At 39.4% G+C, this 60948-nt stretch overlaps 4 protein-coding genes across 8 annotated transcripts in view; 3 read left to right on the forward strand and 1 right to left on the reverse strand.

Annotated features, from left to right (window-relative positions):
• The window catches only part of taok2a (TAO kinase 2a), a 20959-nt gene extending 17293 nt beyond the window's left edge, over positions 1-3666 (reverse strand). For both annotated transcript variants that reach the window (XM_046866613.1, XM_046866611.1), the window contains exon 1: positions 3109-3666. The gene's annotated coding sequence lies outside the window, so the exon portion shown is untranslated. The remainder of the gene's footprint in view (positions 1-3108) is intronic.
• Positions 3667-4628: 962 nt separating this feature from the next.
• Positions 4629-9232, forward strand: LOC124396701 (chymotrypsinogen A-like). Of its 2 annotated transcripts, none has more exons than XM_046865921.1 (6): positions 4629-5095; positions 6585-6605; positions 7342-7504; positions 7595-7863; positions 8307-8452; positions 8558-9232. In XM_046865921.1, exons 1-6 carry the CDS (start codon positions 5035-5037, stop codon positions 8798-8800), a joined length of 903 nt encoding a protein of 300 aa, XP_046721877.1. In that variant the 5' UTR covers positions 4629-5034; the 3' UTR covers positions 8801-9232. The 2 variants fall into 2 exon arrangements, with proteins under 2 accessions (XP_046721877.1, XP_046721878.1); XM_046865922.1 differs by having other exon boundaries at positions 4634-5095; positions 7342-7415; positions 8558-9230.
• A 9174-nt stretch (positions 9233-18406) lies between these two features.
• LOC124396702 (trypsin-1-like) lies at positions 18407-25115 on the forward strand. Its single transcript, XM_046865923.1, has 6 exons — positions 18407-18553; positions 22568-22588; positions 23274-23436; positions 23521-23789; positions 24218-24363; positions 24470-25115. The coding sequence occupies exons 1-6, from the start codon at positions 18493-18495 to the stop codon at positions 24704-24706; spliced, it is 897 nt and encodes a 298-aa protein (XP_046721879.1). The 5' UTR covers positions 18407-18492; the 3' UTR covers positions 24707-25115.
• Positions 25116-29365: 4250 nt separating this feature from the next.
• LOC124396699 (serine protease 27-like) lies at positions 29366-59807 on the forward strand. Of its 3 annotated transcripts, none has more exons than XM_046865918.1 (6): positions 29366-29580; positions 31371-31391; positions 32134-32296; positions 32390-32667; positions 33042-33187; positions 33294-33756. In XM_046865918.1, exons 1-6 carry the CDS (start codon positions 29520-29522, stop codon positions 33555-33557), a joined length of 933 nt encoding a protein of 310 aa, XP_046721874.1. In that variant the 5' UTR covers positions 29366-29519; the 3' UTR covers positions 33558-33756. The 3 variants fall into 3 exon arrangements, with proteins under 3 accessions (XP_046721874.1, XP_046721876.1, XP_046721875.1); XM_046865920.1 differs by lacking the exons at positions 31371-31391; positions 32134-32296; positions 32390-32667; positions 33042-33187; positions 33294-33756 and adding exons at positions 57095-57115; positions 58126-58288; positions 58379-58647; positions 59079-59224; positions 59327-59807 and having other exon boundaries at positions 29400-29580; XM_046865919.1 differs by lacking the exons at positions 29366-29580; positions 31371-31391; positions 32134-32296; ... (1 more) ...; positions 33042-33187; positions 33294-33756 and adding exons at positions 55793-56446; positions 57095-57115; positions 58126-58288; ... (1 more) ...; positions 59079-59224; positions 59327-59807.
• Positions 59808-60948: the final 1141 nt, after the last annotated feature.

Genomic DNA, 60948 nt, shown 5'->3' on the forward strand with positions numbered 1-60948 from the left:
AAGACATTTCCCAAACAAACAAAAATTCTAATGTCCCACCCTGACATTTAGCCATTAGAAACCTAATCTTGAAAACAATAATACTATCGTACCTGCTGCAACTTTAAATAAAACTCCACATCACATTTTAATAAAATTGTCTAATTGGATTTGCTGTGGCGCATATACTTTTTTTTTCTCAACTATTTTTATTTTTTTACAGGATACAACAACAGCACATGACAAAAGAAAAGACATGGAACTGCAAAGAAAGGCGTAAAAATAGCACGATCCCCACAACAGTGCATGAAACAGGAAGTGAGGCTAAATGAGCCAGTTCCAGGAGAGTCCATAGGGAAAGAAGTTCTACTGGAGGTTTCAAACATAACGACAGCAGAAACAGTCTGGGGAAGGCAATTGTACGACGCATTCCCACGAGAGCCGACGTTAAACGTTAAAGACTTTTGTGAAGACATTGAGTGCTTTTATGTTAACTGTGAGTGGGCCGTGAGACTGCGAGAGACAGCAGTGGGAGGAAAAAAAAAAAAGGCAAGCTAAAAATACAATCCCCTGAGATTTCTGATTTCATGCAATTTGTCTCCTGATATGGGAACAAGGGTTAATTTCAGAACAAGTAAATGAGCAGGGCTTGACTTTTTGATTTTTAAAGAGCAGTATTAAAAACAAATGATTAAGAAGCACGACATGCACATTCTGATCTCTGCAGTGGCCTGTTCAAATGTTTAAATTTTTTGTCAATTCAGCAAAACCAGAACTTTAAAATGTCTGTGTGCAAGAATATTACTTTTTCCTAGTAGCATGTGAATTTGACAGAAATACCACATCATAATTTGCCACTACACACTATGCACAATTATATTCATGTTTACCAACAAAAAGCCAGCAAAATGCCTACTTTTTAGCCCAAAAATCAATAGGTACTTTTGTAGGGGGAAAAAAAACCCATAGCAGTAAAAAGCAGCAAACCTTTTAATCAGATATCACAACACACACACATCATTAAACTTTGTATTGTGACATAACTTATCACCATACTGAGATTATTACCAAGCTTTCACTCATACATAAAAAAATAAACATTTGAAATACATTGAGGTATATATAATAACAATAAAAAAAAGTCCTGCATGTTATAGTCTTTTTTATTGGACATGATTGTGTTATATCCCGATAATACACTAATCATTCCCTTAACATAGAATGCGTTCTTCTTCAGGGGCTTTTTTGGCCATGTTTCATGTGAGTATAAATGGGTCAAGTGTGAATAGTCAGGATTGTGAAAAGCAGCTAAAAGTGCAGTCAATAGCATGGGGATGGGCCACTGTGATATAGTCCTCTATTCACATCTATTCACAGGATCTAAAGGCAGTTCACATGCAAATTTGGCCTCCTAAAGCTACAGCCAATACACATATCCAGGAAGACAACTTATCAGAATTTAAACAATGTGCCCCATCTACGAAAGAGCCACATTTATTAAGAGGCCTGTAATAACATACGAGAAGCAGTCACACATGGTAAATGCAAAAGGATGGACGTTATTTCCTGTACCGACAGGAGAGGGAAACTGTGCGAGAGGCCTACACAATAGGCCTGTTTTCAACCCTTACCATTACCTTCTCAATTCCTTGAGAGGGTCAGTACTCCATATTAACACTACCAGTTGAATCCCAAAGCACACTACATGACATAGTCGTCATAATTCATAGCCTACATTCCGCACATGTGCAATTAAGAGGCATAATTCCAGCTTCCCCCTGTTTTCCACTGACGTCTGGATCCACCGCAGGTCTTTTTTTTCCCCCCCTTGTGGGTTTGAAGCCAGTGGATCCTGATTGGCCCCAGACAATCTGACATGTGTTCATCTCTCTTGCTAGGGTTATTGGGACTTTAAAAATAACCTCTTCCTCCCTTAAAAACGGAAGGCTGGCACACTTCGTTGGCCTGCTCGGTCCTGCTCTGCCTATTTAGACTTTAAAAGCTCCTGGTAAAAACATCTGTAGAAGGCGACGCTGTAAAGAATAAAGCACATCTGGTCCTGCAGCAGAAGCAAGGCCTAGGACCACCGACTCTAAAAATCTAAGGCTTGGTTTTTTTCCCAAACTGTATCCGGGTAGATGATCTATTTAAAAAAAAAAAAAGTAATAAAGGTATCCATGGAAGTCCAAACTTCGTGACACCCAAAGGTTCACTTTAGTACCTTTTCTCTCTCAGAGCATTCCTGTTTAGACCTATGCCTTCTATAGTTTAATATAAATGTATGAAAATGGCAGAAACCAAAAGACAGACCTCATTGGCTTCAATAAAACAAGCACCATGGTGTCTCTGCACAAGTCTGAGTTAAATCTGTTGCTTACTGTATGGTATCGTGTCTCATCCAAACACATACGCAAAAAAAAAAAAAAAAAATCAGGAGAAAGCAAGAGATCAGATCGTTGGAATCAGGATAAAATTTAACAACGGGAATTGTCCAAAAAAAAAAAATCTTTACAAAGATAAAGAGGTTATAACATTGTATTTATATGTTAGTCCCTATAAGTTTATCCCTACTTAGTAAGTCAGTGGGAACAGTGGCAAATAAAACTCCGAGACGGGATGAGGAAAAAAAACAGCCACAAAAACGGAACCCATCCTTGTCTGGGTCTCACTTAGCGTCCATTCATTATAGTGTTCATAATTTTGTTCATCATTGAGGTGTATTGTTCAGTGATGGGCGCTTAAATTGCAAACATTAATTAGGATCCAAAACCATCCTCATAGTTCTTCAGTTGCTCTTCATGGCTCTTAAGGTTGTTCTTATGGATCCATTATCCAGTTATGGAACAAGACTGAGAGCTTGCGAGACACAGCTTTATTTGGACTTGGCAGTTATGGTAAAGAAAGATAATGGGTCAGATTAGATCAGAACTGAGTGGATCCAACTCTTATACAGCACGTTTAGCAAATGAATGGTCTTTGTGGGAAACTTTAACACATGGTGTATGTGTGACTTTCCTGACCTCGTGTTCTGTAAATTCAGTTTACTGGACGGACTGTCAACATGGTAAAAACACAATCTCTACTCATACATATACATACATAAATACATGCATACATAAAATGGCTTACCACGGCTTACAGTTGATCCCGTCGTGCAAAATAAATCCTTCTTGTTTTCCCTTCACAAACAGCAGCAGTGTTTCCGAGCTGTTTGGGATGATTCAGACCGAAATATGACCCATAATCTCGAATTAGTGAAGTGAAATGTGGGCTTCCTGATTCTCCCCCTCCTTGGCTAACGCCTTGTGTCCTGCTTTGGTGGTCCACACAAGCTAGCTCGTTAGCCAGCTAGCTAAGCTAATCCCGATCCCACCGTGACGTTAATGGACTGTCCGTTAGCTAGCCTAGCGACCGAGCGGCTTTACTTAGCTAGCTAACGGTCTCTCTGCTTAGCTAGCCAAGGCGGCGCGCGGCTGGTGTTCCTCTTCACACACTCCGGATCCTATCATATTGCGGAGGCCCATCGGTGTTCACGACTGCTCCGTGTCACGGGGGACGGAGAGACTCTCCGGCTGGCTGTCCTGTCCAATTTCTCCCCTTTTTTTGTTCAGGAAACGAAGATGGCTACGTGGGGCGGGAGGCAACCGGAAAAAGGGCGAGAGGTCACGCTCGCAAACATTCGCTTCCTGTGGGTGTGTTTGTGTGAGCGAGAGACTTAATTTTTTTAATTATTTTCTCTAGTTATTACTTTTTTTTTACTACAAAACTGTACCGAAGCATTGGCAATACGGATGTTAAAAATAGTTTAATATTTGTCATGACAATAAATCAACCTTTTCAATTGTGAATCTCTGATAGGCGGAATCCCAAACGGATATATAGTGCACTAGAAAGGGTGCGGAAAAAAGGCCGTGTCAGAGTATAAGTGGCTCCTTTGTAACAAAAGAAATGGGTGATTTGGGACGCGTCATAAAACACGCCTTTTGAGAAAGACAGAAAGAGACAGATTGTCTTTTATTATTATTATTATTATTATTATTATTATTATTATTATTATTATAATTGGCACGTAATACATACATTAAAATGTAAAAAAAATAAAAATACGCAATGACCACCGGAAATAACAGCAAAAAAAAAGCATTAAACAACAATAAAATAATAACAATAATTATATAAATAGTGTATATATATATATATATATATATATATATATATATATATATATATATATATATATATATATATATATATATATATATATATATGGGAACAGTGAAAATGCACATGGGCAGTCTTGGGGAACGATCTTGCACAAGCACCTACATACTCACACAACGCAGCAATTAAAGCAGGATTTCCGGGTAGTTCAGTGGGTTTGGCTCCTCTGAGCAAAGTGAGGACGGAGGATTGTGGGCTAGTGGTTCTGGAAACATTACTGAACCCTCATGTACATGGTCTTGTATACTGTAGTATGGATGTTGTACTGTATGATGTTACTGTATGTAATTTCCAACTTTCACTTTCAACTAAGTTTTAATTTGAGACTGCCACAGCCATTATACAGTAAATTAACAATTTACCTCTATTTCTCTGTGTCTATTAACTTCAGAGAGAGAGAGAAGAATATAACAGCTGTTTCATTGCAGGTTTTTGGTTTTGTTAAATACAATAATAGATGAACACCACATGTATTATATATATCTAGCATACACACACACACACACACACACACAAATACACTTTATACTAGCATGATTACAATTAATGAGCAATTAATACAATTAAACAATGTGCAATAACTTGTTGACAGGACATTACCAAACATAGTGATTTAAATATTTTGAGAAGTAATTCACGCATGTGCAGAAGTCCAGGACATCAACACTGTTTGTCTCCTCTGGCTGATCTCAAATCAAGTTTGGAAGTGAGAATTATTTGAGTTGTAGTGGGTGAGTGGGGAAACTGACATGTAACAGGTCACACAGGTTTAGTTTCCGTGTGCTTTGCTTATACTACAACAAAGACATTTACATTACATCAGGACCAGAGAGCATGAAAATGAATTTGTGGAAAGGCGTGTGTGTTTTATGTGGTCTACTCCTCAATTCTACAGGTAAGTGAAAAAGAAGTGATGGTTTTGTAGAATTATACATTTAGTCTGTCATCTATATAAAAGGTAACATGCTGTATATAACATTTAAGGCAAAAACTTACAGGTTGCAGTCTTTAAAAGAGTAAAAATTCCTAGCTTGTTGCTAAGATTCCTACAAGTGTATTGTATTATACATTTATCTAAGCAGATGATGCTTTATCTAATGAAACGTTGAGTTCTAATCTTGTAGGGACCACAATAAAATGAATAATAAGTGATACGTTCTATTGCGCCTTTACACCTTACACCTTTCAGACAGGACAGAAGTTATTGAAGAACATTTAGGCATTTCAGGCATTTGATGTTAATGAGATTTTGAAACTTTTACGTTCATTTGTTAACTACAATGACAACCCACACTGGAGATGTTATCATTCATCATACATGCGCAGTAAAAACCTGTATCTGTCAGGGTACAAAGAATGCATACATCAAAATCTTTCTCTGGTCTGACACGCAGGTAGTGGAATGAATTTGATACCTAAGCAGGTGAATCACCACCATGTGTGCTTTTACCAACAGAAATCAATAATGGGATCAGGGAGTATTTATTTAAAGAGCCCTTGAAGAAAACTAAAGTAGTTGCAGAACCATGTTAATAATAATACTTTTGATACGGTATGTTCACTTAATCAGTACATTTATGCATTGTGTATTTTCTATTTTCTATCTTTTTATACTAACACTCACTAAAACTTTTCAGTCAGGTTTGAAAAACCTACCACTTCTAGAATTACCAAAATTAGTACTTTCTTGCTATAAGATCCAAAAAAGTCTTTGGTAATAATTGTTTTCTCAGTCAGTGACAGTAAACCAGTATCAGGATGTACATATTTTTAGAAACATAAAAAAAGCACTTCCGCATGACAACACAAGGTGTACTTTCATTGAAGCACTAAGAACAGAATGAAAGTTTTTCTTTACTGCCTTTCTCTTATGCCTTAATCCTGTTAAGATATACAGGTGCATTTACTGACTGTGTTGACTCACTCATTGGGAATCTTTTCCTTTTTTCCCCTTCTCTATATGTTTGTATACTATATTTAATTATTACTTTTTAATATACAAATCAAACTGCAAGCAGCATTTTGGTGTACATTTTAATTGAATTGTAATTAGTAAAATTCATTGTTATTGTTGAAATAATAATCTTATAATCTTATAATAATAATCCTCACTGACAGTTTGCAAACAAGAAATGTAATTGGCAATACTTTTCCTCTGACGCTAATGCATTGCACAGTACTCTCTATTCAAACTCTATGGGCAGTTATTCTCTTTTCATAGATTTATTTTTTTTAATACAGCTTTCTCTTTTAATAATGATAATCTGCATGTTGTATTATGCTATATTTGGAAACCAAAAGCACAAAAAAACAGTAGGAAAACTGTCTGACATGTCTGTTGATACTGGTTTGAGCATTGAGCTTCTCTTTTTCTCTTCCATTAGGATCATTCGCCCAGGTAGATGGTAAGTTCTTGATTCAATCAGCACAACACTTTTGCTTTATTAGAAATACATAGGATACATATGACATTAAGCAAATTTGTGAACATGTTTGCTTTAATGTGAGGTCTAAGAGAGCTTGTAAGAGAGTTCATTAGACTTGTTGAAATGTTATATTTTAGCGAATCAATAGATCAGTTATTTTCGTATCTAAAATATTACACAATGTGTTTTCAGTAGAAGTTGCAGCCAGTGTATAAAGTTTTATTTATGAATATTTGTATTTATTCTGGAATCTTTTGTTTATTCATAGAGCTAGCTAGATAATCCTGTCACTACAATATTCAGTGAAATTTAGTCATTTTAAAGCTTAGTTGATGTTAGCATGACATGGCAAACATTGCAAATCTGGTTTGGGAATCTCTTTTGGTGCTATTTGAGAGAAACTACGAATTAAGCGGGAGAGCAAAACCACAAAAGATAAAACAAATATATTTCATACATTCAATTTACAGCAAATTACAGTTTCCTCTCTTGTCAGTGTGTTTAAATATGAAGACCGTGATCAAACCAAGCTGATGCTTAAAAAAATCTGACAAAATTTATTGACCACTAATATCAGTGTCCTAAACATAATATTTTAGTAATAATTCTTGCATTTTAATCCAGTGTCTACAGTGGAATGTAGTAATGGATGTTCTTCTCTTAAGTGCAGTAATTTTCCAGGTAGTAAATGTATGACATCCCTCTTTTCTGCCAGGGTGTGGTCAAGCTCCACTTAACACCAAGATTATGGGTGGTGAAGATGCTGTTCCTGGGTCCTGGCCTTGGCAGGTCAGCATTCAAACAGGTGTCAGCCGTCTCTGTGGTGGCAGCTTGATCAATAAGAACTGGGTCTTATCAGCTGCTCATTGTTTCCAAAGGCATTTAAGGATAAATCTAAAATAACCAGAGAATTATAATATAGTATGTAGGTAACATTCGTGTTAATATTTTTTTCCCTTTATTTTTAGTGTTTCAGCAGGTTCTCTCACACTTTTTCTAGGAATGCAAAATTTGGATGGAAGTAATCCCAATATGCAGACAAAAAGCGTGACCAAATTTTTCATCCACCAGCAGTATAGCGCAGTCTCCAAAAACAATGATATTGCACTAGTCCAGCTCTCCACTCCAGTGACGATCAATGATTATGTCAGGCCGGTGTGCCTCGCAACAAGCAGCAGTTCTTTACCTGTTGGTACTAATGTCTGGGTCACAGGATTTGGTCGAATCTCTTCAAATGGTGAGTGACACCTAGATTTAAAAAAGTTGACTGCGTGTTTGATTAGTTTAATGTATCAGACTTATTTGAAATGTAAACCAGGAAGGAAATGAATCACTCCTTGCTGTGGAACATTCTTTCCTGCTAAAAAAATCCAGTTTGGTCTGACCAGCCAAAACCAAGCTAGCCAAACCAGTTAATCTTTGTGTGTTTTTTTAATCATTGCTACTAATGCAACATCATAGACAGAATTATAGAAAGTTATACAACAATGAAGCAAAAAAAAAAAAAAAAATCGTAGACATTAATTAGATTACTTATGTAAAATGTGAGCTGGAAAATACTTATGGGAAATGATTTGGCTTTTGTATTCATCGCTGGTAGCTCGTCATTCCCAGTTGGATATTTCAGCACGGTTCATTATGGGAAGTTATGTAGTACATCTTAAACTTGGGTCTCCACAGTAAATCTGCCATCTCCTCAAACCCTGCAGCAGGTGCAGCTGCCAATTGTCAATAACAGTAACTGTGCAAAGGCATTTGGAGCTGAAACTATCACAGACAATATGTTGTGTGCTGGCTTATATCAGGGAGGAAAAGACTCATGCCAGGTAAGAAATCTAACACCTGCCATATAAATGCCATATACATCTGTGATATTGGTACAGTTCATGGTACAAGAGCAGACATGTAGCTAACACTTGTTAATCGTGTAGGGTGATTCAGGAGGTCCACTGTTGTCCAAGTCCAGTGGCGCATGGACTCAGGCTGGGATTGTGAGCTTTGGCAATGGCTGCTCTTTACCTAGTTTTCCGGGTGTGTACACCAGAGTGTCTCAGTATCAAGACTGGATTAACAGCACCATCAACAGCACCATCAACAGCACCAGTGGCTCCACTAAACATCCCCTTTCTTTCTCCATCATCTCCTTTCTTCTCTTGCTCTATAGCTTCCGTTGATAATAGCCAAATTAAACAGGACAAGACATGATGTAATTTAACATGACTATCATATTCTGTATTTATTTTATATTCTATATTCTTCAATTTTATATGTAGCTTTCACTAACTAATGTTAAGTACTTACTTTGTAAATCAACAAATCAGCTTTTATTTGTGAAATGTGAAACAAGTAAAAAATTTGGCAATTTAAGGATTGGTTTCTCTGTCTTTTGGCATAATTATATCAATTAATGCATAAATTGCATAAAAAGCTACTTTTCCCCTTTGATTTGTAAACTGAATGATTATACAGCATAAGTTTTCTTTATTATTGTAGATCCAATAAATATGAACCTTATAAATGAAAAACATTTTTTGTCATTTTTTTGGGTTCTGTACTATAATAGATCTACTACATAGATAGATGTATCTGTGGATATAGATACATATACTGTTATAAATGCTTCTATATATAAATACATGTGCTATGTTCTACTGTTATATACAATATATACATATTAAATATGAAAAGCTTTTGTGATACAAAAAATAAATATCAAAATGGTTTCTTGACTTTGATCTGTTGATCAGTTTAATAACAATGCAATGAGGACACCAACAAGGAGCTCAGTTTATTAGCAATCAATTGAAGAGAGAGAGAGAAAAAAATGCACGTAATCCAAACTTGCAAAAGAGCACGTGAAAAAAAATAATAATCTAAACGTCTCTACAGGTCCAGTAGCAAAATTCACGACGTTCAATAAAAAAAACTGTCCCAGCAAAAACAAGCCAACTAATCCTGCCACCAGTTTAACACGAGTGGGGTTATACACAGCCTAGGCATAACCTTATGACATTATAACATTGTGTATAACAAAATGTATAACACTGATTATCTCTTCATTATTGCACCTGTTAGTGGGTGGGAAATATTGGGCAGCAAGTAAAAATTTTGTTTCTTGTAGTTGATGTGTTGGAAGCAGGAAAAATGGGCAAGCGTAAGAATTTAAGTGAGTTTGACAAGGACCAACTTGTGATGGCTAGAACACTGGGTCAGAGCATCTCCAAAACTGCAGCTCTTGTGGGGTGTTCCTGGGCTGCAGTGGTCAAATGTGGTCCAAAGAAGAAACAGTGCTGACCCAAAGACATGGCCGGTCAATTATACAGTTCTTACTCCATGTGCGTACATGGGGTCTTAGCTTCATTCTGGCGATGTTTTTTTTGTTTTTATTTTTTTAACACTGCAATGATGACACCAATAAGGAGCTCAAGAGATCACAACACAAGTTTATTACAGTGTAAGGTGAAAAATGCCTGCAGACTGTTCTTTCCCGAGATCCCAAATCACAAGGCACTGTTCTCACAATATTCTCTCCAGATCTTAAAGTTGTACAAAATTATTTATAACCTAATATTTCACTCCCTAAAATATATACAGTATAAACATATAGTCAAGTCAAGTCAAGTCAAGAGGCTTTTATTGTCATTTCTACTATACACAGTGGTACACAGTACACAGTAAAAATGAGACAACGTTTCTCCAGAACCCTGGTGCTACACTAAACAACAAACAACAAAACAACATTAAGCTAAAACACAAGTTACATAAAGTGCATCGAGTGCAACCTGGTGCAAACAGTGCAGACAGACAGTGCAGACAGACGACACAAGACAAGACACAAAACCTTATATAGCGCCGACCAGTAAACCTACTGTATACTAAATTATACAGTACTGTACAAGAAAACTGTAAAAACTATACAAAAATATAAACTATATCCCAGAAGTGAGTGTAAACAGTGTAGTGCAAAAAATACAGCAGCAGTCGAAGGTGCAAAAACAGCATGTAAACAGTATAATACAATGAAAATCCTAAATGTGCAAGAACAGCAGTTGAGAGTGGTACTGTTAAGAATAATAAATAATAAATAAATGAATGGTGGTGGAGTGGATTGAGATGAGTGATGAGTGTGTTAGGTGTTAAGGCCAGGAAAAAAAAATGTTTTCAGTTCGTTACACACATTTGAGTGAGTGTGTGTGTGTGAGAGAGTTCTGTTTCAGTTCTGTGTGTTGAGAAGCCTGATGGCTTGTGGGAAGAAACTGTTGCACAGTCTTGTTGTGGCGGCCCGAATGCTTCGGAACCGTTTTCCTGATGGTAGAAGTGTAAAAAGTGTGTGTGAGGGGTGTGTGTGGTCGTCCACAATGCTGTGTGCTTTGCGGATGCAGCGTGTAGTGTAAATGTCCATGATAGAGGGGAGAGAGATTCCGATGATCTTCTCAGCTGTCCTCACTATCCTCTGTAGGGACTGTAGAGACGGTGCAGTTCCCAAACCAGGCAGTGATGCAGCTGCTCAAGATGCTCTCAATGGTCCCTCTGTAGAACATGGACAGGATGGGGGGAGGGAGGTGGGTTTTCCTCAGCCTTCTCAGGAAGTAGAGACGCTGCTGGGCTTTCTTGGTGATGGAGCTGGTGTTAAGGGACCAGGTGAGGTTGTCTGCCAGATGAATACCAAGGAATTTGGTGCTCTTGACGATCTCCACTGAGGATCCATCAATAATCAGTGGAGATTGGTCGCTCTGTGCTCTCCTGAAGTCCACAACCATCTCTTTCGTTTTGTCCACGTTCAGAGACAGGTTGTTTGCTCCACACCAGGCAGTTAGCCGTTGCACCTCTTCTCTATATGCTGACTCGTCGTTCTTGCTGATTAGACCCACCACGGTCGTGTCATCAGCGAACTTGATGATGTGGTTCGAGCTGTGCATTGCTACACAGTCGTGAGTCAGCAGAGTGAACAGCAGTGGGCTGAGCACACAGCCCTGGGGGGCCCCAGTGCTCAGTGTGGTGGTGCTGGAGATGCTGTTCCCGATCCTGACTGACTGAGGTCTCTCAGTCAGGAAGTCCAGGATCCAGTTACAGAGGGAGGTGTTCAGGCCCAGAAGGTTCAACTTCTCGATCAGGTGCTGAGGAATGATTGTGTTGAATGCTGAGCTGAAGTCAATGAACAGCATTCGCACATAAGAGTCCTTGTTATCCAGGTGGGTGAGGGCCAGATGGAGGGTTGTGGAGATAGCATCGTCCGTGGAACGGTTTGGACGATACGCAAACTGCATGGGGTCCAGGGAGGGTGGAAGCTGTGTCTTAATGTGCCTCATGACGAGTCTCTCGAAGCACTTCATCACGATGGGTGTGAGCGCGACGGGACGATAGTCATTGAGGCAGGAGACAGAAGACTTCTTGACACGGGAACAATGGTTGTTGTCTTGAGGCACGTGGGAACAACGTTGCTGCTCAGGGAGATGTTGAAGATGTCAGTGAGGACATCTGCTAGCTGTTCTGCACATTCCTGAGCACTCTGCCAGGAATGTTGTCAGGTCCAGCAGACTTCCGTGGGTTAACTCTGCATAGAGTTTTCCTCACTTCAGCTGTGGTTAGACAGAGCACCTGGTCAGTGGGAGGAGGGATGGTCTTCCTCGCCACCACGTTGTTCTGCACCTCGAACCGGGTGTAGAAGTCGTTCAGCACATCTGGGAGGGAGGGGTCACGGTCACAAGCAGGTGATGTGGTCTTGTAATTCGTGATCACCTGGATGCCCTGCCACATGCGCCGGGTGTCTCCACTGTCCTGGAAGTGGTTGTGGATTTTCTTCGCGTGCGCGCGCTTCGCCTCTCTGATAGCACGAGACAGTTTGGCCCTTGCTGTTTTTAAGGCCGACTTGTCCCCTGTTCTGAAGGCAGAGTCTCTTTGTTTCAGCAGCGCACGCACATTTGCAGTCATCCACGGTTTCTGGTTGGAGCGTGTAGTGATGGTCTTGGAGATGGTCACGTCATCAACGCACTTGCTGATGTAGCTGGTCACTGATGATGTGTACTCCTCCAAGTTGATATACATCTCCAAGTTGATATACATCTGCTCAGTAGTACAGCCACTGTAACTAATCAGTAGTGTAAATATATAATGTATATATGAATACATAAGACTAATTACTACTGTTAGTGGTCAGTGCATTTAAATAACAGATTAAAGAGTATTTCTGCTTTTGATGGGTTGTATGCAGCAAATGGTTATGAACAGCACTGCAGTGTTAATACAGGTTCTTTCCGCTAGTTTCTCCGCCCTCTTTTCACAAACCGGTGCTCGGCTACGCCCCCCGATACTAAACATGTGCTTTACTGATGCCCCAAGTCTCAAATCAAGCACCAACATCTGCCATTATGCACATGTGAGAATTGACCCTAGGTACCTAAACTCCTCCACCTTCTCCACCTCTTCTCCCTGCAACACACTCTTCCACTGCCCTCCCTCTCATTCACACACATGTACTCTGTCTTACTCTTCTGACTTTTATTCCCCTTCTCTCCAGCGCATACCTCCAGCTCTCCAGGCTCTTCTCCACCTGCTCCCTACTCTCACCACAAATAACAACATCAAAACTGTAGCCTTTTGGTCTGTGTTAATCTGCATGTACCCCCTTAGGTGGTTCCTGTTTTTGTGGCTTTTTCTAACGTATAACATGACCCTAAATAGAGTTGTTATGGTATATCGTTGTGGTATATATTCATGTATGACACAATAAAACTTTGGAACCTCTCTATGAAAGGCTGACTCGTGAGTTTTATTGAGACTTCCCCGTGCACGTAGGAGAGCAGAGATCGAGAGGAAATGCTGAATTCAAGGGAATGTGTCCAGGCGGCAGAGAAATAATTCCTTACAGCACACATCTGGCAATTAAAACTGTCTGTGTGGAAATACGGAAGTTATGTTTGGTGTCCTGATGATTACATAATTGAAAGCACCAAATTACTTTTTAAACATTTACAATAATATTTTGTAGTCATGCTCTATGTTAAGTATGGTTTCACTAATAATAAACATACATTTCAAGTCAAGTTTATTTCTATAGCGCTTTTCACAATAGACATTGTCTCGAAGCATCTTTGCAGAATTAAACAGTTATGGTGAACGATGTGTATTTATCCCTGATGAGCAAGCTGTGGTGACTGTGGCAAGGAAAAACTCCCTTAGATGTTATGAGGAAGAAACCTTAAAAGGAACCAGACTCAAAAGTGGAAACCATCCTTAGTTGGGTGGTACGCAGAGTGTGATTATAATCTTTAAACAATACAAAACACTGGAGAGTGAGAACTAACATGAGCACTGGAATGTAAGATTATGAGTAATGTCCTTTCTACAGTCTTTTACAGTCATTTGAGTTTATGGATCCAGGAGCTACTTAGGAACTCATAAAATATCAAATTATTTGCTATCATCATAGATTGAACACCAGCTTCTCCATGCCAAAACTTTAAACACTCAAAGAGTGTGTTGGCCCTCTTTTTGCTGCCAAAACAGTCCTGACCTGTCAAGCATTACACTAACAGCATTAAGTCTTCAGCAATGTGAGCTACAGTAGTTTGTCTGTTGGATCGGACTACACGGGTCAGCCTTTGCTCTGCACATGCATCAATGAGCCCCTGACCCTGTTGCCGGTTCACCACTGTTCAAAATTGTTCAAATACTTACACTTGCCCATTTTTCACATCAACTTTGAGGACAAAATGTTCACTTGCTGCCTCATATATCCCACCCTCTAACAGGTGTTGATATAATATAATGAAGATATAATCAGTGTTATTTACTTCACCGGTCATAATGTTATAATGTTATGCCTGCTCAGTGTGTGTGTGTATGTGTGTGTGTGTGTGTGTGTGTGTGTGTGTATATGTAAAATTGAAAATCTATACCTATTACACAGGTTTTTATAGTCAGTGTCTTTGTAAGATTTTGCAGCGAATAGCCTGTTATGCTCAGTAACATCAATTCAGAGATTAATTTTTGAAAACAGGAACAGAAGACAGATTTTACTGACCAACCCCAGCAAGTGAAACCTGAATGTCATTTTAATAAAGAGAACATGCAAGGACCTAATTTTTCCCATGAGCCCCGAAGGTACAAATGCCCCAAAGTTTAAGCCTCCCTATTTAGGGTGGCATTTTTATAAAATATATACATGTCTAAATATAAATATAAAGAAATTGCAGTTTCTGTACCTTTTAATATATATATATATATATATATATATATATATATATATATATATATATATATATATATATATATATATTATTATTATTATTATTATTATTATTATATATAATTATTATAAATTATTGGCCAGATCCTGCTGGAAAATGAAATCAGCATCTCCATAAAGCTGGTCAGCAGAGGGAAGCATGAAGTGCTCTAAAACTTCCAGGTAGATGGCTGTGCTGACCTTGGACTTTATAAAACACAGTGGACCAACACCAGCAGATGACATGACTCCCCAAACCACCACTTTGTGCAAACTTTACACTGGACCTCAAGCAACATGGATTCTGTGCCTCTCCTCACTTCTTTTAGATTCTGGGACCTTGATTTCCAAATGAAATGCAACATTTTCTTTCCTTTCATCTGAAAAGACAACTTTGGCCCACCAAGCAACAGTCCAGTCATTTTTGTCTTTTGCCTCTTTAGCGATGACCTTTTGTGTCTTACCCTCCATGTGCAGAGTGTCAATGATGGTCTTCTGGACAACTGTCAAGTCAGCAGTCTTCCCCCATGATTGTGTAGCCTGAACCAGACTGAGACACCATTTAAAGGCGCAGGAAACCTTTGCAGGTGTTTGGATTTAATGAGCTGATTAGAGTGTGACACCACGAATCTCAAATATTTAACTTCTTCACAATATTCAAATTTTCTGATATACTGAATTTTGTGTTTTCATTAGCTTGAAGCCATAATCATCAAAATAAAAAAAATAAACAAACAAATATATCAGTCTGTGTGTGATGAATCTATAAAATATATGAGTTTCACTTTTTGTATTGAATTACTAAAATAAATAAACTTTTTAATGATATTCTTATTCAGGGGTGGCCAACCAGTCAAGAGACCAAGAGCCACATTTTTTACTGTGTTACCGCAAAGAGCCACATCATACACATTGGCACACACGGACATTACCCATCCCTTCCTCTCACTCACACACACACACACACACACACACACACACACACACACACACACACACACCTCTGCTCAGCCAGATTTATTGTAAATGTCACACACCAACATGATAATGACAGAAATTGACTCCTACAGTACTAAGACCACAGGCCAGTCATTTTCAACAATGAACATTGTGTGCACTGTCTCACACACATACAAACTCTCAGTTCAACCAAGTCCACAAACAAAAATATAATAATTTACAATAGCATTTTTCTTTTACTATGCATGCTGCTTAGTGGGACTTCTGCCATTCCAGGTCAGAGTGCAACTGTGATTCAATAGCCATGTTAATGTCCTATATTCTGTGTTCAACATTGTGGTGGGACAGTTGGACGTCTGATACCATGCCGTTTAGTTTGTCGTTTTCAGAAGACAAGATTTCAACAACGTCACTGAGGTATTTTTTAATGAACTCCCCTTCATTGTATGGCTTTTTAGCTTGTGTAATGTTCCAAACCAGTTAAAACTGTATCTGCTTTTCTGCCTGAATTTCAAAGTGACCAAGTTCAGTCCCTTTTGGAAATTCCTGGTTGATGTTAGCATGGAGTGAGCTAAAGTGGCGCTGAAGATTTGAAACTTTGAATGACGCCTGACATAAGGCAGAATGACTTGTCATTACGTAGAACAAAAAATATAAACTCTCCCACTCTTAAAAACGTCCTGTGTTCATCTTCATATTTTCGTTTTGCTGTGCATTTTTCCCTGCCATTCTGAGAGCGAAATTGATACAAATTGTTTACTTAAAATTTTGTTAAACATTTTGCATATCGAAGTTTGTGTTTGTGTTTTTTTTATATGCGTGTTCGCTTCGCTTCAGTTCATTACGGTATTTTCGTCAAATGCGCATGTGCGTGAAATGAAAATGAAATGAAGTTTCCCAGTAGGGGCAAGAGCATTTAAGTCTTAAAATACCGTATTGAATTGAAGCGAAGCGAACACGCACATAAAAAAAAAACACAAACACAAACTTCTATATGAACGTAAGAGCCGCATGAAACCAGGCAAAGAGCCGCATGCGGTTCGAGAGCCGCAGTTTAGCCACCTGTATGGCATCTGCTATATATATATATATATATATATATATATATATATATATATATATATATATATATATATATATATATATATAGCAGATGCCATACAGGGTGGCCAAATTTATTCATTTTTTACAGATAAAAATGGAAGTTACAAGGTGATATATGACATCAAAAACAAAGTCATAATTCCTGGCTCTAAACATCTTGAAAAAATTCTGATGACTGATTATCCTTATTTTCTCGTCTTTATCGAGCACTGCCTAATGTATGTAACCACTGACCTTTATGAAACGACAAAATTACTTAGAAAAATTATTTTACAAATATTCTGACGACTTGACATTTATATCTCCAGATAAAGACAATTGATTAGTTGCTCTAATCAATTAAGTTAAGCTTATTATCACATTGCCACTTAATCGAATATACCGTAATTGAAAGTGTTAATACATATTGATATCCTATCCTAACACCTGTTATTTATCTATCCTGATAGCTGGAACCCAACGTCTTGTCTCACTCCAACAGAGGCTGTGAATCATCCATGGCTTTAACGTGACTGCTGAAGCACCAGTTCAGGAAGTCCAAAGAGATCCAGCTGAGTTTAGTGCATTTACTAAACCTTCCCTTTCTTGTAAACAAGGGACGCGTCATAAAACAAACGCGCACACACACACACACACACACACACACACACACATATTTGTTTACAAACGCGTGTGTGTGTGTGTGTGTGTGTGTGTGTGTGTATATATATATATATATATATATATATATATATATATATATATATATATATATATATATAAATGGGTGAAATGGGTGATTTGGGACGCGTTTGTAAACAAGGGACGCGTCATAAAACAAACACACACACACACACACACACACACACACAAACAGTGTGTGTGTGTGTGTGTGTGTGGTGCGCGTCCCAAATCACCCACTTCTTTTATGACTATATGACAAGTTTTATACACACACACACACACACACACACACACACACACACACATATATATATATATATATATATATATATATATATATATATATATATATATATATATGTATATATATATTGTGTGTGCGTGCGTGCGTGCGTGTGTGTGTGTGTCTGTGTATATAAAACTTGTTGTCATATAGTCTAGGTAGGTTTAAACAGATAATTCAGATACTCCTGCAGTTTCTGTGAATGGGTGTGGCAGACTGAACTACACAATTTACTGTAAACCTTTATTTGTATTTATCCTCTCTTTGAGCAGCAACAGAGAATGGGGCTTTTTCCAAAAAATTAAAATAAAAATACACTTAATACTAGCATGAATAAATAAAATTAAACAATGTGCAATAACTTGTTGACAGGACATTACCAAACATAGCAATTTAAATATTTAAAAAAGTAATTTATGCATGTGCAGAAGTCCAGGACATCAACACTGTTTGTCTCCTCTGGCTGATCTCAAATCAAGTTTGGAAGTGAGAATTATTTGAGTTGTAGCAGGTGAGTGGGGGAACTGACATGTAACAGGTCACACAGGTAGGGGAGGTTTAATTTCCGTGTGCTTTACTTATACTACAACAAAGACATTGAGAGACACATTACATCAGGACCAGAGAGCATGAAAATGAATTTGTGGAAAGGCGTGTGTGTTTTATGTGGTCTACTCCTCAATTCTACAGGTAAGTGAAAAAGAAGTGATGGTTTTGAAGAATATTACATTTAGTCTGTCATCTATATAAAAGGTAACATGCTGTATATAACATTTAAGGCAAAAACTTACAGGTGATTTTTGCAGTCTTTAAAAGAGTAAATATCACAATTCCTAGCTTGTTGCTAAGATTCCTACAAGTGTATTGTATTATACATTTATCTATGCAGATGATGCTTTATCTAATGAAATGTTAAGTGTTTAAATGTTGGCTGTTTTTTATTTGTTATTATAGAGATTAAATATTGATCTAAATTTAATTGACTCACATGACAGATTATTTTACAGATCAGTTCGTACAAAATGAAGTTAAATTGTTTATTCAAGAAAATGTCACAAATGCAATAACAATCAATATTCATCTGTAATTCTAATCTTGTAGGGACCACAATATAAAATGAATAATAAGTGATACGTTCTATTGCGCCTTTACACCTTACACCTTTCAGACAGGACAGAAGTTATTGAAGAACATTTAGGCATTTCAGGCATTTGATGTTGATGAGATTTTGAACCTTTTACGTGCATTTGTTGACTACAACTATGTTTAAAATATTTAACCACCCACACTGGAGATGTTATCATTTATCATACTATATTTATAATTAGTTCTGTTAGACTGGTTTGCCCATCTGTCAGGGTACAAGGAATGTATACATCAAAATATTTCTCTGTTCTGGCACGCAGGTAGTGGAATGAATTCAATAACTAAGCAGGTGAATCACCAGCATGTGTGCTTTTACCAACATAAATCAGTATTGGGATCAGGGTGTATTTATTTAAAGAGCCCTCAAAGAAATGCAAAGTAGTTGCAGAACCATGTTAATTATAAAACTTTTGAAAGATTGATATGTCCAAGATTGTCAATGTTACCAGCAATGTTTTAGACACAGTAGAAATCTTCACCTTTGGCTTAAACATTACAAATAATTACATTGTCTTTAATCTGTTTATATACGTAAAGCTGCTTTGTGTCCTTTGTTCAAAATGCTACATTGGAAGAACTAATAACAGAATGAAGGTGCTTCGTTACACTTTTATGTTTTGATTAGTTCTGTTGAGATATATGGAGTGTGTTTACTTAATCACAGAGGTGGGAAGTAATGAAGTACAAATACTTTGTTACTGTACTTGAGTAGATTTTTCTGGTATCAGTACTTTACTCCACTATTTATTATAGACAACTTTTTACTTTTACTCATTACATTTTTACACAAATATCTGTACTTTTTACTTCTTACATTTTCAAAACTGGCTCGTTACTTTTAATCCATTGAGAACAGATACTTTCCTGATCACGTGATCGTCATCGTCATCATCTTTTCCCTGCTTGTGTTCTATATGTGGATGTTCAGCATGGTAACAACGTTTTTAATTAGTTTTGCAAAATTCTTTTAAACGGCACTAAATTGTATTAACGCGCTATTAATTCAGCGTGCATTTCTGTTTTACCATTTTTATAAAAAATATAAATACATAAATAAATAACTAAATATAAAAGAGGCAAAATTAAAACCTCCAGCAAAACATACACTAATTTACGACGTCCTTTCTTTACTAAGATATGAAACAAATAAATAAAATCCACCGAAAATTATTTGTAATCAGTAAACTTTTGTTTTATTTTTGCGCCAAGTCTCAAATCAAACACCAAATCTGCCATGTTTTACACAATTAACCCTCTGGGTGGCGTTTTGTGGGTTTTTCCCTCATAATGGCGAACCGGACTTAAATTACTGTATTTACTGTATGTACTTTATTGAACAGATAAAAACAATACATCATTCAAACCTGTAAAATGTCTATGATTATATATATATATAAAAGCGTCTTGATTTGACTTGAAGAGGTGCAGTTTCTCCGGTATCACCTCATTAACTGTCCGTGTGGAAACATAGCAAAGGTTCCGTTTGGTGTCCTGATGATTTACGTCATTTAAATCACCATTATTACTTTAAAATATTGACAAGGATTTTTTGTGTTCATGCTCTATGTTGCATCCATATTTCTCAATGCAATCCATGTTGCTTAAAGTATTGAAAACAGGAAGTATTTATATATGGTACATTTAGAACAGATAGAAATGTGCGATTCAGTTGTCAAATATTGAATTTGATTGATAACCTCTGTACAATAATACAATGTACATATTACATAGTATATCTTTTTTACTCATTACATCTGCACTATTTTTTATCTATATGTATCTTTATATCTTTATATCCTTACTGTACATTCTGCCCAACATTTCACATCCATGTATATGTGTATATAATGTGTGCATATATATATATATATATATATATATATATATATATATATATATATATATATATATATATATATATATATATATATTTTTTTTTAGACTTGTTTATTCAGCTTGCACATCTGCACATTTCAATGCCATAGCCTTAGAACATCTATCTGTACTTCCTAATTATGTCCACACATCTCTGCACTGTTATAGCCTTTATATTTATTCACATGCTGTACATATGCTACATATTTTTCTTCACTATTTGCACAATCTATCTATCTATCTATCTATCTATCTATCTATCTATCTATCTATCTATCTATCTATCTATCTATCTATCTATCTATCTATCTATCTATCTATCGTTAATATCATGATATGTGACACTAAAACAGGTTAAAGTAATAACTACTTTTTACTTAAGTGCATGTCAGAGCCAACACTTGTTTACTTTCACTTGAGTAAAAAAGTATAATCAGTACTTCAACTTTTACTCGAGTATTTTAAAACATGAGTATCTGTACTTCTACTTAAGTAAAGGATGTGTGTACTTTTGCCACCTCTGCTTAATCAGTATATTTATGCGTTGTGTCCTTTCTATTTGCTATCTTTTTATACTAACTAACACTCACTAAAACTTTTCAGACAAGTTTGCAAAACCTACCACTTCTAGAATTACCAAAATGAGTACTTTCTTGCAATAAGCTTCAATCGAGTCTTTAGTAATAATTGTTTTCTTACTGAACCAGTATTACAATGTACTTATTTTTAGAAACATAAAAAAAGCACTTCTGCATGGCAACACAAGGTGGCTTTTTATTGAAGCACTAAGAACAGAATTAAGGTTTTTCTTTCCTGCCTTTCTCTTATGCCTTATTCTTGTTTAGATATAGAGCAGGGGTCACCAACCTTTATGAAACTTAGAGCTGCTTCTTGGGTACCGATTAATGTGAAGGGCTGCCAGCTTGATACACATTTCTGAAATAACACATTTGCTTAATTTATCATTTATCAATCATTCAAATAGTCACTTGTACAACATTTTCACTAGCCACTAACAATTTTTCACAAATCATGCACTACGCTGTATCATGTTTGTACAGATTATCAATTAAGTAACATACAAAAATCAACTTGGAGACCAGCTAGCTCTAATCTAATATGAAACATTTTTTAAAGATTTTTTTTAATATTGTCATTTTCAAATCCACACCAATGCAAGTGTGATTTATAAAAGAATAGCAACAAAAAAAAAATAGATGCATCTCACTGGTAAGTGGCGCTATGGTGAGCTATTTTTAGAAAAGGCACGCGGGCGACTCATGTGGTGACCCCTGATATACAGGTGCATTTACTTACTGTGTTGACTCAGTCATTGTGAATCTTTTTCTTTTTTCCCTACTCTTTTTGTTTGTATACTATATTTAATCATTAGTTTTTAATATACAAACCAAACTGCAAACAGCAATGTGGTATACATTTTAAATAAAATTGTAATAAAGTAAAATTTACTGTAATTGCTCTAATAAAAATCTTTTTTTTTACTCACTGACAGTTTGCAAAAAAAAGAACTTTTCATTGATTTTATTTTTTTTAAATACAGCTTTCTCTTTTAATAATTATAATCTGCATGTTGGATTATGCTATATTGAGAAAACAAAAACTGTCTGACATGTCTGTTGATAGTGGTTTGAGCATTGAGCTTCTCTTTTTCTTTTCCATTAGGATCATTCGCCCAAACAGATGGTAAGTTCTTGATTCAGTCAGCACAACACTTTTGCTTTATTTGAAATACATAGGATACATATCACATTAAGCAGATTTGTTTTGTTGGTATAGCACGTTTTGCTATAACGTGATGTCCAAGAGAACTCTCCAAAAGAGAAATGTTGAAATAAAATGTTATATTTTAGCGAAACAAACAATCAGTTATTTTCATATCTGAAATATCACACAATGGTCTCATTTCAAGAAGTGTTTTCAGTAGATGTTGCAGCCAGTGTATAAATTTTTATTTAGGAATATTTGCATTTATTCTGGATTAAAGCTTAGTTGATGTTAGCATGACATGGCAAACATTGCATTTTTTGTCAATCTGGTTTGGGAATCTGTTTTGGTGCTATTTGGTAGAAACTAAGAATTAAGAGATAAAGATAAAAAAATATATTTCATACATTTAAACTTGAAAAAAAAAAACACATACAGCAAATAACAGTTTATAAATAGAAGACCATGAGCAAACCATGCTGATGCATAAAAAGATCTGACAAGATTTAATGACCCCTAATATCAGTGGCCTGAACATAGTATTTTAGTAAGAATTCTTGCATTTTAATCCAGTGTCTACAGTGGAATGTAGTAATGGATGTTCTTCTCTTAAGTGCAGTCATTTTCCAGGTAGTATATGTATGACATCCCTCTTTTCTGCCAGGGTGTGGTCAGGCTCCACTTAACACCAAGATTGTGGGTGGTCAAGATGCTGTTTCTGGGTCCTGGCCTTGGCAGGTCAGCCTTCAAACAGGTGGCAGCCATTTCTGTGGTGGCAGCTTGATCAATAAGAACTGGGTCTTATCAGCTGCTCATTGTTTCAAAAGGTAATTAATTTTAAAATAACCAGAGAATTATAATATAGTATGTAGGTAATATTTGTGTTAATATATTTTTCCTTTAATTTTTAGTGTTTCTGCAGGTTCTTTCACACTCGTACTGGGAATGCAAAATTTGGATGGAAGTAATCCCAATATGCAGACAAAAAGCGTGACTAAAATTTTCATGAACCAGCAGTATGACGCAAACACCAATGACAATGATATTGCACTAATCCAGCTCTCCAGTCCAGTGACGATCAATGATTATGTCAGGCCGGTGTGCCTCGCAACAAGCAGCAGTTCTTTACCTGCTGGTACTAATGTCTGGGTCACAGGATTTGGTCAAATCTCTTCAGGTGGTGAGTGACACCTAGATTTAAACAAGTTGACTGCATGTTAAATTAGTTTAATGTATCAGACTTATTTGAAATGTAAACCAGGAAGGAAATGAATCACTCCTTGCTGTGGAACATTCTTTTCTGCTAAAAAATCCAGTTTGGTCTGACCAGCCAAAACCAAGCTAGCCAAACCAGTTAATCTTTGTGTGTTTTTATAATCACTGCTACTGATGCAACATCATAGACAGAATTATAGAAAGTTGTACAACAATGAAAAAAATCGTAGAAATTAATTAGATTACTCATGTAAAACGTGAGCTGGAAAATACTTATGGGAAATGATTTGGCTTTTGTATTCATCGCTGGTAGCTCGTCATTCCCAGTTGGATATTTCAGCACGGTTCATTATGGGAGGTCATGTAGTAAATCTTAAACTTGGGTCTTCACAGTGAATCTGCCATCTCCTCAAACCCTGCAGGAGGTGCAGCTGCCAATTGTCAGTAACAGTGACTGTGCAAATACCTATGGAGCTGGTTCTATCACAGACAATATGTTGTGTGCTGGCTTAACTCAGGGAGGAAAAGACTCATGCCAGGTAAGAAATCTAACACCTGCCATATAAATGCTATATAAATTTGTGACATTGGTACAGTGTCATGGTAGAAGAGCAGACATGTAGCTAACACCTGTTAATCGTGTAGGGTGATTCAGGAGGTCCACTGGTGTCTACATCCAGTGGAAAATGGACTCAGGCTGGGATTGTGAGCTTTGGCAAGGGCTGCGGTTTGCCTAATTTTCCGGGTGTGTACACCAGAGTGTCTCAGTACCAAGACTGGATTAACAGCACCATCAACAGCACCAGCAGCACCAGTGGCTCCACTATACATCTTTCTTTCTCCATCATCTCCTTTCTCCTCTTGCTCTATATCTTCCTTTGATAGTAGCCAAATTAAACAGGACAAGACAAGACACATTTTAATTGTGAAATGTGAAACAAGTGAAAAAGAATTGGCAATTTAAGCATTGGTTTCTCTGTCTTTTGGCATAATTATAACAAATAATGCATTAATTGCATAAAAAGCAACTTTTCCCCTTTTATTTGTAAACTGTATGATTATAAGTTTTCTTTATTATTGTAGATCCAATGAATATGAACCTTGTCATTTTGTTGGGTTCTGTACTATAATAGATCTATTACATAGACAGATGCATCTGTGGATATAGATACATATACTGTTATAAATGCTTCTATATATAAATACATGTGCATGTACATGTACATGTTCTACTGTTTTATACAATAAAAAACTTTTTTACGGCTTCTCCCATTAGGGGTCGCCACAGCGGGACATCCGCATGTTTGATTTGGCACGTTTTTACGCTGGAAGCCCTTCGAAAAGCAACCCTCCCCATTTATCCGGGCTTGGGACCGGTGTTGTGCCTAATTCAGACCCTTCGCGTGCACGCGGACAGTACCGTCGTATTTCCTGTAGATGGCACTAAAAACACGGAAGATTGGGTCAAATGTTTTCCTGGTTCTAATACTACATTAAATCTAACAACATGGACAGCTGTATTATTTAGGGGTATTATTTAGGCAAGCCGAATGTAAACCCCCTGCCTGAATTCTACCCCCCTCTATTTCTTTTTCCTCCATACGCAGAGTTGCCAAACATGCTGTGATACACTTACACAAGTAATAATATTTAATGCACAAAGTTTTTGTTCGATTTATACAGACAGCTCTATTTTTCAAAATGTCCAAAAATCTTATGCATGTAAAACTTACAAAACCATACAAAATAAAAATAGAATAGAAGAGGTGTATAAAAAGTGTTACTCCTTTATTTCTTTTGACAGGCATGACAATAAGTGGGGACCATTGTTCTATAGGGTTTAAGTAAGGGCTCACGTGTTTAGTATCGGGGGCGTGGCCGAGCGCCGGTTTGTGAATGGAGGGCGGAGAAACGCGGATGAGCTGGCGAGCATGATCCGCGAGGAGCTGCAGTGGGCTTCCGGGGAAAACCCGAAGCGTAGTCGGACTGAGCGATTTCCAGGACAGAAATGGATGCTACAATACTGTCTTCATGAAGGCCCATTTTTACTTCCGTAAAAGAAATGTTATTGTTTATGAGCACCTGCGGTGAGTGCATTTCAGAAGAAAATATTTCAACCTACCAGTACACACTCACGCTCCACAATCTGTATTTGTGCCTATTCATGTACAAAATATATAAAATACTGTACTCTCATCTGGCACTATCAACTATGCCACAGTCATAGAGGTCACATTTTCCCCCATTTTGATGATTAATAGGAACATTAAATAAAGCTCTTGAATATGCATCTGAGTGATGTTTTGCATTGTGCTGATGCCACATGATTGGCGGATTGCATATAATGAATGAGTTTAAAAACTTTCTTTCGGCTTCTCCCGTTAGGGGTCGCCACAGCGGATCCTCCGCACGTTTGATTTGGCACATGTTTTACGCTGGATGCCCTTCCTAACACAACCCTCCCCAATTTATCCGGGCTTGGGACCGGCACTGAGAGTGGCTGGGGATGGCGCCCTGACCGGGAATCGAACCCGGGTGAATGGGTTTATTTGTACTTAATCAGGGACAATGCACAGAGAACATTAGTCTAAGAAAGAATAGATGTCATGTGCCAGGTTATAGCAAAAAAATGCTAATTTCCACCTGCAGTCCCTAGACAGATGTTACATTTGCAAAAGGTCATGAAATACATACAGTATCATACATGGAAACATTAATAGTAACAATAATAACATTAATAACATTAATAACAATAATAACATTTAGCATAATGCCAAAAATGAGTAGTTTTACAGACGATGATATTAAAGTGACCATTGACTGTCAACCTTTATGTCTTAGGTGACCAGATTATAAATCCAAATAGAAGATTGTCTGAAATGTGATATAAAATTATAATTTCAAGTGTACAAATCAGTTTTACATTTATAACAAAAAAAAAAAATCACTCTGATTTCAAACATTGTTCTTATTGGTTTTAATTTGCTTGTTTCTGTCCAATCAGAGCAAATTTAAATGAAGCAAAACTAGATCGAGAACACATCAAACTTGATTTGCGTCGCATTGCCAAAGATGTGGTCAAGTGCCTAAAGCTTCTAGAGAAAGAGAAAATTGTCCATGGTGACAAAACCTGTGAGTACATTTTTAAAGCCCTGCTAAGTTTGTAAACCAGCAGCACAGACTGGGTTTGATCAGTTTCAGATTGACTGTAATATGCTCATTGGGAGTGTTAATCTGTTAATTTCACAATGTTGTTTTGTCTATCAGTACATAGATCAGGAACCAAATGTGGCCTTCTAACCTTCTATTCTTTACATTTCTTTTCTTCAACATGTGTTGTTAATACACAAATCTTGTTAATACACAAATCTAAAGTGCTCCAGAGGCATTCATAAATAAACATTACTCAACTGCTATTGACATGTGAAGTCTGGGCTGTACCCTGGCCGAACTGCACACTGGCCAGTATCTCTTTAATGGACAGAACATATACTATCAAATAGGCATTATCGTGGAGGTATAATTAGCAGAATAACACATTCTTCTCCATAGCCATATCTTTATTATTGCTAATATTGGAAGGCCTCCAATTGAATTTATCCTGGAGGAGAATGGTTGCCATTTTTTGATATAGTAAATGCTTCTAATGAAAAAAACTACAGTATACTGCAAAACAACAAAATACACTCAAGTCAAGTCAAGTCAGGTTTATTTGTATAGCGCTTTTCACAACAGACATTGTCTCAAAGCAGCTTTACAGAAATCAACAGTTAAGGTGAATGGTGTGAATTTGTCCCTGATGAGCAGCCGTGACGACTGTGGCAAGGAAAAACTCCCTTAGATGTTATAAGGAAGAAACCTTGAGAGGAACCAGACTCAAAAGGGGATCCCATCCTCATTTGGGTGACATCAAGAGTTTGATAATAAATCTTTCAACAATACAGAACACTGGAGAGTGAGAACTAACATGATTACTGGAGTATAAGATTATAAGTAATGTTCTTTCTGCAGTCTTAAACAGTCTATATGGTTAGTAGCTCCTAGTTTTATAAGCTCAGCATTTGTGATCATCACAGATCCAGCATCAGCTTCTCCATGCCAGAGCCTTTAAACACTACAGGAGGTCCAATGTCAAAACTCCACACATGAAGCGGGATCCAAATGGCACTGGTACGTCTCTAGATGGTTCGGGATGTTTGCGAGTTCGGCATCTACTTCTTCAAAGGTCCGTAATTATCAAGATGGTGGGAGGTGACTGGAGCTGGCCAAACCTCAGGGTGTCTCGGGATGGGGAGAGAAAGAGAAGCAGTGGAGAGGAATTAGCATAGCTGCTGTTCATGATATTAACAGCACAAGTTGATAATGTGATGTGATCAGATGTTCTGGAGCACAAGGTTATGATATGTGATGTGTGTTATGTGTAGGCATTGCTAAAAAGATATGTTTTTAATCTACACTTAAACTGGATAAGTGTGTCTGAGCCCCGAACACTGTCAGGAAGACTATTCCAGAGTTTAGGAGCTAAATGTGAAAATGCTCTACCGCCTTTAGTGGACTTTGCTATTCTACGAACTACTAGAAGCCCAGAGTTTTTAGATCTCAGGGAGCGTGATGGATTGTAGCGAGTTAAAAGACTGGATAGATACACGGGAGCCAAACCATTTAGTGCTTTATAAGTAAGAAGTAGTAGTTTGTAGTCTATTCGAAACTTAACAGGAAGCCAATGTAGGGACGATAAGATCGGGGTTATGTGATCATATTTTCTAACATCAGATTAGATATATATCTATTATATATCTAAATCAACCTTTTAAATTATGAATCTCTGATGGACAGAATCCCAAACGGATATCTAGTGTACTAGATAGGGAGCGGAAAAAAAGTCTGTGGCTCCTTTGTAACAAATTATTATTATTATTATTATTATTATTATTATTATTATTATTATTATTATTATTATTTTATTTATTTATTTATTTTTTTAATTATTATTGGCTCGTTATTACATACATTAAAATAAAAATATGCAATATATATATATATATATATATATATATATATATATATATATATATATATATATATATATATATATGTATATGTGTGTGTGTGTGTGTGTGTGTGTGTGTGTGTCTGTGTGTGTCTGTGTGTGTGTGCGTGTGTATTAAACTTGTTGTCATATAGTCTGCTTATTGGTAGGAGTGTGCTTGCATAAAAAAAAAAATGCAGTTTAAACAGATAATTCAGATATTCCTGCAGTTTCTGTGAATGGGTGTGGCAGACTGACTTACACAATTTACTGTAAACCTTTATTTGTATTTATCCTCTCTTTGAGCAGCAACAGAGAATGGGGCTTTTGCCAAAAAATAAAAATAAAAATACACTTAATACTAGCATGATTAAATAAAATTAAACAATGTGCAATAACTTGTTGACAGGACATTACCAAACATAGCAATTTAAATATTTAAAAAAGTAATTTATGCATGTGCAGAAGTCCAGGACATCAACACTATTTGTCTCCTCTGGCTGATCTCAAATCAAGTTTGGAAGTGAGAATTATTTGAGTTGTAGCAGGTGAGTGGGGGAACTGACATGTAACAAGTCACACAGGTAGGGGAGGTTTCATTTCCGTGTGCTTTACTTATACTACAACAAAGACATTTAGAGACACATTACATCAGGACCAGAGAGCATGAAAATGAATTTGTGGAAAGGCGTGTGTGTTTTATGTGGTCTACTCCTCAATTCTACAGGTAAGTGAAAAAGAAGTGATGGTTTTGAAGAATATTACATTTAGTCTGTCATCTATATAAAAGGTAACATGCTGTATATAACATTTAAGGCAAAAACTTACAGGTGATTTTTGCAGTCTTTAAAAGAGTAAATATCACAATTCCTAGCTTGTTGCTAAGATTCCTACAAGTGTATTGTATTATACATTTATCTATGCAGATGATGCTTTATCTAATGAAACATTGAGTATTTTAGTTTTTTGCTGGGTATTTTTTATTTTTGTTATTATAGAGATTATATATTATATATAATATAGATATTGATCTAAATTTAAATGACTCACATGACAGATTATTTTACAGATCAGTTGTACAAAATGAAGTTAAATTGTTTATTAAAGAAAATGTCACAAATGCAATAACAATCGATATTCATCTGTCATTCTAATCTTGTAGGGACCACAATATAAAATTAATAATAAGTGATACGTTCTATTGCGCCTTTACACCTTACACCTTTCAGACAGGACAGAAGTTATTGAAGAACATTTAGGCTTTTGATGTTGATGAGACTTTGAACCTTATACATGCATTTGTTGATTACAACTATGTTTAAAATATTTAACCACCCACACTGGAGATGTTATCATTTATCATACTATATTTATTATTAGTTCTGCTTGACTGGTTTGCCCATCTGTCAGGGTACAAGGAGAATGTATACGTCAAAATCTTTCTATGTTCTGGCACACAGGTAGTGGAATGAATTCGATACCTAAGCAGGTGAATCAGCAGCATGTGTGCTTTTACCAACAGAAATCAGTATTGGGATCAGGGTGTATTTATTCACAGAGCCCTCAAAGAAAAGCAAAGTAGTTGCAGAACCATTTTAATAATAAAATTTTGAAAGATTGATATGTCCAAGATTGTCATTCTTACCAGCAATGTTTTACTATAATCTGCCAACACACAGTAGAAATCATGATTACGGTGTCTTTAATCTGTTTATATACGTAAAGCTGCTTTGTGGCCTTTGTTTAAAATGCTATACTTTGGAAGAACTAAGAACAGAATGAAGGTGCTTCGTTACACTTTTCTGTTTTGATTAGTTCTGTTGAGATATACGGAGTGTGTTTACTTAATTAGTACATTTATGCATTGTGTAATTTCTATTTGCTATCTTTTTATACTAACACTCACCAAAACTTTTCAGTCAGGTTTGAAAAACCTACCACTTCTAGAATTACCAAAATTAGTACTTGCTATAAGATCCAAAAAAGTCTTTGGTAATAATTGTTTTCTTAGTCAGTGACAGTGAACCAGTATCAGGATGTACTTATTGTTAGAACATAAAAAAAAGCACTTCCGCTTGGCAACACAAGGTGTACTTTCATTGAAGCACTAAGAACAGAATGAAGGTTTTTCTTTATTGCCTTTCTCTTATGCCTTAATCCTGTTAAGATATACAGTGTGCATTTACTTTCCTTTTTTTCCCTTCTCTTTATGTTTGTATACTATATTTAATCATTAGTTTTAATATACAAACCAAACTGCAAGCAGCATTTTGGTATACATTTTAAATTAAATTGTAATTTAGTCAAATTTATTGTAATTGTTCTAATTAAAACCTTTTTTTTTTTTACTCAATGACAGTTTGCAAAAAATAACTTTTTATAGATTTTTTAATACAGCTTTCTTTTTTAATAATTATAATCTGCATGTTGGATTATGCTATATTTAAAAAACAAAAACTGTCTGACATGTCTGTTGATAGTGGTTTAAGCATTGAGCTTCTTTTTCTCTTCCATTAGGATCATTTGCCCAAACAGATGGTAAGTTCTTGATTCAATCAGCACAACACTTTTGCTTTATTTGAAATACATAGGATACATATGGTATTAAGCAGATTTGTTTTGTTGCTATAGCAAAACAGTTTTGCTATAATGTGACGTCCAAGACTTGTTGAAAGGTTATATTTTAGCGAAACAAACAATCAGTTATTTTCGTATCTGAAATATCACACAATGTTCATTTCAAGAAGTGTTTTCAGTAGATGTTGCAGCCAGTGTATAAAGTTTTATTTATGAATATTTGCATTTATTCTGGAATATTTTATTTATTCATAGATCTAGCTAGATAATCCTGTCACTGCATTCTTCAGTGAAATTTAGTCATTTTAAAGCTTAGTTGATGTTAGCATGACATCGCAAACATTGCAAATTCTGTCAATCTAGATTGGGAATTTCTTTTGGTGCTATTTGGGAGAAACTAAGAATTAAGCATGAGAGCAAACCCACAAAAGATAAAAAATATATTTCATACATTTAAACTAAAAAAAAATTAAATACAAAAATAACACAGACAGCAAATAACAGTTTATTAATAGAAGACCATGAGTAAACCAAACTAATGCATAAAAAGATTTAATGACCCCTAATATCAGTGGCCTAAACATAGAATTTTAGTAAGAATTCTTGCATTTTAATCCAGTGTCTACAGTGGAATGTAGTAATGGATGTTCTTCTCTTAAGTGCAGTCATTTTTCAGGTAGTATATGTATGTATATTCTGCCAGGGTGTGGTCAGGCTCCACTTAACACCAAGATTGTGGGTGGTCAGGATGCTGTTCCTGGGTCCTGGCCTTGGCAGGTCAGCATTCAAACAGGTGGCAGCCATTTCTGTGGTGGCAGCTTGATCAATAAGAACTGGGTCTTATCAGCTGCTCATTGTCTCCAAAGGTATTTAAGGATAAATCTAAAATAACCAGAGAATTATAATATAGTATGTAGGTAATATCCGTGTTAATATCCTTTTTTCCCCTTTATTTTTAGTGTTTCAGCAGGTTCTCTCACACTCTTACTAGGACTGCAAAATTTGAATGGGAGTAATCCCAATATGCAGACAAAAAGCGTGACTGAAATTTTCATCCACCAGCAGTATGACGCAACCACCCCCTACAATGATATTGCACTAGTCCAGCTCTCCACTCCAGTGACGATCAATGATTATGTCAGGCCGGTGTGCTTGGCAACAAACAACACTTCTTACCCTGCTGGTACTATTGTCTGGGTCACAGGATTTGGTCAAAGAACTTCAAATGGTGTTAATGGTGAGTGACACATAGATTTAAAAAAGTGGACATGTTTAATTAGTTTTATATATATTAGATTTATTTGAAATGTAAACCAGGAAGGAGATTAATCACTCCTTGCTGTGGAATATTCACAGCATCTTCATCTTTGTGTGTTAATTAATCATTGCTTCTAATGCAACATTATAGACAGATTTATGGAAAGTAATAAAACAATAAAAACAAAAAATAGAAATGCCATTAGTTAGATTACTCAAGGAAAAAACTGCCACTGGAAAATTATGATTTGGCTTCTGTATTTGTTGCTGGCGGCTCGTCAAACGCAGCTAGAAATTTTAGCAGGGTTCATTATGGGATGTCATGTAGTAAATCTTAAACATTGGTCTTCATAGTGAATCTGCCATATCCTCAAACCCTGCAGGAGGTGCAGTTGCCGATTGTCAATAACAGTGATTGTGCAAATGACTATGGAGCTGATTTTATCACAGACAATATGTTGTGTGCTGGATTTACTCAGGGAGGAAAAGACTCATGCCAGGTAAGAAATCTAACACCTGCCATATAAATGCCATATACATTTGTGACATTGGTACAGTGTCATGGTAGAAGAGCAGACATGTAGCTAACACCTGTTAATCGTGTAGGGTGATTCAGGAGGTCCACTGGTGTCCAGGTCCAGTGGAGCATGGACTCAGGCTGGGATTGTGAGCTTTGGCAATGGCTGCGGTTTACCTAATTTTCCGGGTGTGTACACCAGAGTGTCTCAGTACCAAGACTGGATTTACAGCACCATCAACAGCACCATCAACAGCACCATCAACAGCACCAGCAGCACCAGTGGCTCCACTATACATCTCCTTTCTTTCTCCATCATCTCCTTTTTCTTCTTGCTCTATATCTTCCTTTGATAATAGCCAAATTAAACAGGACAAGACAAGACACATTTTAATTGTGAAATGTGAAACAAGTGAAAAAGAATTGGCAATTTAAGCATTGATTTCTCTGTCTTTTGGCATAATTATAACAAATAATGCATTAATTGCATAAAAAGCTACTTTTCCCCTTTTATTTGTAAACTGAATTATTATACAGCATAAGTTTTCTTTATTATTGTAGATCCAATAAATATGAACCTTATTAAAAGAAACCATTTTTTGTCATTTTGTTGGGTTCTGTACTATAATAGATCTACTACATAGATCTGTGGATATAGATACATATACTGTTATAAATGCTTCTATATATAAATACATGTGCTATGTTCTACTGTTATATACAATATATAGGGTTATTAAATATGAAAAAACGTTTGTGATACAAAAAATAAATATCAAAATGGTTTCTTGACTTTGATCTGTTGATCAGTTTAATAACAATGCAATGGGGACACCAACAACGAGCTCAGTTTATTAGCAATCAATTGAAATTTGGGAAGTGAAAATTGATCCCAAATCGTGGGACACTGATCTCTGTTATCTCCTGATCTTATTCAAAGTTGTAGAACATTATTTATAATCTTTATAATCATACCTATGATATGAATACAAAAATGGCCAACAACAACAAAAAAATATGGTTAACAATAATGAACCATATAATAAATCAAATAGGCTCAATATATATATCAAAAGGTTAAATAGAAAAATAGGATCAGTATATATCAAGAAGATCTGAAGAAAGAGTGATATTGTTACATGTATTAACCTTGTACATAAACTAAATTATCATATTAATACAGAGAACATTTAACAAATTAGTACAGTGCAACGTCCCTCAAATGGTAAGACAATCAATGTGGGAAGCACATCCCATTTCTGTCACTGTGCTATGATCATGGATTTTTTTGTGATCCACGATGTGATAGGTCTAAACCAGTCATAAATCTATAAAAAAGAAATTCATAATTCCTTTCTGCTGCATCATATTGAGGAAAGACTTCAGTCACTAGATCTGTGAGCTCAGCAGCATAGACTTCAAGAGGTTTTGTGGTTTACATGGACAAGCGTTCAAAAAGGTCAACATGTGTCAAAAACAACTCCATAAACAGTGCTCAAACTATGTTTATTTGAATTGTAGTCATTGTTGTCTTTCACAACAGGTGAGAGAGACAGCCAGTATGCAAATGCTGTACCAGTAAGCTTTACAGAAAGGAGTTTCTCTTTACCCAGTAGCGCAACTGAGACATTTTCAACTTTAAACCACTGTATCCATGCACTAAAAGTCTCTGTATTATCACAAGAAAAAGAATTAGGAAAGTCAATTTTAAATGGTAGATGTGGATTTGCTTTATCTACACTGTGTCTGTCTCTAGGCATTACAACTGCATTATGCTCATCATCCTCCATTTTGTGTGAGAGAAAAAAAATGCACGTAATTCAAACTTGCAAAAGAGCATGTGAAAAAAATACAAAATAATATAAATGTCTCTACAGGTTAAGTGGCAAAATTCATGTCTTTCAAAAAAAAAACACGTGTCCCAGCAAAAACAAGCAAACCAATCCTGCCACCAGTGTAACACAAGTGTTTTATACACAGACCAGGAATAACATTATAATATTATGTGTATAACAAAATTTATAACACTGATTATCTCATCATCATTGCACCTGTTAGTGGGTGGGAAATATTGGGCAGCAAGTAAAAATTTTGTTCTCAAAGGAAAGGAAAATGGGCAAGTGTAAGGATTTGAGTGAGTTTGACAAGGGCCAAATTGTGATGTCTAGATGACTGAGTCAGAGCATCTCCAAAACTGCAGCTCTTGTGGGGTAGTTAAATGTGGTCCTAAGGAAAAACAGTGGTGACCCGAAGACATGGCCGGTCAATTATACAGTTCTTACCTCATGTGCTTGGCTATGTTCTGGCGATGTTTTTTTTTTTTTTTTTTTACCACTGCAATGAGGACACCAATAAGGAGCTCAAGAGATCACAACACTTAGTTTATTACAGTGTAAGGTGCAAAATGCCTGCAGACCGTTATTTCCTGAGATCCCAAATCACAAGGCACTGTTCTCACAATATTCTCTCTAGATCTTAAAGTTGTAGAACATTATTCATAACCTCATTGTTTACTCTGTAAAAATATACAGTATAAACATATATATATTAGTTCAGTAGTACAGCCACTGTAACTAATCAGTAGTGTAAATATATAATGAATATATAAATACATAATTTACACCAACTACACTTGGTTGTAAAGACTGATTACTACTGCTGGTGGTCAGTGCATTAAAATAGCAGATTACAGAGTATTTCTGCTTTTGATCGGTTGTATGCAGTAAGTGGTTATGAACAGCACTGCAGTGTTAATACAGGTTCTCAGTGGAATGAAGGTTTATGAACAGCTCTACTGTGGCGCACAGTGTCTCAGTAAAGCTGTTTTTACTTTCACTGTTCAGAGGTCACGCACATTTCTACATATACACAGAGGTTCTTTTCTTTACCCTCTTTATTCTCTTTCACTAAGAACACTTTAGTATTATTGTGATTCCCAACAGGTGCGTGATTCTCTCGGCTAGTTTCTCCGCCCTCCATTCACAAACCAGCGTTCGGCCACACCCTCGATACTAAACATGTGCTTTACTGAGTCTCAAATCAAGCAACAAAATCTGCCATTATGCACACATCACATTACGGAAATTACGTTTGCCGTTGCAGTTGCTGATTGTCAATAACAGTGATTGTGCAAATGACTATGAAGCTGATATTATCACAGACAATATGTTGTGTGCTGGATTTACTCAGGGAGGAAAAGACTCATGCCAGGTAAGAAATCTAACACCTGCCATATAAATGCCACATACATTTGGGACATTGGTACAGTGTCATGGTAGAAGAGCAGACATGTAGCTAACACTTGTTAATCGTGTAGGGTGATTCAGGAGGTCCACTGGTGTCCAGGTCCAGTGGAGCATGGACTCAGGCTGGGATTGTGAGCTTTGGCAAGGGCTGCGTTTTACCTAATTTTCCGGGTGTGTACACCAGAGTGTCTCAGTACTAAGACTGGATTTACAGCACCATCAACAGCACCACCAGCACCAGTGGCTCCACTATACATCTCCTTTCTTTCTTCATCATCTCCTTTCTCTTCTTGCTCTATATCTTCCTTTGATAATAGCCAAATTAAACAGGACAAGACAAGACACATTTTAATTGTGAAATGTGAAACAAATGAAATAGAATTGGCAATTTAAGCATTGATTTCTCTGTCTTTTGGCATAATTATAACAATTAATGCATTAATTGCATAAAAAGCAACTTTTCCCCTTTGAATTGTAAACTGTATGATTATACAGCATAAGTTTTCTTTATTATTGTAGATCCAATATATATGAACCTTTTGTCATTTTGTTCTGTACTATAATAGATCTACTACATAGATAGATGTATCTGTGGATATAGATACATATACTGTTATAAATGCTTCTATATATAAATACATGTGCTATGTTCTACTGTTATATACAATATATAGGGTTATTAAATATGAAAAAACTATTGTGATACAAAAAATAAAAATAAAAATGGTTTCTTGACTTTGTTCTGTTGATCATTTTAATAACAATGCAATGGGGACACCAACAAGGAGCTCATTTACTATCAATCAATTGAAATTTGGGAAGTGAATATTGATCCCAAATAGTGGGACACTGATCTCTGTTATCTCCTGATCTTATTTAAAGTTGTAGAACATTATTTATAATCTTTATAATCATACCTACAATATGAATACAAAAATGGCCAAGAACAACAAAAAAATATGGTTAACAATAATGAACCATATAATACATTAAATAGGCTCAGTATATATATCAAGAGATTAAATAGAAAAATAGGATCAGTATATATCAAGAAGTTCTGAAGAAAGAGTGATATTGTTACATGTATTAACCTTGTACATCAAATTAATAAACATAGTAGTACAGAGAACATTTAACAAATTAGTACAGTGCAAAGACACTGGAGCCAAGTCGAGCGTTCTGAGGAGCCCAGGAGCTCTCAGGGAAGCTCTCAGGGAAACTCTGAAGTGGAGCGGGGCACTCCTGGAAACCCTGGGGCGGCGTGGCGCGTCCACGAGAACCCCGGAACAGGGCGGCGCGCTTGTGAAAACTCTGGGGTGGAGTGGCGTGCTCGTAGACGCTCGGAGATGGAGCGGCACACACACGGGAACCCCGGAACAGGGCGGCACACTCATGAAAACTCTGGAGAGGAGCGGAGCGGAGCGCTTGTCGAAACCCTGGGGTCGAGCGGAGCACTCGTGGAAACCCTGGGGCGAAGCGGAGCGCTCGTGGAATCCCTGAAGTGGAGCTGAGCTCTCCGGGAGGTCTTGGAGCAAAACTGAGCTCTCCTTGAAGCCCTGGAGCGGAGAGAAGCTCTCGGGCACACACTGGAGTGGAGAGGTGCTCTCAGAGACACACTGTGGTGGAGAGTTGCTCTCTGGGACCCACTGGAGCAGCGAGGTGCTCTCGGGGACACACTGGAATGGAGAGGTGCTCTCAGGGACACACTGGAGTGGAGAGGTGCTCTCGGGGACACACTGGAGCGGAGAGGTGCTCTTGGGGACATACTGGAGTGGAGAGGTGTTTTCTGGGACACACTGGATTGGAGGGGTGCTCTCGGGGACACACCGGAGCGGAGAGGAGCTCACCGGGACGCTCTGGGACAGAGAGGAGCTCACCTGGAGGACCTGGGGCAGAGCTGTGCTCTCTTGGAGGTCCTGGAGCAGGGTGAGGATCTCCTGAAGGCCCTGGGGCGGAGCGGAGCCGTCCTGGACGGCCTGGAGCAGGGCAGAGATCTCCTGGAGGTCCTGGGGCGGAGCGGTGCCATCCTGGAGGGCCTGAAGCAGGGTCTGGAGCAGGGTGGTGATCTCCCAAAGGTCCTGGGATGGAAATCTGGTGCGGAACAGAGCTCTCCGGGAAACACTAGAGCGGATCCGTGCTCTCGGGAGCGTGAGAGAGATGGTGGAGATCTGCGGTGACCATCCCAAGTTCCCTGGTAAGAAGCCGGATAAACCAGGCGCACGAGCCGAGTTCGCTTACAGTCGCGCTCCACAACTCACGGGCCAGAGAGAGAGATTCTCCAGACAGTAGAGAAATGTGGGGTACTTCAGTGGGGTAAGAGGATGAAAAAAAAGTCCATGTATTCACCGACGCTGCGTATAAATCCGCCCCACTCAGCCCTGTCGCCGGAGAAGCAAGCCGGGAAATCCATGACGTCATCAAGGGGGCGTGGCGCTGCCGAGCATGATCCGCGTGAAAGGCAGCGGACTTCCGGGCTTTCCCCGAGGCGAAGCTTGGCTGCCACTTTATCGCGCCAGAGCGAATCCTGCCTCCGAGGTTCGGTTCACGCCAGGACCACGACGGTAATCCGATCAATTTTTTTTTGTATATTCCTTTTCAGGGGTTCGTTATTCTGTCAGGGTGCGAGTAAAACAGGAGGCGGACGCCGGAATACAGCTCGCTCAGGTTTAATAATTAAATTGAGGGAGAGAGATACACACGAGCACACTCACTCACACACGCAGGCACACACACTCACTCATGCACACACACGGCAGTCCTTAGGTGAAAAGAGTCCAAGGTGCGCTTGCCGGATAGTAAAGTCCGAATGGAATGGACAGCATAGCGTACTGCGTGTGGCAGGGAAACCATACAGCAGTACGTAACACCTAACTGTCAGCCCGCTTGAGCACTTCAGGTATTACCGCCTCAACCACAGAGGAAACGCCCACTCCCAACCAGCTGCACGGATTTGGTGTATGATTTTCTGGCACTTATAAGGACGCCTGAATCCTTCAGTCAGTGCCAGATTGTCTTTAGGCTTGCCCTGAGCACTCTCCAGCGTATTCTGTTTTGTTTGTTTGTTCTTTTGTTTGTTTCGTTGTCTCTGACCTGAACATTCTGTCCTTCGGTTTCGGCTCGCGCTGAACGCGCCCGGTTTCCGGTTCGGCTCGGCTCTGCTCTGCTCTGCTCTGCTCGCGCTGAACGCGCTCTGGTTTCCGGCTCGGCTCGGCTCGGCTCTGCTCTGCTCTGCTCGCGCTGGGCGTGTTCGGTTTCGGCTCGGCTCTGCTCTGCTCGCGCTGAACGCGCCCGGTTTCCGGTTCGGCTCGCGCTGAACGCGCTCTGGTTTCCGGCTCGGAATCCTCACCCCTTCGCGCACATCGGCTCTCTGAATCGGCTCTCTGAATCGGCTCTCTGAATCGGCTCTCTGAATCGGCTCCCGGAATCGGCTCCGGAATCGACTCCTGAATCGACTCCTGAATCGGCTTCCGATTCAGCTCTGCACAGCCTTTCTCCCTGCTCCTTTTGCATCTGCCTTGGATCCTATAACCCTAACTTTCTGACAGAACAATCTGGCCAACATGGATCCCGTGGATGTACCTGCCTCTAGCGCCGCTTTAACGGCCTTGGCTCGCCAACAAGCGGCGCAGGAGCAACAAATCCAGAACCTCTCTACTGGCGTGCAGGAAATCATGGGATTTTTGCGCTGCGTTTTGGCGACCGGCTCACCACAGGTGCTTTGCCGCCATCATCATCTGCTGCTCCGGCCCGGCAGGCCCCTGCTCCTCCTATCGCCCCTTCAGCCATGCGTGAGCCTCAGCTCGCGCAGCCAGCCCGGTTTTCGGGCGACCCTGACTCCTGCCGTTCATTTATTATGCAGTGCGACCTGATTTTTAGCATGCAACCCTCTCAATTCGGTACAGAGCGCCCAAGGTGGCCTCGTCATTTCCCTCCTGTCAGGCCGAGCCCTAAGGTGGGCCACTGCGGAGTGGGAAAGCCGATCACCCAACTGCGGATCGTTCGCCGGCTTTTCTGCGGAACTCCGGAAGGTCTTCGGCACGTCTACGCCACGCCAAGATGCCGCCCGCTCCCTGGTCTCGGCCGCACAGGGGCAACGCTCTGTTGCGGAGTACGCGGCTGAGTTCGGACCCAGGCCACTGACAGCGGATGGGATCGCATCGCGCTTATGACACTTTCCTCCAGGGCCTCTCCTCTGCTGTTGGGGCGAACTTGCCGCTCGTGATCCACCCGGGATCTGGACTCGCTGATCTCCCTGGCTACACGCATCGATCGGCGCATAAGGGAACGCCGCCGGGAGCGTGGTTACCCAACTCAGAGCCTAGGTCCTCACAGTCCTTTAACTGCGAGCGGTTCCCCTCCTCGTGTTTGGGTTCTGGCACCCGTTCTTTCTCTCCGCCACAGGCCATGGAGATAGGGCGCCACCACCTGACCCCGCTGAGAAGGAAAAACGTCGGTCTCTGGGTCTTTGCCTCTACTGCGGAGGTAAAGGGCACATGGCCGCATCCTGCCCAGTAAAGGCAAGGCTCGTCGGTAATGGAGGGAGCACCCACGAGCCGCGCTTCCCCGCTCCTCAAACCCACTATCTTGGTCCACCTCCAGGTTGGCCCCGATGGCACGGAGTTGGCTGCCTTCGTCGACTCGGGGCTGATGCCGAGTTCATCGACCTCAAGCTTGCCCAGCAGCTGCTGGTTCCCATGGAGCCCCTGCCTGAAGCTCTGCTGATCAGAGCCCTGGACGGCAGCCTTTTGGGCCGGGCCACGCACCGCACTAGGCCTCTGCTCATGTCAGTGGGGGAACAACATCGGGAGTGGCTTTCCTTCCTGGTCATCTCCTCTCCCAAGCCCCCATTATGCTCGGGTTCCCTTGGCTTCGGAAACACAACCCACGTGTTGATTGGATGACAGGCGTATTCTTGATTGGGGTGTGCATTGCTTGACCACTGTCTTGCTCTTCCTCCACCCAAGCCACTGCTGGCTGTCACTCCCGAGCACTCCGATATGGCGTCGGTTCCTGAGGTCTATCATGGCCTTGCGCGCGTGTTCAGTAAGGCCTTGGCTACCTCCCTGCCTCCCCACCGGCACTCGACTGTGCCATCGACCTGCATCCCGGAGCCAGTCCCCTAGGGGCGCCTGTATCAGTTATCGGCCCGGAGAGGACTAGCATGAACCAGTATATCCAGGAGTCTCTGGCAGCAGGGATCATCCGACCATCCTCCTCCCGGCTGGTGCGGGTTTCTTCTTTGTCGAAAAGAAGGATAAGTCCCTACGCCCATGTATTGACTACCGGGTCTTAATGCGATCACTATCCGGAACCGTTACCCTTGCCGCTTATGGCCTCGGCGTTCGAACTCCTGCATGGTGCCACGATCTTCACTAAGCTGGATCTACGCAACGCATACCACCTGGTGCGTATCAGGGAGGGATGAATGGAAGACCGCCTTCAATACCCCAGCTGGTCATTACGAGTACCTCGTCATGCCGTTCGGCCTAACCAACGCTCCGGCCGTCTTTCAGGCTCTGGTCAGCGAGGTCCTCCGTGACATGCTTAATACGTTTGTGTTTGTCTACCTGGATGATATCCTGATCTTCTCCCGTTCCATGGGCGAACACATCCGGCAGGTGCGTCAGGTCTTGGAGACTTCTCAAGAACGGGCTTTATGTTAAACCTGAGAAATGTGAGTTCCACACCTCACAAACCTCGTTCCTGGGATACCTGCTTTCCGCGGTAATATCCGGATGGACCCTGCCAGGGTCCAGGCTATCGGGACTGGCCGACCCCACCTCCGCCGCCATTTACAAAGGTTCTTGGGCTTCGCCAATTTTTATCGCCGCTTCGTAAGGGCTATAGTTCGTGGCGGCGCCTCCACCTCCTGGCGTCTTCCCTCCGCTCGTTCTTCTGGGGCCCTGAGGCTGAGGAGGCTTTTCTGGAGCTTAGCGGCGATTCACGGGCGCCCATCCTCATCTTTCCTGACCCGGCTCGGCAGTTCGTGGTTGAAGTTGGCGCCTCCGGTGTGGGGGTGGGGCAGTGCTCTCCCAGGTCTGCCCTGAGGATAACCGCCTGCATCCTTGCGCTTTTTTCCAGGCGCCTTAGCTCCTCTGAGCGTAACTACCGGTGGGTGAGAGGAGCTCCTGGCTGTCAAACTGGCCTTGGAGGAATGGCGCCATTGGTTGGAGGTGCGGAGGTCCCCTTTCTGGTCTGGACGGATCATCGCAACCTTGAGTACCTCCAATCGGCTAACGACTCAACCCCGACAGGCTAGATGGGGCCTTTTCTTTGGCCGCTTCGGTTCTCTCTTCGTACCGGCCTGGGAGCCGGAATGTCAAGCCTGATGCGCTCTCTAGGGTTCATGCCCTGGAGGAGGAGGAGCCATGCCCAGAGACCATCCTTGCCAAGTCTGTGTCGGTCCACACCCTTAGTCTCGCTTTGGAGGCGGGTCAAGAATGCCCAAGACAGGGGCCCTGTCCCTGAGGGTTGCCCTACTGGTCTCCTGTTCGTCCCCGAGGGTCTCCGCCTGGAGTTCTTCAGTGGTGTCACAACTCCCTGTTCTTCTGTCACCCCGGTCAGCCTCGCACCTTGTCTCTGGTCAAGGCACGCTTCTGGTGGCCTTCTGTAGTAAGGACACCGGGACTTTGTCGCGGCCTGCCCGACTGTGCCCAACACAAGAACCCTCGTGGCCGCCCCATGGTCTTCTTCGGCCCCTTCCTATCCCGAAACGCCCGTGGTCGCACATCGCCATGGACTTCGTTACCGGGCTGCCCATTTCCAGTGGCAACACGGTTGTCATGACGGTCATTGATCGATTTTCTAAGATGGGCCACTTCATCGCTCTGCCCAAGCTGCCGTCTGCCAAGGAAACCGCCAAGCTGGCCCTCCAGCACATATTCCGCCTCCATGGTTTCCCCAGAGATATCGTCTCGGACCGCGGACCCCAATTCTCGGCGCAGTTTTGGAGGAGTTCTGCCGCCTCCTGGGCATCTCGACCAGCCTCTCATCTGGGTTTCACCCCAGGCGAGCGGACAGACCGAGAGGCTCAACCAGGATCTTGAGACCGGTCTCCGTCTCCTTTGCAGTCGGGAACCCTCCTCCTGGTCGGACAAACTTTTATGGATTGAGTATGCCCATAACACTCTTCCCACTGCTGCCACAGGACTTGCGCCCTTCCAGGTGGTCCACGGTTTTCTGCCGCCGATTTTCTCCAACCAGGAACCCCGGTCCGCCGTTCCTTCTGCCGCCCTTTTCTTTCGTCGCTGCCGTCGAGGCTGGAGGACGGCCCGAGCAGCCCTGCTCAAGAATGGCATAAGGCTTTGCCAGGGGGCCAACCGTGGCGGTGCCTAGCCCCCGCTACCGTGCCGGGCAACGTGTGTGGCTCTCTACTGGGACCTTCCCCTTAAGGCCACCTGTCGGAAGCTCGCCCCGCGCTTTATCGGCCCCTTCCCCATTTCCAAGGTTATTAATCCCGTGGCCCTCCGGCTCAGGCTCCCCAGGCGCTCGGGTCCACCCTCGTTTCATGTGTCTAGGGTTCGACCCGTTCAGGCCTGCTCCCTGGTGCCCTCCGCCAGGCCCCCTCCGCCCGCCCGGGTCATTGCTGGGGGTCCTGCCTACACCGTCGCCGCCTGCTCCGCTCCCGTCGTCGTGGCGGGGCCTTCAGTACCTTGTGGATTGGGAGGCTATGGTCCTGAGGCGCTCCTGGGTCCCCTCCGCTTTATCCTGGACCCTGACCTGATTGCTGGCTTTCATCAGGCCCACCCGGGGCAGCCTGTTGGGGCGTCCGGGGCCGCCCTGGGCGGGGGGGTACTGTCAGCCCGCTTGAGCACTTCAGGTATTACCGCCTCAACCACAGAGGAAACGCCCACTCCCAACCAGCTGCACGGATTTGGTGTATGATTTTCTGGCACTTATAAGGACGCCTGAATCCTCCAGTCAGTGCCAGATTGTCTTTAGGCTTGCCCTGAGCACTCTCAGCGTATTCTGTTTTGTTTGTTTGTTCTTTTGTTTGTTTCGTTGTCTCTGACCTGAACATTCTGTCCTTCGGTTTCCGGCTCGCGCTGAACGCGCTCTGGTTTCCGGCTCGGCTCGGCTCTGCTCTGCTCTGCTCGCGCTGAACGCGCTCTGGTTTCGGCTCGGCTCGGCTCGGCTCGGCTCTGCTCTGCTCTGCTCGCGCTGGGCGTGTTCCGGTTTCCGGCTCGGCTCTGCTCTGCTCGCGCTGAGCAGCGCTCTGGTTTCCGGCTCGCGCTGAACGCGCTCTGGTTTCGGCTCGAATCCTCACCCCTTCGCGCACATCGGCTCTCTGAATCGGCTCTCTGAATCGGCTCCCTGAATCGGCTCCCGGAATCGGCTCCCGGAATCGGCTCCCGGAATCGGCTCCCGGAATCGACTCCCTGAATCGACTCCCTGAATCGGCTTCCCGATTCAGCTCTGCACAGCCTTTCTCCCCTGCTCCTTTTGCATCTGCCTTGGATCCTATAACCCTAACTTTCTGACACTAACACATTCAATAATGAACAAGGGAGGGAATGAGAGTGAGGAGCTTATGTAGAAGCGGGGTGGAGTGATGATGAGCCCCAGGTGTGCAAAGTTAAGCCTGGAGCTCCAGAGAGGCATGAAAGCCACAAAAGGGGGCATGACAGGTGGATCCCTGACAATTTGAGTGAGTTTGAAAAGGGCCAAATTGTGATGGCTAGATGACTGGGTCAGAGCATCTCCAAAACTGCAGCTCTTGTGGGGTTTCAGAGAGTCTGCAGTGGTCAAATGTGGTCCAAGGAAAAAACAGTGTTGACCCGAAGACATGGTAACACAACACTTTTATTACAGTGTAAGGTGCAAAATGCCTGCAGACTTTTCTTTCCTGAGATCCCAAATCACAAGGCACTGTTCTCACAATACTCTCTCTAGATCTTAAAGTTGTAGAACATTATTTATAACCAAATTTTTTAATCTGTAAAAATATACAGTATAAACATATACATCTGTTCAGTAGTACAGCCACTGTAACTAATCAGTAGTGTAAATATATAATGAATATATAAATACATAATTTACACCAACTACACTTGGTTGTAAAGACTGATTACTACTGCTGGTGGTCAGTGCATTAAAATAGCAGATTACAGAGTATTTCTGCTTTTGATCGGTTGTATGCAGTAAGTGGTTATGAACAGCACTGCAGTGTTAATACAGGTTCTCAGTGGAATGAAGGTTTATGAACAGCTCCACTGTGGCACACAGGTCACGCACATTTCTACACATACACAGAGGTTCTTTTCTCTACCCTCTTTATTCTCTTTCACTAAGAACACTTTAGTATTATTATGATTCCCAACAGGTGCGAATCTCTCCGCTAGTTTCTCCGCCTCCATTCACAAACCGGCGCTCGGCCACGCCCCAATACTAAACATGTGCTTTACTGATGCCCTAAGTCTCAAATCAAGCAACAAAATCTGCCATTATGCACACATCATATTACGGAAGTTATGTTTGGTGTCCTGGTGATTACGTAATTGAAAGCACCAAATTACTTTTTAAACATTTACAATAATATTTTGTATTCATGCTCTATGTTAAACCAGCCATTAGGGTTGCACAAGCCAGTGCACTCTTATTGCCGGTCCCAAGCCTGGGTAAATGGGGAGGGTTGCATTAGGAAGGGCATCCAGCGTTAAAACATGTGCCAAATCAAATTCTAATGCAAAACATATTTCTGCAAACAACACACTAAAAGTGTGACTTTTTGCCACACATGCATCTGAACACACACATACACATGTATTTTTTTGCACACAAATACTTTTTTGGAGCTGGTACTTGATTTAGATTTTTGATTTTCATTTTGTATTTGTATTAAAGTTCTATTTTTGAAAAAAACAAAAACCTTTTTTGCCTTTTTTTGGAGTAAAAATATATGGAGTCAAAATTGACCCGTAACACCATAGATGTTATTATAGTTAATTGTCATTATTATTATTTAAGAGATGTGTTCCAATACCCCTCAGTAATAGTTAGGCAACTTAACCTTTTATTTATTTATATAATTCTCTTTAGGGTAATTTGTCCATTTTTTGTTATTGAAAACGAGAGGTATGCTATAAAATGAAAGGCCCAGGGGCCAACCCAAAAATGTTAAAAGCAATCTTTTCATTGATAAGGAAACCTAACAAGTTAACCAAGAGGTAAGAAACAAATTGGATGGTAAATAATTGTTTAGAGGGTATTTTATGGCTGTTTTAAGACACAGGTCAAAACCGACCCCTTAACATAAGAGATAGTAACAGAAAGCTTACATAAGAGGAAGGTTATAAACGTAAAAAGTATTAAGTTAAGGTACATTTAGAACAGAATAAAATGCGTGAATAAGTTACGATTTAACTCATGACAATTGTGCGATTAATCACTATATATATATATATATATATATATATATATATATATATATATATATATATATATAGTGATTAAAATAAATATCTGACTTTAAGACATTGAAATAACATAAAAAAAATGTGTTTCATTTTAAGACATAGTAAAAGCACAGTACTCACATATTGACAGTTCTGCTGGGTTTCTGCATTGCTTCACCTCAGCTTTACAAATGAATTTATCTGTGGAAGTACTGTGGAATAACTTTATTGCTTTATGCATGACTAAAAAATCATCAAGCCAAATTATTTATTATTATTATTATGCTTCGCTTAGTCTATTTAACTACATATGGAGCATCGTGTTTTCCTGCGGACCAATATTTCTGATGCACCACTGGCTAAAATCTGGAGCGCTCTGAACACATGCTGCAGAATGGTAAAAATGGAGAAACGGGGAGAAAACAGCGACTGAATTTGTTTAACCAACCGAGTAGGGTCGCCCCCTCTGTAGTGCCAGAAAACTTTACACATTAAAAATGAAATGTGCTACAATCAATAGAATCGCATGATATCAAACTAAGCCTTTGATCCCTTCTGATTCCCTCTGATCCCAGGCTGACAACATGGTTAATGGTGGATGCACCAGAAATGTTGAATGTTTACGAGAAATAAAGTCATAAAAAATTGTGACGAAAACGGGCTTTCATAGGATTCAGGCCAAAGAAAATGACATAGTTTTTAAAGTTTGGGATAATTTCAAACTAAAACATTAAGAAAACATTGAATCCTTCTTTTTTTAATAATCTGAAATTTATTTTTTGATTTATTTAAGATTTTTATTTGCATGTTGATGTAATTTGACAAATGAAATGCACTAAACTGATTTAGTTTTCACAAATATTCTTCTATGCAATTTTAGCAATAAAATGTAATTTTTTTTTCTAAAAAGGAAACAAATGACATTCAGTTTAAGAGAGCCGTCTTTTTTTCTTATTTTTTCTTGTATATTTAGTATTGCACTTTAATAAAGAAAAAGAAATTCTTATCCGATTGCTCAATTGACCGTTGGAACAATTTGGAGAATAATCGATTACTAAAATAAATAGCAACAGCTCTAATGTACACAGTGCATTTAAAAAGTATCCCCCCTCATTTTTCTCAATTTTGTTATGTTGCAGCCTGATAAACAAATTTTTTTTTTTCACTCAGCACCCCATCATGACAAATTAAAATACTAGAATTGTCCTTAGATTTTTTGCAATGAAAAGACTGAAATATCACAAGTATTCAGACCTTTTGGAACACATAAAATTTAAACACTTTTAAATTCTAAACGTTATGTCTCTAGGAAATCAGGCACCGCTCATCACCTGCCTAAAAACCATCCCAAAAGTAAAGCATGATAAGGGCAGAATCCTTCTGTTGGGGTGTTTCTCCACAGCAGGGACTTGGCAACTGGTCAGGGTTGAGGGAATGCTGAATGGAGCAAAGTACAGAGATATAAAACTATGTGCCTGTCAGGCGAAAGAACATGCTGGAAACCGAAATGAAATCCACAAGTGAAATCCACAAGGTTTTTTAATGAAGAATAAGAGGGCAAAGCAGAAAACGGCAAACCGCGATGAAACTCCAGTATAACTAGACCTGGTAAAAGCTGTGATGATCAGACTGATGCGAACAAAACACACAGAGTCCCGTAAACAGAGATAAACCAAACTGAGTCGTTTGGGTAGTCCGACAGTGTTCCTTAGCCTAAGCTGTAGAACGGACAATGAGCTGGTGGAGGAATGGGGGTTATGTAGCATGGGAACTGATTAGGGCCAGGTGTAGCTGATTAGTAAGTGGGAGAGCTGCTTGGAGTGATAGGTGAAGGTGTGGCTGGTGGATCCCTGACAGTGCCACAGCTCAAGTCAGGACCGAAGGTTCACCTTCCAACACGACAATGAGCCTAAGCAACAGACGAGTGGCTTATGAACAACTCTGTGTGGCCCAACCAGAGCCCTTACTTAAACCCTATAGAGCACCTCTTGAAAGACCTGAAAGTGACTGTCGACTAACATCTCTATACAACCTGATCTGCAAGATCATAGCTGGCACCCACCTACACCTCCAAAAAAACAAGGGTTAAATAAAATGTTGCTATGTACTGCATTTCCCCACTGCATATCCCCATTTTTACGTCTTTGTATAAATCTTGCCCACTTACTCTCTGTTTTATCCTCTTAAACATTCTGCAGAAGACGAACCAGTGCAGTTTGTATGAATCATAGTCTACCTCTCACTGGTCTAACTCTCAGAACAATGTGCTTTTTTAAAAATCCAGAATACAATAATTCTATTTTGTTATAGTAGAATTGCGACGATGTAAGTGTCACGCGAGTGATGACCAGAGGTGGGAAATAACGAAGTGCAAATACTTCCTTACTGTACTTAAGTAGATTTTTCTGGTATCAGTACTTTACTCCAGTATTTATTTTTCTGACAACTATTTACTTTCACTCATTACATTTTTACACAAATATCTGTACTTTCTACGTATTAAATTTTCTAACCAGCCTTGTTACTTTTCGTGTTATTTCTTTTCGTTGAGCGCTGTTTCCAGCCTATCATCCTATCATCGCTTTTTCACCATATCACTGGTGTATTATTTCCTGGCTATTAGACTTAGACGTAGGCTAGTGGAGCTAACAATGAGCAAGGCAACAAGAGGAATGGTTAATGTGAATTTAAAGGGAATCAGTGATATGAAAATAAATAAAACAAAGACATTCCTCAATGTAGCACACTTGAAGACAACAAGCGTGTGGTTGATTTGGGTTCTTTTTTTATTCAGCCAACATATTAGTTAATCGAGAATCAAGAAGGTTTCTGGGGGGCGCTAGATTCTACTACAAAACTATCAGTATATTCGATATTTCCCCACATCAACACCAATGGCCATATACAGGGAGTGCAGAATTATTAGGCAAATGAGTATTTTGACCACATCATCCTCGTTATGCATGTTGTCTTACTCCAAGCTGTATAGGCTGGAAAGCCTACTACCAATTAAGCATATTAGGTGATGTGCATCTCTGTAATGAGAAGGGGTGTGGTCTAATGACATCAACACCCTATATCAGGTGTGCATAATTATTAGGCAACTTCCTTTCCTTTGGCAAAATGGGTCAAAAGAAGGACTTGACAGGCTCAGAAAAGTCAAAAATAGTGAGATATATTGCAGAGGATGCAGCAGTCTTAAAATAGCCAAGCTTCTGAGCGTGATCATCGAACAATCAAGCGTTTCATTCAAAATAGTCGACAGGGTCGCAAGAAGCGTGTGGAAAAACCAAGGCGCAAAATAACTGCCCGTGAACTGAGAAAAGTCAAGCGTGCAGCTGCCAAGATGCCACTTGCCACCAGTTTGGCCATATTTCAGAGCTGCAACATCACTGGGTGCCCAAAAGCACAAGGTGTGCAATACTCAGAGACATGGCCAAGGTAAGAAAGGCAGAAAGTCGACCACCACTGAACAAGACACACAAGCTGAAACGTCAAGACTGGGCCAAGAAATATCTCAAGACTGATTTTCTAAGGTTTTATGGACTGATGAAATGAGAGTGAGTCTTGATGGGCCAGATGGATGGGCCCGTGGCTGGATTGGTAAAGGGCAGAGAGCTCCAGTCCGACTCAGGCGCCAGCAAGGTGGAGGTGGAGTACTGGTTTGGGCTGGTATCATCAAAGATGAGCTTGTGGGGCCTTTTCGGGTTGAGGATGGAGTCAAGCTGAACTCCCAGTCCTACTGCCAGTTTCTGGAAGACACCTTCTTCAAGCAGTGGTACAGGAAGAAGTCTGCATCCTTCAAGAAAAACATGATTTTCATGCAGGACAATGCTCCATCACACACGTCCAAGTACTCCACAGCGTGGCTGGCAAGAAAGGGTATAAAAGAAGAAAATCTAATGATATGGCCTCCTTGTTCACCTGATCTGAACCCCATTGAGAACCTGTGGTCCATCATCAAATGTGCGATTTACAAGGAGGAAAACAGTACACCTCTCTGAACAGTGTCTGGGAGGCTGTGGTTGCTGCTGCACGCAATGTTGATGGTGAACAGATCAAAACACTGACAGAATCCATGGATGGCAGGCTTTTGAGTGTCCTTGCAAAGAAAGGTGGCTATATTGGTCACTGATTTGTTTTGTTTGGTTTTGAATGTCAGAAATGTATATTTGTGAATGTTGAGATGTTATATTGGTTTCACTGGTAAAAATAAATAATTGAAATGGGTATGAATTTGTTTTTTGTTAAGTTGCCTAATAATTATGCACAGTAATAGTCACCTGCACACACAGATATCCCCCTAAAATAGCTAAAACTAAAAACTACTTCCAAAAATATTCAGCTTTGATATTAATGAGTTTTTTGTGTTCATTGAGAACATGGTTGTTGTTCAAATTAAATCCTCAAATAAAATTAATCCTCAAAAATACAACTTGCCTAATAATTCTGCACTCCCTGTATAAGGGAGATGTTTGAAATTATCTGTGTAAAAGTGCTGGCTTCCAAGAATTCACTGTCAAATTCGAGAAAGCCCATACAGGTAATCTAACGCAGGGGTCAAATCATCAACATAATCAGTGTCTTTACATGGATGAATATCATGAATTATTAATAATAACATATAATAAAAGGTAAATTCAGCAAATTTGTTATTTCAGATCAAACTAAAAACTGTGTGTATCAAACTGGTAGCCCTTCACATTAATCAGGTACCAAGAAGTAGCTCTCAGTTTCCAAAAGGTTGGTGACCCCTGATCTAACGTTTTAACCTTTCTTTTAATGAGCCATTTTAATGTTTATAGTATATTTTCCTACATTTTTTTTGTCGTTTATATAAGGAATGCTGCCACAGGTTGCTATTTTTTTCAAATAAGGCTGTTCTTAATGTTCTTAATTTCTGTAGTATGTAGCTGTCATTTAAAATCTGAGGTTTTGTCAGATAGTTTCAGGTGAAGTATAAAATATAAACTTATAATTAACCTGTTTAAACTAAAAAATAATCCTGTTTGAACAAGATAACACACTTTAAATTTGTCATTTGTATATCATAATAACTTTGAGTATATATACATACCAGAGGTGGAAAGTAACGGAGTACAAATACTTCGTTACTGTACTTAAGTAGATTTTTCTGGTATCAGTACTTTACTCCACTATTTATTTTTCAGACAACTTTTTACTTTTACTCATTACATTTTTACACAAATATCTGTAATTTTTACTTCTTACATTTTCAAAACCGGCGCGTTCCTTTATTTTTAATCCATTGATTTGGTGAAATATAAATTTTTCTTTTCACTGCGCGCCGATTTCAGCCGAACAACCGATTTCCTGTTACTGCGCGTCTTTTTCAATCCGCTGGTGTATAAAGTCCTGACTCTCACTCACCACTAGTTTACGAAGCTAAGAATTCGTAAAAGTTTGGGGTTAACGTGGATAAAACAGAGGGAGATCAGACACATTCATGATCATCATCTTTTCTCTGCTTGTGTTCTGTATGTGGATCTTTAGTCTGGATATATTCATTAGGTAACAACATTTTTAATTCGTTTTGTATTAATATATATTTTTGGCTGTCAAAATTCAAATTATTTTAAACGGCACTAAACTGTATTAATGCTATCAATTCAGCGCGCATTTCTGTTTCTACCATTTTTATAAAAAATATAACTAAATAAATATAAAAAATAAACAAAAATACATATAATAAATAACTGTCTATTGTTCGTACAGATAAAAACAACATCATTCAAATATGTAAAATGTCTATGATTATATATATATATATATATATATATATATATATATATATATATATATATATATATATATATATAAAGCTTCTTGACTCGAAGAGGTGCACTTTCTTCGGTATCACCTCATTAACTGTCCGTGTGGAAACATAGCAAAGACTCTTAATGATGTCCACACGTCTCTGCACTGCTATATGTGGTTCTTTTCCAAACTGTTACCACACAATTGTACAAGTCTTTAGATGCGGTATAATACAATTTTGCGTGCTTCCGAGTGTTTCCAGAGGCGGAGCTTGGCCGTCGCTTCATCGTGGCACAGCGAATCCTCCAACCGAGGTTTGGATCGCGCCGGGACCACGGCAGCAATCCGATCATATCCCTGTCTTCTTTTTCATTCCTTCTCTCGCGGAAGCCGGAGTACAGCTCGCCCGGGTTTTAATGAATGAAAGTAAAGTGTGAGGGAGAGAGACACACACGCGCGAATACACACACACACACACACACGGCAGTCCTTTGGTTGAGAGTCCAAGGTGCGCTTTGGGAGAAAGCTGACCCGAGATGCGCGGGGAGGAGAAACGCAGCCGGGAGGGATTGTGGAGTCCAAATGGAACGCGTGATGCGTGACAACGAGCTCCAGGTGTGCGTGGTTATGCCTGGAGCTCCAGGGAGAGCGGAGGGATAGAGAGCCACCAAAGGGGGCGTGGCAGGTGGATCCCTGACATGGGCAGTCTTGGGGAACGATCTTGCAAAAGCACCTACATACTCACACAACGCAGCAATTAAAGCAGGATTTCCAGGTCGTTTAGTTGGTGTGGCTCCTCTGAGGAAAGTGAGGACGGAGGATTGTGGGCTAGTGGTTCTGAAAACATTACCAAACACTCATGTACATGGTCTTGTATACTGTAATATGGAGGTTGTTTTACATGTGGTATTGATCTAATTCATTAGATTTGATTCCCAACAATACTTACCTTTTAAATGATAAACAGCTGCAAGCACTAATTTATACCAAGGTGTATGTACTAGCCATTGTGGAGCATCACAATCAACATTGTTTATTTAGAAGCCTATGATGTTATCAATGCCTTAGCATATGACCAGATATGTCACTTTTAACTTAGTTTCAGTTTGAGACTGCCACAGACCTTGTGAATAAGTGACACATCAGCATTTTTATCAGTAAGTTTCCACCAGATGTAGCCATCAAGCCATATTGAATTTATACAAAGAAATCAGAACATTTAATTATACAAGTTGTCATAATAAATAAAGTGAAATGACACAGGCAATAAGTATTGAACACATTTTATTTAATACTTTGTAGAAAAGCCTTTGTTGGTGATTACAGCTTCTAGACACTTCTTGTATGGAAAGACCAGTCGTCTGCATTGCTCAGGAGTGATTCTGGCCCATTTTTTAACACAAATGGTCTTTAAATGTTGAAGGGTCCCTGGGCCTCTTTTATGAGCTTTGATCTTCAGTTCTCTCCATAGATTTTCTATGGGATTTAGGTCAGGTGATTGACTGGGCCATTCATGTCAGCCCGCTTGAGCACTTCAGGTATTACCGCCTCAACCACAGAGGAAACGCCCACTCCCAACCAGCTGCACGGATTTGGTGTATGATTTTCTGGCACTTATAAGGACGCCTGAATCCTCCAGTCAGTGCCAGATTGTCTTTAGGCTTGCCCTGAGCACTCTCCAGCGTATTCTGTTTTGTTTGTTTGTTCTTTTGTTTGTTTCGTTGTCTCTGACCTGAACATTCTGTCCTTCGGTTTCCGGCTCGCGCTGAACGCGCTCCGGTTTCCGGTTCGGCTCGGCTCTGCTCTGCTCTGCTCTGCTCGCGCTGAACGCGCTTCGGTTCCCGGCTCGGCTCGGCTCGGCTCGGCTCTGCTCTGCTCTGCTCGCGCTGAACGCGCTTCGGTTCCCGGCTCGGCTCGGCTCGGCTCGGCTCGGCTCGGCTCGGCTCGGCTCGGCTCGGCTCGGCTCTGCTCTGCTCTGCTCGCGCTGGACGTGTTCCGGTTTCCGGCTCGGCTCTGCTCTGCTCGCGCTGAACGCGCGTTTCGGTTTCCGGCTCGCGCTGAACGCGCTCTGGTTTCCGGCTCGGAATCCTCACCCCTTCGCGCACATCGGCTCTCTGAATCGGCTCTCTGAATCGGCTCTCTGAATCGGCTCCCGGAATCGACTCCCGGAATCGACTCCCTGAATCGGCTTCCCGATTCAGCTCTGCACAGCCTTTCTCCCCTGCTCCTTTTGCATCTGCCTTGGATCCTATAACCCTAACTTTCTGACAATTCAAGCAACTTGATTTTCTTTCTTTGAAACAACTTCATTGTTTCCTTGGCCTTGTGTTTGGGATCATTGTCTTGCTGAAATGTCCACCTTCTTTTCATTTTCAGCTTTCTGGTAGATGGCAGCAGATTTTTATCCAGAATGTCGTGGTACATTTCTCCATTCATCCTGCCTTCAATAATATGAAGTCTGCCAGTACCCCTTGCTGAAAAGCAGCCCCAAACCATGATGCTTTCACCCCCAAACTTAACTGTTGGTATGGTGTTCTTAGGGTGGTGGGAAGTGCCATTTCTTCTCCAAACATGGTTTGTAGAATGACTGCCAAAAAGTTCAATTTTGCTTTCATCTGACCATACTATAGTCTCCCAATAATTCAAAGGCTTCTCCAAATGCTCTTTAGCAAACTATCGAGCACATTGAGCCCCGTTATGCCATACCGAGCAGACGACATTTTTCAGAGGTGTGTTTACCTGAGCTGTTAATGTTGTTGCAACTCACTTTCATAAGCATATAACTGCAGATATTTCAGCAATTAGTTCCATGACAGACATTGTTTGAATTTTATTTTATTTTATCTTGTGCATTGTTGCAATGTGCTATAAATGAATATTTTCATTATTTGTAATTGATTTATTCTTTGAAAATTTAATATTAATTTATGCAATTAAAATGCCTTGATTTTAGTTTTTTTAGGTTAGTACACAGTCATAGCCATAAATGCAATGGTAATAATAATTGGCATTATTTCTTTCGGTTTTTCGCCCTTGCATTCCGCTTTTTCGGTTTTGGCCAAGAATTTTAATTTCGGTGCATCCTAATATATATATATATATATATATATATGTGTGTGTGTGTGTGTGTGTGTGTGTGTGTGTGTAAAACCTGTTGTCCTATAGTCTGCTTATTGGTAGGAATGTGCTTGCATGAAAACAATGCAGTTTAAAAAGATAATTAAGATACTCTTGCGGTTTCTGTGAATGGGTGTGGCAGACTAAACAACACAATTTAAACCTTTATTTGTATTTACTGAGCAGCCACAGAGAATGGGGCCTTTGCTAAATAAAAACCTTTATACGAGCATGATTAAATAAAAGTTGTGGCATAGACCATTAAACAATGTGCAATAACCTGTTGACAGGACATTACCAAACATAGCGATTTAAATATTTTAAGAAGAAATTTATGCATGTGCAGAAGTCCAGGACTTCAACACTGATTGTCTCCTCTGGCTGATCTCAAATTTTACATTTACATTTGCGGCATTTAGCAGATGTAAATGTAAGTGTAAAATTTGAGATCAGCCAGAGGAGACAATGTTTGGTAATCAAGATCGCTATGTTTGGTAATCAAGTTTGGAAGCGTGAATTATTTGAGTTGTAGTAGGAAAGGGAGGGAACTGACATGTAACAGGTCACACAGGTAGGTGAGGTTTCGTTTCCGTGTGCTTTGCTCTTACTTCAATAAAGACAATTACATTACGTCATAACCAGAGAGCATGAAAATGAATTTGTGGAAAGGCACCTGTGTTTTATGTGGTCTACTCCTCAATTCTACAGGTAAGTGAAAAAGAAGTGATGATTTTGAAGAATATTACATTTAGTCTATCATCTATATAAAAGGTAACATGCTGTATATAACATTTAAGGCAAAAACTTACAGGTGATTAGTGCAGTCTTTAAAAGAGTAAATATCACAATTCCTAGCTTGTTGCTAAGATTCCTACAAGTGTACCTACTGGGTATCTGTCAACATACAAAGAATGCATACATCAAAATCTTTCTCTTATGCCTTAATACTGTTAAGATATACAGTGTGCATTTACTGACTGTGTTGACTCACTCATTGTGAATATTCTTTTTTCCCCTTCTCTTTATTTTTGTATACTATATTTAATCATTAGGTTTCAATATACAAACCAAACTGCAAGCAGAATGTTGGTATACATTTTAAATTGAATTGTAATTTAGTAAAATTCATTGTAATTGTTCCAATAAAAATCTTTATTTTTTTTTTTTACTCACTGACAGTTTGCAAAAAAGAACTTTTCATTTAATTTTTTTTTTTTAAATACAGCTTTCTCTTTTAATAATTATAATCTGCATGTTGGATTATGCTATATTTAGAAAACAAAAGCACAAAAAACTGTCTGACATGTCTGTTGATACTGGTTTGAGCATTAAGCTTTTCTTTTTCTTTTCCATTAGGATCATTCGCCCAGGTAGATGGTAAGTTCTTGATGTAATCAGCACAACACTTTTGCTTTATTTGAAATAAATAGGATACAAATGACATTGTGCAGATTTGTTTTGTTGGTATAGCAAAACAGGTTTGCTATAATGTGATGTCCAAGAGAACGTGTAAGAGAGTTTATCAGACTTGTTGAAACGTTATATTTTAGCAAAACAATCAGTTATTTTCATAGCTGAAATATCACACAATGTTCATTTCAATGTAATTGAAGTGTTTTCAGTACATGTTGCAGCCAGTGTATAAAGTTTCATTCATGAATATTTACATTTATTATAGAATATTTTATTTATTTATTTATAGATCTAACTGAATAGGTTCCCTGGTGGTCTAGTGGTTAGGATGCGACGCTCTCACTGCTGCGGCCGGGTTCGATCCCCGGTCAGGGAACCAACCCCAGCCATTAGGGTTGCACAAGCCTTAGTGCCGGTCCGAAACCCGGATAAATGGGGAAGGTTGTGTTAGGAAGGGCATCCAGTGTAAAAACGTGCCAAATCAAAACATGCGGATGATCCGCTGTGGCGACCCCTAATGGGAGAAGCCAAAAGAAAGTTTTAATAGATCTAGCTGGATAATCCTGTCACTGCCTTCTGTAATATTTAGTCCTTTTAAAGCTTAGTTGATGTTAGCATGACATCGCAAACACTGCAAATTCTGTCAATCTGGTTTGGGAATCTCTTTTGGTGCTATTTGGGAAAAACTAAGAATTAAGCGGGAGAGCAAACCCACAAAAGACAAATATATTTCATACATTTGAACTTAAAAAAAAAAATTACAGAAATGACACACACAGCAAATAACAGTTTTTAAATATGAAGACCATGCTGATGATTAAAAAAGTCTGACAAGATTCAATGACCCCTAATATCAGTGTCCTGATGTTGCATTTTAATCCAGTGTCTACAGTGGAATGTAGTAATGGATGTTCTTCTCTTAAGTGCAGTCATTTTCCAGGTAGTATATGTATGACATACCTCTTTTCTGCCAGGGTGTGGTCAGGCTCCACTTAACACCAAGATTGTGGGTGGTCAAGATGCTGTTCCTGGGTCCTGGCCTTGGCAGGTTAGCATTCAAACAGGTGGCAGACATTTCTGTGGTGGCAGCTTGATCAATCAGAACTGGGTCTTATCAGCTGCTCATTGTTTCAAAAGGTATTTAAGGATAAATTTAAAATAACCAGAGAATTATAATATAGTATGTAGGTAACATTCGTGTTAATATTTGTTTCCCTTTATTTTTAGCGTTTCTGCAGGTTCTCTCACACTCTTACTGGGAATGAAAAATTTGAAGGAGAGTAATCAAAATATTCAGGCAAAAAGCGTGACTAAAATTTTCATCAACCAGCAGTATGACACAGTCTCCCAAAACAATGATATTGCACTAATCCAGCTCTCCACTCCAGTGACGATCAATGATTATGTCAGGCCGGTGTGCCTCGCAACAAACAACAGTTCTTTCCCTTCTGGTATTAATGTCTGGGTCACAGGATTTGGTCGAATCTCTTCAAATGGTAAGTGACACCTACATTCAAACAAGTTGACTGCATGTTTAATTAGTTTAATGTATCAGACTTATTTGAAATGTAAACCAGGAAGGAAATGAATCACTCCTTGCTGTGGAACATTCTTTCCTGCTAAGAAAATCCAGTTTGGTCTGACCAGCCAAAACCAAGCTAGCCAAACCAGTTAATCTTTGTGTGTTTTTTTTTAATCATTGCTACTAATGCAACATCATAGACAGATTTATAGAAAGTAATACAACAATGAAAGAAGTCTTAGAAATTAGTTAGATTACTTATGTAAAACGGGAGCTGGAAAATACTTATGGGAAATGATTTGGCTTTTGTATTCGTCGCTGGTAGCTCGTCATACCCAGTTGGATATTTCAGCATGGTTCATTATGGGAGGTCATGTAGTAAATCTTAAACATGGGTCTTCACAGTGAATCTGCCATCTCCTCAAACCCTGCAGGAGGTGCAGCTGCCAATTGTCAATAACAGTGACTGTGCAAAGGCATATAAAGCGGTTTCTATCACAGACAATATGTTGTGTGCTGGATTTACTCAGGGAGGAAAAGACTCATGCCAGGTAAGAAATCACCTGCTATATAAATGCCATATAAAGTTGTGACATTGGTACAGTGTCATGGTAGAAGAGCAGACATGTAGCTAACACTTGTTAATCGTGTAGGGTGATTCGGGAGGTCCACTGGTGTCCACGTCCAGTGGAGCATGGACTCAGGCTGGGATTGTGAGCTTTGGCAAGGGTTGCGCTTTACCTAATTTTCCGGGTGTGTACACCAGAGTGTCTCAGTACCAAGACTGGATTTACAGCACCATCAACAGCACCAGCAGCACCAGTGGCTCCACTATACATCTCCTTTCTTTCTCCATCATCTCCTTTCTCCTCTTTCTCTAAATCTTCCTTAGATATTAGCCAAATTATACAGGGCAAGACAAGAAACATTTTATTTGTGAAATGTGAAACAAGTGAAAAATAATTGGCAATTTAAGCATTGGTTTCTCTGTCTTTTGGCATAATTACAACAATTAATGCATACATTGCATAAAAAGCTTCTTTTTCCCCTTTTATTTGTAAACTGTATGATTTATTAAGCACAAGTTTTCTTTATTATTGTAGATCCAATAAATATGATCCTTATAAACAAAAACATTTTTGTCATTTTGTTGGGTTCTGTACTATAATAGATCTACTACATAGATAGATGTATCTGTGGATATAGATACATATACTGTTATAAATGCTTCTACATATAAATACATGTGCTATGTTCTACTGTTATACACAATATATAGGTTTATAAAATATGAACACTTTTGTGATACAAAAAATAAATATCAAAATGGTTTCTTGACTTTGTTCTGTTGATCAGTTTAATAACAATGCAATGAGGACACCAACAAGGAGCTCAGTTTATTAGCAATCAATTGAAATTTGGGAAGTGAAAATGGATCCCAAATCATGGGACAATGATCTCTGTTATCTCCTGATCTTATTCAAAGTTGTAGAACATTATTTATAATCTTTATAATCGTACCTAAAATATGAATACAAAAATGGCCAACAACAAAAAAATATAGTTAACAATAATGAAACATATAATAAATCAAATATGCTCAGTATATATTTCAAAGATGTTAAATAGAAAAATAGAATCAGTATATATCAAGAAGTTTTGAAGAAAGAGTTCTATTGTTACATGTATTAACCTTGTACATGAACTAAATAAACGTTAGTACAGAGAACATTTAACAAATCAGCACAGTTCAATGTTCTTCAAATGATAAGACAATCAATGTGGGAAGCACATCCCATTGCTGTCACCATGTTATGATCATGAATTTTTGGTGATCCACGATGTGATCGGTCTAAAACAGTCATAAATCTATAAAAGAAATTCATAATTCATTTCTGCTGCATCATATTCAGGAAAGGCTTCATTCATAAGATCTGTGAGCTCAAGAGGTTCTTGAGGTTTATTTTGACGAGTGTTCAAAAAGGTCTAAAATATGTCAAATCCAAATACAGGGCTCAAATTATGTTTAGTTAAATTGTAGTCATTGTTGTCTTTCACAACAGATGAGAGAGTCAGCCAGTATGCAAATGCTGGACCAGTAAGCTTTACAGAAAGGAGTTTCTCTTTATCCAGTAGTTCAACTGAGACATTTTCAACTTCAAACCAATGTATCCATGCACTAAAAGGCTCTGTTTTATCTTAAGAAAAAAAATTAGGAAAGTAAATTTTATTTTGTAGATGTGAATTAGCTTTGTCTACAATGTATCCGTCTCTA

The sequence above is a fragment of the Silurus meridionalis genome, chromosome 14 (genome assembly GCF_014805685.1).
Source record: "Silurus meridionalis isolate SWU-2019-XX chromosome 14, ASM1480568v1, whole genome shotgun sequence".
NCBI classification, from domain to species: domain Eukaryota; kingdom Metazoa; phylum Chordata; class Actinopteri; order Siluriformes; family Siluridae; genus Silurus; species Silurus meridionalis.

What these genes read in the sequence shown, in the direction of transcription:
- LOC124396702 (XM_046865923.1), top strand. Translation starts at nt 18,493, where the DNA reads ATGAAAATGAATTTGTGGAAAGGCGTGTGTGTTTTATGTGGTCTACTC. An exon ending in ATCATTCGCCCAAACAGATG is followed by an intron (nt 22,589 to 23,273) that starts GTAAGTTCTTGA and finishes CTTTTCTGCCAG; the next exon opens with GGTGTGGTCAGGCTCCACTT. An exon ending in GCTGCTCATTGTTTCAAAAG is followed by an intron (nt 23,437 to 23,520) that starts GTAATTAATTTT and finishes TTTAATTTTTAG; the next exon opens with TGTTTCTGCAGGTTCTTTCA.
- LOC124396699 (XM_046865918.1), top strand. Translation starts at nt 29,520, where the DNA reads ATGAAAATGAATTTGTGGAAAGGCGTGTGTGTTTTATGTGGTCTACTC. An exon ending in ATCATTTGCCCAAACAGATG is followed by an intron (nt 31,392 to 32,133) that starts GTAAGTTCTTGA and finishes ATATTCTGCCAG; the next exon opens with GGTGTGGTCAGGCTCCACTT. An exon ending in GCTGCTCATTGTCTCCAAAG is followed by an intron (nt 32,297 to 32,389) that starts GTATTTAAGGAT and finishes CTTTATTTTTAG; the next exon opens with TGTTTCAGCAGGTTCTCTCA.
- LOC124396701 (XM_046865921.1), top strand. Translation starts at nt 5,035, where the DNA reads ATGAAAATGAATTTGTGGAAAGGCGTGTGTGTTTTATGTGGTCTACTC. An exon ending in TCTACTCCTCAATTCTACAG is followed by an intron (nt 5,096 to 6,584) that starts GTAAGTGAAAAA and finishes CTCTTCCATTAG; the next exon opens with GATCATTCGCCCAGGTAGAT. An exon ending in GCTGCTCATTGTTTCCAAAG is followed by an intron (nt 7,505 to 7,594) that starts GCATTTAAGGAT and finishes CTTTATTTTTAG; the next exon opens with TGTTTCAGCAGGTTCTCTCA.